The sequence below is a fragment of the Solanum dulcamara genome, chromosome 2 (genome assembly GCF_947179165.1).
Source record: "Solanum dulcamara chromosome 2, daSolDulc1.2, whole genome shotgun sequence".
NCBI classification, from domain to species: Eukaryota; Viridiplantae; Streptophyta; class Magnoliopsida; order Solanales; family Solanaceae; genus Solanum; species Solanum dulcamara.
In genome coordinates this window covers 41,517,098-41,589,186 of record NC_077238.1, presented here as the reverse complement: position 1 = coordinate 41,589,186, position 72,089 = coordinate 41,517,098, and the positions used below count along the sequence as shown (strand labels likewise).

General features: G+C 36.3%; 1 protein-coding gene and 1 pseudogene across 3 annotated transcripts; both read left to right on the top strand.

Moving 5' to 3' along the window:
- Window positions 1-22,859: 22,859 nt before the first annotated feature.
- On the top strand, window positions 22,860-25,551 carry LOC129880523 (actin-related protein 6-like). 3 transcript variants are annotated; one of them, XM_055954602.1, is made up of 7 exons: window positions 22,861-23,641; window positions 24,228-24,459; window positions 24,532-24,595; window positions 24,761-24,845; window positions 24,942-24,992; window positions 25,077-25,139; window positions 25,217-25,551. In XM_055954602.1, exons 1-7 carry the CDS (start codon window positions 22,950-22,952, stop codon window positions 25,344-25,346), a joined length of 1,317 nt encoding a protein of 438 aa, XP_055810577.1. In that variant the 5' UTR covers window positions 22,861-22,949; the 3' UTR covers window positions 25,347-25,551. The 3 variants fall into 3 exon arrangements, 1 of the variants encoding a protein (XP_055810577.1); XR_008765416.1 differs by having other exon boundaries at window positions 22,860-23,641; window positions 24,532-24,609; window positions 24,698-24,992; window positions 25,217-25,235; XR_008765417.1 differs by lacking the exons at window positions 25,077-25,139; window positions 25,217-25,551 and having other exon boundaries at window positions 22,860-23,641; window positions 24,532-24,609; window positions 24,698-24,845; window positions 24,942-24,959.
- A 4,038-nt stretch (window positions 25,552-29,589) lies between these two features.
- LOC129871326 (uncharacterized) lies at window positions 29,590-60,152 on the top strand (annotated as a pseudogene).
- The last annotated feature ends 11,937 nt before the right edge of the window (window positions 60,153-72,089 follow it).

Genomic DNA, 72,089 nt, shown 5'->3' with positions numbered 1-72,089 from the left:
TGAAAATATTTTCGATAGGAACGTGTTGATAAGCCGTAAGGTGATTTGGGAACTCTGTTTGAGGTAAATTTTGTATTTTAGTTGTTGTCTTTTATTGGTTTCAAAGTAAAATTTTGAGAATTTGAGAAGTGATTTTTTGGCCAATTTAGGTCAGATTTGAGAAATTCAAAATATTATCTCGCGTGGAATTTTGAGGACAACATCGTGGTACTATCAGAAATTGATTTGGGGCATTTGATTGAAGTAAAATTATGATTTTAGTTGTTGTTTTTGTTGAATTTTGGAGTGAAATTTTGAAAAAATTTGGGGACTAGTTTCTTGGGCATTTTAAGTCCGATTTATTAAATTATTGGTGCTAAATTATGGGGTTCTTCAGGAGAAACATCATGGTGTAGTTGGTTTCAGTTGTTGGGGCCTCATTTTTGTGATTTTGTCATAAATAGTTGTTACCCTTGTTATTGATTTTGGCCTAGAATTGAGTTTTGATGAATGAATTGATTGGTAGAGTTTTCGAGCCTCAAATTATATCCCAATTTGGGATATGTGTTCGGGGGCCCAATTAGGATCTATTTTGGGGGTTAGTTTTGAAATTTTCAGTGCGAATCCCATAATTTTCAATTTTGACTCCAAAATTGGCTCATCTTTGAATTTGATAATTTTAATACCATAATGATCATATTGACATTGTAAGACTATTTTTGATAGCGTGGAAGCATTCTGAGGTCGTACAGAAAGGAAAAAGATTAGGCAAAGTTATATGAAACTCGCGTGTTCGGCCTACAGGTAGGCTACAACTTTTCTTTCTTTAGATTGAGTCAGAATGTTTGAAAGCATGTTGAGATAGATGCAATTCTGGGTTGGGTAGCTTATCTATATAATTTAGGTGCTAGAAATCATGTTTTAGGCTTTTATAGGGTATTTTAGGTAATTAAAAGCATGTGATCTCTTTTGTTTAATGTTAATACTACAAGTTGCGCCGTTTCCTATACTTGGTATTGTGGAGCATGTTAGCCTTAGTATAGGTTGTGAAACTTGTTTTAGATGCCCTGGTGTCTCTCCCGTGGGCTTGGATCCTTGTAGAATAGCGTAGCAGACTAGTGTCTAGTAGTTGGGCCATAGCTAAGCGGTAACCTTTCTCTTATTAACAGCCTTATCCATAATTCCCTATGATTGTGACTTTCGACTAGTTTTGGTTTCGGTTGAAGCCTTGGTGATATAATAGTTAATTCATTGTGGAGGAGATCTTCAGTAATTATTAACGTCTAGTTGAAAAGGAGAATATTCGACACCATTCATTAAATCATCTATGAGCATCCGGCTGTAAGACCCCAAAAGTTGGAAAGTCCTAATACGAGGAATAAAGAATGAAATTCTAGAGAAATACAGAAAATTAGCACTAGGTGATAACAACGGTAAGCCATTACGAGGCTATGGTATGCACCACGCCTTATGGTGAGCCATCATAGTGGTGATTTAGAAACCCAGACCTGCAGGGAAGGGACCACGTGAGGGATCACAGACCATGGTGAGAACCACAGACCATAATTTCCTCCATGGTGACCCCTCCCCTAAGGCTATGAAAAACTTCTCAAGGCAAGGACCACAAACGACCACCACAGGATGTGGATCTCTTCATGGACCATGGTGTGTTCCGTGGTAGTCACTCCAGCAGGTCCTACACCACGGCCATAATTCACGGACCATGATGCCCTCCACAGACCGTGAATATTTTCGTGGAGGAAGTTCAAAGACTTTCCCTGCAAACTCCTAAGAACTTCTCTTAAGTCAATTATCATGGGACACTACCACGGCACCTAGTGAGCACCATGGACCATGATGGGTCCTTCGTGAAGCCCAGTTCCGCCAATTTTAATAGGGGCTTTTTGGTCTTTTCCTTTGTTTTATAACCAAAATGTAGTCATTTTGGGGACTGAATTGACTCTATCTAAGGAACCTAAGCTACTCCAATCCCTCATTCTCAAACTTAGACTCAAACACAAAATTCTCTTCTCTCAATTTTTCCCAGAGGTTTCATATTCAGGGTCTAAAGTTTCATTCAAGGTTTTTCAAGTCTCCATTATTTCCAAGATTGAATTAAGGTTTTATTTCCCAAGGTATGTGGGTCTGATTCATGAGTTCTTCCACCCATGGAGCCTAAGTATTTTCTAAACTCAATAGTTCTATTTGACTGGTGGATATTTTTGGGTTTTCATATTATGATTTCAAATGTATAAATTCTGGAATATTTAAAGTTTATTTACCTATCTTAGATTATATTGACTCTTAATTTCATGAAATGGTTGGCTATGTAAAAAGTCCTTATATGAAAGTATGAAAAGGTTTTAAGAAGTATGTTGGTGGTTCCTTTAAAGATGTTCTATTGAAGCATTTCAATACTCTCATGCATGCTAGCATTATTTTAAATGATTTAAAAGTTGATTGAATAGAATCCACCTAGTTTCACTATATTCTCAATGAAGTTTTAATTGAAAGTCTTGACTCCAAAATGAATGTTTATGAAAGAAAATGTCTATGATTAAAGAGAATATTATGAAATGAAAGAATGATGAAATGATGGATTCTACTTGTGAAAGGCCAATTCTCACTTGTGTGAATCAAATGAAAGGTTTTAATAAGCTATTCTACCAAATGATATTTTGATGATCTAAAGTTATGTAAATGATTATGTTCTTATTATATGGACTATTCTGTGGGATTGCCTTAGCATCGACTGAGGCATTGTTGTAGGATTTGGTAAGGAAATCCTAGTAGCAACACCTTGTCTCATTGACTATGTGCCAACATGGGAGCCCTTGTAGGCTTAGGATAGTGGACCACAAATAGCCCTAAATGTTAAAGAAATGAATAAAGTTGACAGAGTTCTACCTGGCAAGTAGTCTCCTTGTGCCAACGTAGGGGGTTATATTAGATTCCATGTAATAGCTCACATGGTCTTAAAAGTCAGTTACGGTCATCTTCCCACTAATAAAATGTTACAAATGCTCATTGCTTGATCATTCATGCATGCACTCATTTATGTACTTTACTTATAAATGTCTTAATGTTTTTCATTATAATGTGTTGCTCACATACTTAGTACATTCAAAGTACTAACGCATATTATATTTCCTACATGATATCACCATATAGAGCCCAACGTTCCTCCTCATTCTTCTCCACATAGCTCGTTGGTTCATTGAAGGCTACATAGTTGGTGAGTTCCCATGTTTTGAGAACAACATCTCATTTCTTTTTTATAGCTATGATGTGTAAAATACTTTGGATACCTTTCATGGTTCTTATTTCTATTTTCAAATTAAGAGTGAGATAGGGACATGTCTTATCCCCCGCTAAGTCTATGATGTAGAGGTATTGTTGGACATGTATAAGCAAGATTTGACTATTTGGATTTCATGTAAATGTTTCCCTTAGTCTCAATTTTCCTATTTATTTTTGCTTATTATTAATGTCATTACATATGAAAATCTTTTTGTTTAAGGTACCTCTGAGTGTCTCAATCATCATGTCGCATCTAGGTCCTAGGCTTGGGTCATGACAAATTTGGTATCCTAGCTTGAGGTTTTGAATATTTCTCTGAGTCCAACATACCGCATCAAATAGGATCTTGTTCATGGTTGTGAAGAGTGCTACAACTATGAATAGGAGACTATGGGACTTTTAGTAAAGTTTTTACTTCTTTCAAATTCATGTCGTGCCCTAGAGTGTCCTAAAACTTTCTCTAACTAACGAATTATTTTATGCCTTCTAAATCATGCCTTGAGGAAGAGAACCTCCACCTAGAGTGAGGGTTGATTATGAGGACCAAGCTCCTCTAGTTCCCGAAGCTCCACATCATGAGGAAGGAGTAACACATGCGGAATTTCACAACATCATCACCTTGTTGTCCGAAGCCGTAGCCAACCAAACTAACCAAGACGTTGTTCCTCCTCCTCTTCAAGTGCCCACTCCGTCTTCTAGGATTTGGGACTTTAATAGGATAAATCTGCTCGAGTTTGATGGTTCTAAAGTAGATGAGGATCCTATGGAGTTCATTGAGGAGGTATATTAGATTATGGCTATCATGGGTGTGCCTCAATATGAGAAGACCGAGCTAGTGTCCTATCAAATCAAGGGCGTGTCAAGGGTTTGGTATGAGCAATAGTTTGTTGAGAGGGTGAAGATATGGGGCTTATAGAATGGGAAAAGCTCAAGCGTGCCTTCCTAGACCGTTTCTTTCCTTTGGAGCTAAGGGAGGCAAAGATCCAAGTATTCATTAACCTTCTCCAAGGGAGTATGAGTGTGAGGGGATATGCCCGTAAATTCACCAAATTATCAAAATATGATCTTTTCATGGTCTTCAATCCAAGGGCATGGATGAGAAAGTTTATCTCCGATATTTCTAGCTTGGTATCTAAAGAGTGCAAGATGGCTATTTGGTCAAAGAGATGGATATCTCCTGACTCATGACATATGCAGAACAAATTGAGGAAGAAAAGTTGAGGGAAAGATTAAGAGGGTTCAATAAGGATAGAATTGATGGTGGAGGGTTCAATCCTCCAAGGTCCAATTATAGTGGTAGTGGAAAGAGCCATGGTGGACAACGATTCATGGAGCAAGGTTTCACTAATGCTCCTCCTCTAAGGTTCAGTAAAGAAAAGGGTGTTAATCCAATGGTTTCAAGAGAGAATGTTGGTGTTCAAACTTTTTGTGCCTGTAAGAAGTGTGGAAAGACACACAAAGGGGCATGCTTAGCCGGCTCTAATGCATGCTTCAAATATAGTAAGTCGGGTCACCATCCTAGAGATTGTAGAGGTGGTGGTGGTATGACTTAAGACCAAATTACTCATGGTCAAAAAGTTCAAGGAGGTGGCCAATGCACCAACCACTTTTATGCTTTGCATAGGAGACAAGAGGTTGAGGAAGCACCCAATGTTGTTATCGGTATGTTAAAATTCTTTGCTTTTGATGTGTATGCATTATTAGATCTGGATGCCAATTTTTTGTTTTTTACTCCATTCCTTTCTAACAGGTTTGATGTGTTATCCGAAATGTTAATAGAGCCTTATTTGGTGTCTACCCCCATTGGTGAGTCAGTTGTTGCTAGAAAGGTCTATAAGAGTTGTCCCGTGTCTATCTTGCATAAAGTTGTTCCTTGTGATCTCATTGAACTTGACATAGTATATTTTAAAGTTATACTTGGGATGAATTGGTTGCATGCATCTTATGCTTTTATAGATAGTAGAACTCGTAGAGTCAAGTTTCAATTCCCAAATGATTTTATTCTTGAATGGAAGGGTCATGATCCTACAGTGAATGGTAGGTTTATTTCTTGTCTTAAGGCCCCCAAAAGTTGATTGCTAAGGGTTGCATCTACCACATTGTGAGGGTTAGCGATGTCGACTCTGAAAGTCCTTCTTTTGATTCGGTTTCCGTGGTTAATAAGTTTCCCGATGTCTTTCCCAATGACCTTCCTAGTATCACTCCCAAAAGAAAAGTTAATTTTGATATTGATCTTCTCCCGAATACCCAACCAATCTCTATTCCTCCCTATCAAATGTCCCCAATGGAATTAAAAGTGTTAAAGAAACAAAAAAAGGACTTGTTGCAGAAGGATTCATTAGTCCAAGTATTTTACCATGGGTACTCCCGTATTCTTTGTAAGGAAGAAGGATGGATCGCTTCGAATATGCATAGACTACCTACAATTGAACAAGGTGACCATAAAGAACAAGTACCCAATCCCTTGGATAGATGATCTATTTGACCAATTGCAAGAGGCAAGTCATTTCTCCAAGATCAATCTTCGGTCTGACTATCATCAACTAAGGGTGAGGGAATGTGAAATTCCCAAGAAGGCATTTCAAATAAGGTATAGTCACTTTGAGTTTATGGTAATGTCATTAGGATTGACGAATGCGCCAGACGTGTTTATGTATCTAATAAAAAGGGTGTTCAAACCCTACCTTGATACATTTGTGGTGGTCTTCATTGATAACATTTTGATTTACTCTTAGGGTGAAGAAGAACATAAAAATCACTTGTGGGTTGTGCTTCAAACCTTGAGGGATAGGCAATTGTTTGCAAAATTTAGTAAATGTTAGTTTTGGCTAAAATAGGTGGCATTTCTTGGTCACATAGTGTCCAGTGATGGGATCAAAGTTGATCCTAAGAAAATGGAGGCGGTAAGGAATTGGCCTAGACCATTGTCTCCTTCGAACATTAAGAGCTTTTTGTGTCTAGTCGGATATTATAAAAGGCTCGTTGAAGGGTTCTCTTCCATCTCATCTCCTATGATGAAGTTGACCCAAAAGAAAGTAAAGTTCCTATGGATGGATGAGTATGAAAAGAGTTTCCAAACTTTGAAAGATCGACTTAACTCCACTCCTATCTTGATTTTACCAAAAGGATTAGAAGGGTTTGTGGTTTATTTTGATGCTTCAAAGATTGGTTTGGGTTGTGTCTTGATGCAAAATGGCAAGGTTATAGCCTATGCTTCTTGAAAATTGAAAGTAAATGAATGTAACTACCCCACCCATGATCTTGAGTTAACAGCCGCTGTATTTGCTCTAAAGATATGCTGGCACTACCTCTATTAGGTGCATGTGGATGTGTTTAGTGATCACAAAAGTCTCCAATATATGTTCACCCACAAGGACCCCAATCTAAGGAAAAGGAAGTGGCTTGAACTCCTCAAGGACTATGACATGAGTGTACATTATCATTTGGGTAAAGCTAATATGGTTGCCGATGCACTTAGTAGAGTGTCTATAGGGAGTGTGGCCCATATTGATGAAGGGAAGAGAGAGTTGGTAAATGACGTTCACCAGTTGGCTAGATAGGAGTGAAGTTGAGTGGTTTCGATGATGGTGCTGTGGTTGTTCATAACGGGTCTGAATCATCTTTAGTGGTGGCTGTTAAGTCAAAACAAGACCTTGACCCGATATTAGTAGAATTAAAGAAGTTGGTGAAAGAAAAGAAGTAGAAGTCTTTTCACAAGGGGGAGATGGGGTACTACACTACCAAAGTCAGTTATGTGCTCTGGATGTGGATGGCCTAAGGGATTTGATCTTGAAGGAGCTCATAATTCTTCTTCATACTCTATTCATCCCGGTTCAACTAAAATATACCAATACTTAAAAGAGATTTATTAGTGCGGTGGCATGAAAAATGACATAGCAAGGTTCATGGCTGAATGCCCAAATTTCCAACAATTAAAGTCGAACATCAAAGGCCGGGTGGCCTAGCACAAGACATTGAAATCCCCATTTGGAAGTAGGAAGATGTGAACATGGACTTTGTAGTGGATTTGCCTCATACTCAGAAATGTCATGATTCTATTTAGGTGATTATTGATAGGATGACTAAGTCGGCTCACTTTCTACTGGTCAAGACTTCTTATAGTGCTGAGGATTATGCTAAATTATATATTTGGGAATTAGTAAGGTTGTGTGGTGTACCTCTATCCATTATTTCGGATTATGGTACACAATTTAGTTCTTACTTTTCTTGGCACCAAGGTGAAGCTACGTACCGTATTTCATCCACAAACCGATGGGCAAGCCGAATGGATAATTCAAACACTAGAGGATATGTTAAGGGCTTGTGTGTTGGAATTCAAAGGGAATTGGGATGATCATCTACCGCTCATCAAGTTTGTCTATAACAATAGCTAGCACTCAAAAATCAAGATGGCACTATTTGAGACGTTGTATGGGAGATGATGTAGATCTCCAATTGGTTGGTTCAAAGTAGGTGAGATGACCTTGTTGGGTCCCAATTTGGTGCTTGATGCTTTGGAGAAGGTGAGATTCATTAGAGAAAAATTAAAGATGGCTCAAAGTTATCAAAAGTCCTATTCTAATACTAAGAGAAGGGATCTTGAGTTTAATGTGGATGAGTGGGTGTACTTGAAGGTTTCACCCATAAAGGGTGTAGTTCGGTTTGGTAAGAATGGTAAATTGAGATCTAGGTATGTAGGACCTTATAGAATCTTGAGACGTATTGGCAAGGTTACTTATGAGTTGGATTTGCCTTCGGAAATGGCCATGGTTCATTCGGTAGTTCATGTATCTATGTTAAGGAAATATGTGGTTGATCCTAGTTCCATTGTCCCATTGGAAGTAGTGAATGTTGAAGAAGATTTGACCTATGAAGAGGTCCCGGTTGAAATTTTGGACCAGCAAGTTAAGAGATTAAGGAATAAAGAAGTTGCATCCGTCCAATTCCTTTGGAGAAATCAACAAGTTGAAAATGCTACATGGGAAGCGAAAGAGGATATGATGAAGCGATACCCTCATATCTTTCATTCTACTCAAGCCTATGGTACTAAGTTATTCATGCTAAAAATTTTAAGACTCCTACGTTTCAAATTTTCCTATGTCTTCATATGCCATATGTTCATAAATCTAAATTTTAAAGTTATGTTTTATGCTAAGTTTAAAGATCTTATGTTCTATGCAAAGTGTTATTGTATTCATGTTGGGTTACTAGTCCTCGTATCGTGTCCTTATCTATGCTAATGATTCTCATTCGAGGATAAATCTTTCCATGGGGGAGATATTGTAAAACCCCAAAAGTTGGAAAATCCTAATAAGAGCAACAAAGAATGAAATTCCAGAGAAATGCAGAAAATTGGCACCAAGTGATGACGACAGAAGGCCATCACAGGCCTTGGTATGCACCATGCCTCGTGATGAGCCACCGTGGTGGTAATTCAGAAAACCAGACTTGTAGGGAAAGGGCCACGGATAATGTTGAGCACCATGGACCGTAGCGCCCTCCATAGAGACCCCTCCCCTAAGGCCTCAAAAAACTTCCCAAGGCAAGGACCACGAACGACCACCAAAGGCTCTAAAGCTCTTCATAGACCATGGTGTGTTCTATGGTGGTCAATCCTACAGGTCCTACACCATGACTATGATTCACAGACGTGATTCCCTCTATGGACTGTGAAGGTCTCCGTGGAGGAAGTTCAAAGACTTTCCCTGCAAACCCCTAAGAACATCTCCCAAGTCAATTATCATGGGATACCGCTATGGGCCGTGGTGAGAACCACGGACCGTGATGGGTCCTCTGCGAAGCCCAGTCCGGCCAGTTTTAATAGGGGCTTCTTGTTCTTTTCCTGTATTTTATAACTAAAGTGTAGTCATTTTGGGGACTGAATTGAATCTATCTAAGGACCCTAAGCTATGACAATCCCTCATTCTCACAATTAGACTCAAATACAAAATTCTCTCCTCTCAAGTTCTCCCAAGGGTTTCATCTTCAAGGTCTATGGGTCTCATTCATGAGTTCTTCCACCCATGAGCCCAAGTATTTTCTAAACTCAATAGTTCTATTTCAAAGGTAGATATTTATGGGTTTTCATATTATGATTCCAAATGTATAAATTCTTGAATATTTGAAGTTTATTTACCTGTCTTAGCATATATTGACTCTTAATTTCATGAAATGGTTGGCTATGTAAAAGTTCCTTATATGGAAGTATGAAAAGGATTTAAGAAGTATGTTGGTGGGTTGCTTTAAAGATGTTCTATTGATGCATTTCAATACTCTCATGCATGCTAGCATTGTTTTAAATGATTTAAATGTTGATTGAATAGAACCTACCTAGTTTCTCTATATTCTCAATGAAATTTGAATTGAAAGCTTTGACTCCAAATGAATGTTTATGAAAGAAAAAATCTATGATTAAAGAGAGTCTTATGAAATAAAAGAATGATGAAATGATGGATTCTACTTGTAAAAGGTCAATTCTCACTTCTGTGATCAAATGAAAGGTTTTAATGAGCTATTCTACCGAATGATGTTTTGATGATCTGAAGCTATGTAAATAATTATGTTCTTATTATATGAATATTCTGTGGGATTGACTTAGCACCGAGTGGGGCATTGAAGTAGGATTCGATAAGAGAATCCTAGTAGCAACCCCTTATCTCATTAACTATGTGCCAACATAGGAGCGCTTGTAGGCTTAGGCTAGTGGATCCACAAATAGCCCTAAATGTTAAAGAAATGAATGAAGTTGATGGAGTTCTACCCAGAAATTAGTCTCCCCATGCAAATGTAGGGGGTTATGTTGGATTACATATAATAGCTCGCATGGTCTTAAATGTTGGTTACGGTCATCTTTCCACAAATAAAATGTTTCAAATGCTCATTGCTTGATCATTCATGTATGCACTCATTTATGTACTTTACTTATAAATGTCTTAATGTTTTTCATTAAATGCATTGCTCACATACTTAGTACATTCAAAGTACTAATGCATACTCTTTTTCCTAAATGATATCACCATGTAGTGGCTGGCGCTCCTCCTCATTCTTCTTCACATTACTAGTTGGTTCATTGAAGGCTATATAGTTGGTGAGTTCCCATGCTTCGGGAACAACGCCCCATTTCCTTTTTCTAGCTTATGATGTGTAAAGCCTTTGGATATTTTTCATGGTTCTTATTTCTATTTTTAAATTGAGGGTGAGCTAGGAACATGTCTTAGCCCCTCCCCCCCCCCCCCCATCTCCGTCCAAGTCTATGATGTAGAGGTAGTTTTGGACATGTATAAGCAAGATTTGACCATTTGGATTTCATGTAAATATTTCCCTTAGTCCTATTTTCCCTTTCTATTTTTTCTTATTATTAAATGTCATTATCTATGAAAAGCTATATGAATGCTAAGAGGCTTGGGTAGGGTATCTCCGGGTGTCTCATTCATTGTGTCAAGTCTAGGCCCTAGGTTTAGGTCATGACACCGATCCCAGTCCTGGTCTCTATTTTGAAATTCCATCTATGAGCATCCGAGTCCCAATTTTGACCTCTATTTTGAAATTCCATATGTGAGCATCCGGGTCCCAGTCCTGATCTTCATTTTGAAATTCCATCAGGGAGCATCGGGTCTCAATCCCATCCTTGACCGTACTGATGGATTATGGACAGCATCTAGGTCCCTGTCCCAACCTTGACCACATTAAGAAATTCGAGTGAGCATCCTAGTGCTAGTCCCGACCTCGGCCCCTAGAGCATTCATGGCTAACTGATTCTTAGTTCGAGGTGTTATGGTTCTTCAGCTCTTGGCATCACAGATTCTTAGTTCCTAGCCATTGTAGTTGTAGCTATTTATGTGTACCCGATGGGCTTATAGGGGCTTATCTAGGTTTTATTTAAACTTGCGCACGAGTGTTCCAACTGGGTTTATGGGGACCCAGTTGGGTATAGTTATCTGTGGTCTTCATAGATAGTATCTTCCTATTCTTTTGTATATTTACCCTTCTTATTTTAGATGTCATATTGTAACTCTTTTTTAGGCTTATTCCCCCTTTTCATATTGTTTTTACCCTTCCTGCTCAGTCGGCCTATGATGCCTACTGGATGCCTTATACCTGGTACTCATACTACACTCTGCATCTACTTTCGTGATGCAAGACTGAGCACTATCTACTATCGCGGATAGATTGAGCCTACTACAGCCAGTTTCGGAGACCAGGGTGAGTATATGCCATTATGTAATCATTCATGTCTCCTTTAACTTGGATGTCCCATCTTGTTGTACGTTTGAGACTAGCCGGTGTTGTATATATTTTTGGTCCACTTTTGGGACTTGTATTCGATTTATTTTGGTATCAGCTTTGTACAGGTAACTTTCAGGTTATGGGAGAGATTTAGTTTTTTATATTTTGTATATATTTATCTAGTTTCTCCTTATTTTATTTTTGTTCGGTTCTCTTAGTTTTGATTAGTGTTTCTCTCTTATACCCATTACTTGCAGTTCTGGTTTATGAGTTTGGCTTACCTATCAGAGGGTTATGGTAGGTGTCATCATGGCCTGAGAAATTAGATCGTGAAAAAAGTTGTCAAAGACAAAAATTGAAAAGTCCTTCACAGTTTAGGATGCAAGAATGACTTCAAAAGAAAAGAAACTTAAAAATTTCCCAAAAGTTTAAGCAAGAAAAATTGCAACAAAAGAAGATGAACATGGCGAATAATTAGGAGAAACTTTAAAAGATGATGAGAAGGGGAAAATATTCAAACAAGTTAAGCTTTAAAAGAAGTCCAAAAGTACACAAGAAAGGGACAACAATGAGGATCAAGCGTTAAAAGTGTAACAAACGTTTAAAGCATAAATTCAGTGCAATGTGCAAGAAGAAATTAAATTACTTTATCCCAAATGACTATCCCACCCTTTTGTAAGCCTACATTACAAGCCAATAGCAAGTCCTACATGATTTCATTTCAAATGTTCTCACATTAGCAGATATTTACATAAAGTCCAAGCCTATGGTATCACAAATTGCATGCATTGATCATTCTTTTGAGTGTGAATGTACTTCAGAAAACATGCTCAAATAAAAAAACTTTAAAGGTGCACAAATTAAGACTTTCTTTGTTGTGAGGGAACTGGAAGCATGATGTTAGATTTAGTTCAAAGCCTTTGTTTGAAGCAAGATGAACAAATCTTGTTGTCACTTAAGTACATTTGAGATACCATTTGAAGTCATAAGAATTACCTCGAAGTCAATCTCGGTTGAATGAGAAATAATTGGTGAGAAATTTCTATGCAATACTATTGTTGGTGAGAAAGCATTGGTGAGAAATTTCTATGCAATACTATTGTTGGTGCTAACTATAGTTAAAATATATTTCCTTGTTTGAAAAATAAAAATGGGTTGATACCCACCTTTTAATACTTGTCAAAGGATATTTCTTTGACCATTCACTGTCAATATTGTATTTTTTGGATCTTCATACCCTTTAACATGACACTTTTTTAAAGTTAATTTGTTATTTCATACAAAATGATACTTTTTAAAATTGATTTGTCATGCCATTCCAAATGATATTTTTTTAAAATTGATTTGTCATGCCGTCCAAATTGACATTTTTTAATTGGTTTGTCATGTTGTTCAAAATCAGACTTTTTGATTTGTTATTTCTTTTAAATTGACATTTTTTGTAAAATTCAGGATATTATTTTGTTCAAAGTAATACAATGGATCATTGCCTTATTTATTGTTCATATAAGGCCATGTTTACATAGTTTATGTTGCATTTATGTTGATGTTGCTACTAATATTGTGATTGCGTATTTTTTGATACGCCATTGACACCAAATTCAAATTGGGTCGTCCGCATTTCAAGAGACACATTGGGTTGTCACATCCCTTCAAGTGATATTTCAAGTTCAAATTGGGTCATCGGCCTTTCAAGAAACACATTGGGTATTCACATCTCTTCAAGTGACATTTCAAGTTCAAATTAGGTCGTTCTCCTTTCAAAGAGACTTATTGGGTTGTCACATCCCTTCAATTGACAAATCAAGTTCAAGATAAGTCGTCCACCTTTCAAAAGATACATTAGGACGTCACCTCCCTGAAAAATCATGCATTGGGACGTCACCTCCCTAAAAAGTGACACATTGGGACGTCACCGCCCTAAAACGTGACACGTTGGGGATGTCACCTCCCTAAAAAGTAATACATTGAGATATAACCTCCAAAAAAGTGACACATTGGGACGTCACCTCCCTAAAAAGTGATATATTGAGACGTCACCTCCCTAAAAAGTGACACATTGGGACGTCACCTCCTTAAAAAGTGACACATTGGGACGTCACCTCCTTAAAAAGTGATGCACTGGGACATCACCTCTCTAAAAGGTGACACATTGGGACGTCACCTTCCTTAAAAGTGACACGTTGGGATGTCACCTCCCTAAACAGTGACACATTGGAAGTTACCTCCCCTAAAAAGTGACATGTTGGGATGTCACCTCCCTAAAAAGTGACATGGTGGGATGTCATCTCCCTAAAAAGAGACATGTTGGAACGTCACCTCCCTAAAAAGTGACATATTGGGAAGTCACCTCCCTAAAAAGTGACATGTTGGGACGTTACCTCCCTAAAAAGTGGCATGTTATATTGAATTTGGGTTGTCTTCCTTACAAGAGACAAGTTAAGTCGTCACGTCGTTCAAAGTAACATGCTATGTGGATCGTCTTCCTTTTAAAGGTACACAGCTTTTCAATTCGCATTTTTGGAAGAACATCGAAGGTATGTAATTGTTCTCAATCTTTGACCAATCCTTTCCTTTTATTATTATTATTTTTAACCTCATTGACAGACGTAGAGTATTGATCAGAAGCTCTACTAATATTTCATATTATACTGTTCAAAGTTTATCAAACCAAAATTGGATTCGTCAACTTTGTTTGTCCACGATTTCTTTCATCAATCTTAGAAAAATAAAGGGGCAGGCTATTGACACCCAATTTTGGCTCACCGTGCTCAAAATTAACTACTTCAGACCTTCGAACACAAGACTCAATTATTCAATCAAAATTAGAAAATATATTCCTTTATTCTAAGCTTTAGGAAAAGTGAATTTTGACTATTTTCTTACTTTGTATATATTTGCACGAGAGAAGAAGAAAATATAGTTGTTTACATTATTTTTACTTCTTTGCGAGGCCCCTCCCTTTCTCCATTTCAAACTCTCTCTCTCTCCTCTCTTATTCTTCCTCAAAAAATGTCCATCTTCTACTGCATGGATTATTAATAAAAAATTAGTTATTTGTTACACCTTTCCCACTCCTCTCTCACCCACAAAACCACCACATTAGAATAACAAGCAGCTTTGACGAACACCAAATCCAAAGCTCCGACAAACAACAACCAACCACGTCAAAATTCTAACTCCGGCAAATATGTAATCTTTTATATTTTTATTTTTTACTATTTTTGCTTTGTTTATTCTCTGCTTATAAGATCTGGCCGGAGGGGTTCAAACTCCAGCCACTGTTATTTTCGTTTTCATGTTCTCTAGATATTATTCATTATTCTCTAGTAAACTTTGCACATTATCTTGTTTGTTTGACATTTTATTGAGTGTGTTATGCTATTTTTGTTTCTTTATTTTGATAGTTTTTGTTTAAAACTATTCCAGATCTTCAGTGATATAATTTTTCTTTCTTCATAACTATTCTATTATTTTGTTTAGTTTTTGGCTACTGTTGTGTTTCTTCATTCGTGATTAGCGGCTCCATTTTATTGTAGTTTTTTTTTATGATTCCATCTTATTTTGATTTGTTATTAGTGATTCACTGTTTTGGATGTATATATTATTTTATTTTATTTGCATTCTATGATGACTATAAGTTTTTGTGTTTGTTTTATTATGATTATTGTTCTTTCTTATTTTATTTGGTTTGATTTATGCACTTTTTAAAAAGAAAGTGTTCAGTGAATTACTTTGTCCCCATTTGTTACTGTTCATCTGTTAGTCTGATTTTGTATTAAAAAAATAAAATCTGGTCAATGAAAAAATTTCTCCATAGATTTTTGAGACCTCGTCATTTTAAAAGACGAAAATTTTAGTTTATGTTTGTCGGTATCATTAACTCAATCTATCTTCAGCTATCTAGGTATACGTTTCCTTTTGTATTTGTTTATTAACTGTCATTTCTTTTTAGTGTTCATATTTTGTGGGCTGTAATGATGACTTCTTGTTATTGTTAACTTTATGATTTATTTTGTTGTATTTAGTTGTTAATTTTTTATTTTTTTTAAATTATTTTGACAGAAAGTGTATTCAAATGAGCTTTACATGATTGTGGTTGTGGTTTATTTTATTTATGTTATACCTTTTGATTTGCTAAAATTTCCTTTTTATTGTTATTGCTATGAGGTTGCTTCCTAACTGTTAGCTATTTTTTATTTTTTCAGATTGCTTTCTCTATTTTAACTGATCCTATGGTTACTTTAGTTTATTTTGTCTCGTTTACATGGGTGCTTTATGTTATTATTTTTAATTGTTGATTTCATTCTCATATGGTCTTCATCATTCTTAGTTGAGACAATGAAAATATTGCACTACTTTATTTATTGTTATCTTTTCTACCTTTTTACATATGGATTTATTTTGTTTGTGTTATGAATATACTCACTTGACAATTAATAAAGAAAAGAGAGTAAGAGTAATTGAGAAGGAAGGAGAAAGAAATCAAGAGAAAGAAATTTTTCGTATGTAAGTATGTCTCAATTCTTACATTGAGAAGGCTATTATATAGCCATAAAATGAATGGAATAATAAGTGGGCAACTAGCCCACTTTAAGTGGGCCTCACTGACAATTTGATATCCATTACTTAATACTCCCCCTTGGATGTCCATGTATAAAAAAAAATTAGTGAAAAAATAAATATACATAGTTATCCTAAACATCCATAGATGTTGTGCCTCGTTAAAACCTTACTAAGAAAAACTCAGTGGGAAAAATCCTAGTGAAGAAAAAAGAGTACACACATTTGGTAATACGCCTTGAGTGCTGCCTCATTAAAAACCTTACCAGGAAAATCCAGTGGGACAAAACCTTGGTTAAAGAAAAAAGAGTGCAGCGCGTATTTTACTCCACCTGATGAAAACTTCATTTGATATTTTGGAGATGGTGCATTCCAACCTTATATCTCAATTTCTCAAAAGTTGATGTTGGTAATTCCTTTGTGAATAAATCTGCAAGATTATCATTTGAACGAACTTGTTGTACATCAATATCACCATTCTTCTGGAGATCATGTGTGAAGAATAATTTTGGTGAAATATGTTTCATTCTGTCTCCTTTTATGAAGCCACCTTTTAGTTGAGCTATGCACACGGCATTGTCTTCGAATATAACTTTGGGTACTTTAACATTATTTTCCAGGCCGCATTTTTCTTTAATGAACTGTATCATTGATTTCAATCACACACATTCTCTACTTGCTTCATGAATTGCTATTATTTCAGCATGATTTGAAGAAGTAGCAACAATAAACTGTTTTGTAGATCGTCATAATATAGCAGTTCCTCTGTGTGTAAATAGATAACCTGTCTGAGATCGAGCTTTATGTGAGTCTGATAAATAACCTACATCTGCATAACCAATAAGGTTTGCGCAACCTTTGTTAGTATAAAACAAACCCATATCAATAGTACCCTTCAGGTATCGCAAAATATGTTTGATACCATTCCAATGCCTTCACGTTGGGATGAACTATATCTTGCCAATAAATTAACAGAAAAAGTTATATCAGGTCTGGTTGCGTTAGCAAGATACATAAGTGCACCAATAGCACTAAGATATGGTACTTTAGGACCAAGAATTTCTTCATCCTCTTCTGCAGGTTGAAATGGATCCTTTTCCACTTCAAGTGATCAAACAACCATTGGAGTACTTAATGGATGTGCTTTGTCCATGTAAAATCTTTTTAAGATTTTCTCAATGTAGGCAGATTGATGGACAAAAATCACGTCTGCTAAATATTCAATTTGTAGACCTAGACAAAGTTTTGTCTTTCCAAGGTCTTTCATTTCAAATTCTTTCTTTAGAAATTCAATTGCCTTTTGGACCTCTTCAAGAGTTCCAATGAGATTTATGTCATCAACATAAATGACGAGTATAACAAATTCTGATTCCGTTTTCTTAATAAAAACACATGGATAAATAACATCATTTATATAGCCTTCATTTATTAAGTACTCACTTAGGCGATTATAACACATACGTCCTGATTGTTTCAGACCATATAATAATCTTTGCAGTTTTATTGAGTACATTTCTCGAGACTTTTTACATGCTGCAGGCAATTTTAATCCTTCTAGAATTTTCATATAAATTTTATTATCAAGTGAACCATAAAGGTAAGTTGTAACTACATCCATTAGATGTATTTTAAAATTTTTATGTACAACTAAACTAATGAGATATCGAAAAGTTATTCCATCCATGACAGGTGAATATGATTTTTCATAGTTGACTCCAGGTCTTTGAGAGAATCCTTGTGCAACAAGGCGTGCCTTGTATCTTACAATTTCATTTTTCTCATTTTGTTTTCGCACAAAAACCCATTTGTAACCAACTGGTTTTACACCTTCAGGGGTTTGGACTACTGGTCCAAAAACCTCACGTTTAGCAAGTGAGTCTAATTCTGATTCAATTGCCTTTTGCCATTCTGGCCAATCACATCTACGTCGACATTCTTCGATGGATTTAGGCTCAAGACTTTCACTATCTTGCATACGGTTAATTGCAACATTATATGCAAAAATATTATCCATGGTAATTTTAGATTGATCTATATTTATCTCATCACTGGTAGAACTTATTGAAAGTTCTTCGTTCACTTGAGTCTCGGGTTCAGTAATTTCTTCAGGAATATCAAGAGTATTCAAATCTTGACCTTCTTCAGGAGGTTCTTGTGTAGTATCATTTTTATAGTTTCTCATGCTTCACTTTCTAGGATTTTTATCTTTTGATCCCAATGGTCTACCACGCTTCAGGTGTGTTTGGGATCAGAAGCTATGATACTAGTAGATGGTCCTTTTGGGACATCAATTCTGATAGGCACATTCACTGTAGGGATATGTGACTTAGTTATGCGTTTCAAATCAGTAAATGCATCTGGCATTTGATTTGCTATTTTCTGCAAGTGGATGATCTTCTGGACCTCCTGCTCACATATGCGAGTACGTGGATCAAAATGTGATAGTGATAAAACTTTCCACGCAATTTCTTTTTCTTTTTTAGGTTTCTTTTTCTCTCCCCCTAATGGCGGGAAAAGTGTTTCATCAAACTGATAATCTGCAAATCGAGCAGTGAATAATTCTCGAGTCAATGGTTCAAGGTATCGAATTATGAAGGGTGAGTCAAACCCGACATATATGCCCAACCTTCGTTGAGGGCCCATTTTTGTACGTTGTGGTGGTGCTACAGGCACGTATACCGCACAACCAAAAATTCTTAAATGGATTATATTTGGTTCATGATCAAATACTAATTATGATGGAGAGTATTTATTATAATGTGTCGGTGTGAGATGTACAAGTGTTGCTACATGTAAGATAGCATGACCCCAAACAGTAATTGACAATTTTATTTTCATGAGTAGAGGTCTTCTTATAAATTGTAGGCGCTTTATAAATGACTCTGTAAGGCCATTTTGAGTATGAACATGAGCAATAGGATGTTCAATGTTTATCCCAATTGATAAGCAATAATCATTAAAAGCTTGGGATGTAAATTCTCCAGCATTATCAAGGCAAATAGCCTTAATTGGATAATTTGAGAATTGCGCCCTTAATCTTATTATTTGTGCTAACAACTTCGCAAACGCCAGGTTGCGAGATGATAATAAGCACACATGAGACCATCTAGATGATGCATCTATTAGGACCATAAAATATCTAAATAATCCACTAGGTGGATGAATAGGTCCATATATATCTCCACGTATACGCTCTAAAAAGCCAGGAGATTCGATGCCAACCTTCAGGGTCGATGGTCTGGCAATTAATTTGCCTTGATAACAAGCAGCACATGAAAATTCATCATTTGTAAGAATCTTCTGGTTCTTTAACAGATGTCCAGTTGAATTTTCAAGAATTCATCTCATCATTATTGATCCAGGATGACCTATTCGATCATGCCATAGCACAAATGTATTTGGATCAGTAAACTTCTGGTTTACGATCATATGTGCTTCAATTGCACTATTTTTTGCATAATATAGGCCAGATGACAGAGTTGGTAATTTTTTCAAAATATATTTCTGGCCTGAGACACTCTTAGTTATACCAAGATATTCAATATTAATTTCATTTAGTGTCTCAACATGATATCCATTTCTGCGGATATCTTTAAAACTTAACAAGTTTTTTGGGGATTTAGAAGAAAATAATGCATCTTCTATAACAATTTTTGTCCCCTTAGGCAGAATTATAGTAGCTCTTTCGGAGCCTTCTATCATTTTTGAATTACCAGAAATTGTAGTAACATTTGCTTTTCTTCTTAGCAAGTTAGAAAAATATTTCTCGTCTTTAAATATAGCATGGGTTGTTCCACTATCAATTATACAAATATCCTCGTGATTGGTCATTGATCCAAATAAAATTTGAGGTATTTCCATATTTTCTTCAATAAGAAATAAAATAAGTATTAATACATGGTACATTACACAAATTTTATTTATTTACATTGACTAATAAAATACAAACATCATATTTAATACAGATAAAAAGAAAAATATTTACATATTATTAGTCCTATCAATATTCATATTTTCATCTGAAAAATTAAAGAAATCAGTTACATCCAAATGAATGGGCTCAATATTATCTTCAGAGATAAAATTTATCTCTGGATTATTTTCTGTCCTCTTTAATGATGCCTGATATAGCTGAACAAGACATTTTGACGATCGACAAGTCCGCGATTAGTGCCCCATACCTCCACATCTATGACATATACTTTCTAAATTATTCTTCGGTAAAGCTTCTGGATTTTTACCCTACCTTTTATATTGCTGATCATTTTTTGGTGTCAGCCGAGTATCATGATTAAAATTCCTTCTTTGACCACGACCACGACTAGGGCCATGGCCTCTTTCTCGTTGGTTATAATTTGTCTGATTCACTTCAGGGAGTGGCAAAGAACCAACGGGCCGACTATCATGATTTTTCATTATAGTTCATTGTGGCGTTCAGTAATCAGAATGTGAGAAAGTAATTCAGAATATTTTTAAAATTTTTTTTTGCGATATTGCTGCTGCGAGAGCATATTCGCGGGTGGAAATATGGAGTATGTCTTTTCAAGTTTATCTTGCTCAGTGATCTCTTCTCCGCATAAATTTAACTGAGCTATAATTCTAAACAGAGCAGAATTATATTCAGTTAAATTTTTAAAATCTATTAATCTCAGATTTAGCCAATCATGACGAGCTTGTGGAAGTATAACCAACTTCAGGTGGTCATATCTTTCTTTTAAATTTTTCCACAATTTAAGGAGGTCTTTCAATGTGAGATATTGTAATTTTAGCCCCTCGTCAAGATGGTGGCGGAGAAATATCATGGTTTTAGCACGGTCTTGATTGGATGCCGTGTTGTCATCTTTAATGGTGTCTACCAGACCCATTGATTCTAAATGAATTTCTGCATCAAGTGCCCATGATGAGTAGCCTTTTTCAGATATATCAAGAGTAGTAAATTCAAGTTTAGAAATATTTGTCATTTTATAAAAATAAAATTAAATAAAACTCTTACCACTTTTGTTACCTTGAATAAATAGCAGAACTTCGTGCTGATAACGTGTTATGAATATACTAACTTGACAATTAATAAAGAAAAGAGAGTAAGAGTAATTGGGAAGGAAGGAGAAATAGATCAAGAGAAAGAAATTTTTCGTATGTAAGTATGTCTCAATTCTTACATTGAGAAGGCTATTATATAGCCATAAAATGAATGAAATAATAAGTGGGCAACTAGCCCACTTTAAGTGGGCCTCACTGACAATTTGACATCCATTACTTAACAATTTGTGTATTTTATATGCTTTATTTGTTTGACTTTTGTTTAACAATTTATTAATGTTTAATATCTGTGGGTGGGTTTGATGTTATTATCATATAGGAATATTAATTTCTTTGGTGCTTATAGTAGTTTTCACTCTGTTGCTTCGATTCTTTATTATTGTGCTATGTTTTGATAAAATTTGTCATTTTTTTGTTATCTATAATTGATATTGAATAGATGTTAAGTTAAAAATGGCCGATGAAGAAATTACCGTCGATTTCCAAGGTCTCCCATGTTCATAAGACGAGTTTTATTTTGACTTATTATTTCCTCTCCTTTATTTTTATTCATATTTATCCATCACTAACACTTTTACTAAGTGTGTTTATAGGTACTCAATCCAGAGTTGCTTTCTGAAGAAGTTATTTGAATGAAATTCGAATAATTTTCTTTTGTTCGTTATTGTGTATATTATTAATGCTAGGCAAATATTAGGTCGTTTCTTGTATTATTGCTTTATTTTAATCTTATTTGTGCAATATTTTTATCTCCTCAATTTTAAAAAATGAGTTCAGTCAGGATCCATAATTGTTGATTTTAAAAGGTGGTAATACCTTCCTTTCAGAATAACTTGAACCCTTACTTAGAATCTATTGATTTTATAGACTATTTTTGTTAATGAATTGGTTTTCTAATTATCTTAAAATTAGGCAGCGACTCCTTAAAGTTAAGCTTTTCTTAAAATTCTTTTTAAGTAATTAAATTAATTTTTTAATGAATCCCACGACGTTACTTCTTAAATTTTGAAAATAGGGATGTCCCATATAAATAGAAAATTAGCAAATATGAATATTAAGGCAAGCGATAAATCAATAATTAGTTTATTAGATAATGTAATAGGGTTAAGATGGGCTAACCCTTTGAACTAAAGGGTCTATAAAATAACAGCTCAACCCAGCTCTAAGCGGTCTACGGGTTGAGACGGGTTGACCCTTCAATCAAAAGATGGACAACATTGACCTTTTAGAAATACTATCGAATATTGATCAACACAACACTAATACGTGAAAAATTTACATGTCCATGAGTGGCACACACTTTAGTGAAATACTTACAAAATAATAGAATAGACAAAGATACAATAGTCAACAATTATAAAATTCATCATAACAACATACATTACATGATCATTTTTTCATAAACTAGAAAAGAAAAGAGAAATAAGAAATTAGGCATAAACACAAAAGTGAAAGATGTCAAAGATTTATAGTTATAATAACTTCAATTGTCTTGCTGAAGATTTGGAAAAATAAAACACTACTCAAAACATATATAATAAATATTTTTAAAATTCACGACTAAGAGACTAGCATTTGAGTTCGCGGATTGTTCCTATGAGGCTGGCGGGTCAAATAAAGCTGAACTAAAAAGTCTTATTTCTAAATGGACTAAAAAAATTTAACCAAGCTCACTTAATTTAAGAATTGAATTTGATGGACCTCATACCAAACCTATTTTGATAGTTCTAATAACAACACAAATAATGAAAAATTTAAGCAATCATTTCATTGCTATAAATTAGGAAGTGAGAGGATTAAGTTACTCTCCTCTCTTAAGCTGCTCCCTGGCGCAATCGGAAATGTCGAACGTAGTAGTTTTGGACAACGGGGCCGGGCTAATTAAGGCTGGTATCGGCGGCGAAAGAGATCCAACAGCTATTGTCCCCAACAGCATGGGCCGTTCACTTTCTTCCAAGAAATGGCTTATGGCTGACCAGCTTCTTTCAAAAGACGTCGACCTCACTTCCGCCACCGCTCGCCGCCCTTTCGACCGCGGTTACCTTATCAACCCCGATCTCCAATCTTCCCTTTGGTCTCACATCTTCTCAAACCTTCTCAGAATCACTCCTTCACATTCCTCTCTACTTCTTACTGAACCGCTTTTCAATCTCCCTTCAATACAGCGCTCACTTGACGAAATTGTCTTCGAAGATTTTAATTTTAAGGCCCTCTATGTATCTGATTCCCCGTCTTTGGTCCATCTTTATGAGGCATCTCGTCGGCCTTATGGCCTTGTCTCAAAAGCCCAGTGTAGCTTAGTTGTCGACTGTGGATTTTCATTTACTCATGCTTCCCCCGTCTTTCAGAATTTTACATTGAATTATGCTGTGAAAAGGCTTGATCTTGGTGGTAAAGCTTTGAGTAATTATTTGAAGGAGTTGGTGAGTTATAGAAGTGTTAATTTGATGGATGAAAGTTTCCTTATGGACCATGTTAAGGAGAAACTTTGTTTTGTGTCTTTGGATGTTCCCAGGGACTTGCAGATTGCTAGGTAATCTCTTTTAAACAATTTTATGTCTTTCATCAACGATGATTAATCTTCACTAAACTTTTACTTTCATAGTTGTCCATAAATTTCTCTTAGCAATTACAAGTATCATTGTGTCATCTTTATTCATTTGTCAAGGTTGCTATCATTAAGACAAAAAGTTCATGCCATGCCGAATTAAGTGCAAAGCGTGTGGATGTCAAAGTTCATGCCTCACCTTAAGGGGTCTGTTTGTTCTTTTTTTACTTAAATAACTAGTTCAAAGGGATGGAGGCATGAACGCAGGATGGGTCGAGTACTGGACTACCCTTAAGTAGTTCAAAGGGATCACTCTTCTTTTTCTTTCTTGCTTTCCGGGTATTTTCTCTAAATTTTTCAAGCTGTATAGGTAATTATATTCTTTGGCCCCTCTGAAACAAATGTAGAATTAGGATCTTTCAATGCCATGACGTTTTAACTATTTTCTAAATCTAAAACAACTTAAAACCTAAATTAAGCTAGCAGAAAATCCACATTAAAGTAAGATGATCTTTGAGTGCCAAATATGCTGAGATCTCCCTTATTCATAACTACTGCACCAATCTCCCAGGAAACCGGGAAAGGACAATTTGTTTAGGTGCACATATGTGCTTCCTGATGGTATTACACATACTAAGGGTTTCCTTAAAGATCCCGAAGAACCAAAGAGATATCTTTCTTTGTATGATAAAGCTCCGAAGCAAGTAGCAGGGGAACAAAATGATATGGATCAGCTCGAGAACACTGACGATTCCGAGGACAGGAACAGAAGCAATGGATCAAGAATTGATTTGACAAAAAATGTACTCTTTCCAAGCCCTTATTAATAGCTCACCATCCTCTTTTCTTTTATTCTAATTTATTGGTATTATCAGGAATTTGGCTTGACAAATGAGCGGTTCCTTGTCCCAGAGATGATGTTTCGTCCAGCTGACTTGGGTCCGTATCACGACGTATCTTTGACTTCTATTTTAGTTTTGTGTTCAATTGAAGAATCTGCTTCAATTATTCAGCATATTTTTTTCCTTTCATGTGACTTAGAGTGTCCAGAAGTGTAGCTCTATGAATTTGGTAGTCAGCATCTCAGTTATTGGTAGCTTACAGGACTGAATCAGGCTGGACTTGCAGAGTGCATTCTTCGAGCAATCCGTTCCTGCCATTCTCATCTTCACCCAGTTCTATATGAGAGGTAGTGCAGAAGCCTCGGAGAAAGCTTCTCTACTAATATTGGTTTATGCTTATCTTCCTTCTTCTAATGTCAATGTATTGAATTTGGACGAGGAAGCATCATTCTGACTGGAGGCAGTACTCTATTTCCTCATTTTGCCAAAAGACTGTAAGATGCAGCCTTTATTGCCCATTGCTTTAGAAAAGCTGGATGTTCTATTTGCTTATGTCTTGAAAATTCATCTAAATGCAGAGAGATGGACCTTCGGCCTCTTGTTCCAGATAAATATCGTTTAAAGATTACAACTCAAGAAGAGTAATATACTGTCCTTTTGGAGAAATTGTTCTAAAGTGTTTCTACTTCTCTGACATGTCTTTTGTTACTTTTTGCAGTCCTATTCTAGGTGTTTGGCGTGGAGGATCCCTCTTGGCATCAAGTCCTGACTTTGATGCAATGTGTGTCACCAAAGCTGAATATGAGGAGCTGGGATCAGCAAGATGTCGAAAGAGATTCTTCCACTAACTTTTCTGTATTCTGATGATACTATTGATGTTAACAATTCTATCCCTGTTCATTGTTAGTGTTAGGCATGCCTTAGTGTTGTGGAGAAGATAAATTCAGATTTAGGATGATCGCCTGCCTCTGCAGTTGCAAATAAGCTGAATATGGTTGTGTTTTTCTGGAAAAAAAAATTGGATTTGTTATGAAATGATTCTTTTTCTAGTCAGTTTCTTTTAAATATTGCAGGTCACCTTGGTTGAAGTCTAACTTACCTGCAATGAAATGTTATTGGCATCGTCAATGCCAATCCTGTTTCTCGTCTCATGTCGCTTGTCCTTAATTGTTGTATGGGTGTTATGTGGCAACTTGTTAAGGACAAAATGAATTCGCATATCATTGGCAGTATGACATGCGGATCAAGACTGGTGGAACAGATTTGGTGAATATTTGTTTGATCTCATTGGACAATGATGGTAGGATCAAATGGACGAAGACAGTTTCTGAATCAGTCAAAACAAATGCGGGGGAAACTTATAACAAAATGAAACTGCTTCTGGTGATTGCTTAACATGACCAAATATATTTCTTCCTGTCTTACTGAGCTGGTGCTATTGTAACGATTCCTTGTTTTGAGAAAAATTCCCGATTGTTGTACATAGCAAACTTCAAATTTTGAAAAGGTGTGGATGGATCAACAAAGTGACAAAAAAGTTTCCAATTAAAAAATGGTAATATTAACTTGGTCTAATGAGATTATATAAAATGTGGACCTAATTAGAGTGATTAAAAAATTTAAATTACATATTAGAATTTCAAAAATTTGAAAAGTTTTCCCTCTTATTTCAAATTTCAAAATTTGAAAATTATCTCTTTTTTCATTATGTTTCAATCTTACTTTCTTTTTCTTTCTTTCTCCCCTTCCTTTTAGATTTCTCTCTTTTCCTTCCTCCCTCCATTTGCTTCTTTCTTTCTACCTTTAACCATCTTTTTCTTTCTTCCTTCCTCCATCTTTTTTTTTGTCGCCATTGTTGTCTCCTCCATTTTCTATGTCGTCACTGTTCATTTTTTTTAATCACATTTTTCTTTCTATTTTCTTTTATTTTTATTTCTATGGACTATTTTGCGTTGATTATAAGATCTCAAAAAAAATAAAATAAATTAAGTCGTTGAAAGAAATTATGTAGAAAATCAAGGAACTGTAATAGTTGCTGCAGTAATTGCTATAGTTATTGCAACAACTATGATAATTGCTACAACAATTACGATATTTGTTATGATAGTTACTGCAGCAACTATCGCAGTTGCTTGAATTGTTGCAGCAACTTCAACAATTGTTTGAATTGCTGCAGCAATTGCTGAATTATTATAGCAATTTCTGCATAGTTTTGGCAGCAACTTCGATAATTATTGAATTTTTAAATAGAAAATAAAGTAGAGGATGAGTTGGTAAAGAGGATAAGGTTGGTGGTGTTGGTGCCGACGGTGGAAGAAGATGTGATGGTTGATATAGCGGTGGTGACATAGGAGGAAGAGATAATGGTGATGGTGGAGGAGGAAGAACATGGTGTGGTAGTGGTAATAGAGAAGGAGGAGATGGTGGCGATAGTAGCAGAGGAGATGATGGTAATGATGACGATGGCAGCAACAACGATAGAAGGGGTAAGAATGAGGGCGGCAGGTGGCGACAGATGGGGAGTGGGGAGGTGGTAGCATCGATGGAAGCTCAATAATTTTTAAGAAAGCTTGGGGTATCCAAAAGGCCCCATGATAAGATGCCAAATAAGGAAATTTCAAGACAATCTTAATGGTCTAGAATTAGCATTAAAAAGTGTTTTGTTGGGGAAGAAGAGCTAAAGTCCAAGGAAAATGAATTGTCCAAATGCTACAACTATTTGGTGGCCCAAATTCAAGTCCAAGAGGAGCAATATTAGGGCCCAATTTTGTGCAAACTAGGCCCAATTTAAAGTCCAAGATGAGAGAAAATATGGCCCAAATTAGCCCACAAATGAAGAAAAAATTTCAACACTTATTTAGTCTTTTAACTAGTTTCTAGGAGGTATCATTTTTTCCTTATATTTTGACATTATAAGTCATATATGTGGGCATCCCACTAAGACTTTAGGAGGTGTCATGTTTTTCTTTTATTTTGACATTATGTGTCATGTGTGTGGCAGTCATCTAGGACTCTAGAAAATGTCATTTTTCTGAATTTTTTTATATTGAACAACCCCTTCTTATTACTATATAAAGGGGAGCTTTGTTACTTTAAAATGCAAAATTTGAAGAATAATTTATTGATAGTTCTTTGAACATTTGTGGCAAATTGATTTTGAATTTAACTTTTAACCTAACTAGTTTATAGTTCAAGCTAGTACGATAACTTCTTCTTTGATATCTTTGGTTTCTTCTTGGTAGTCTTTAGAAGGCGGTTAGTACTCTTACTAATTGTTGTCTAGCATTACTCACGAAGCAGTCAAGATTAGATTCTAAAACTTGATTAGTTTCTCAAGTAAAGACAATTGGTTCAACTATTAACCAATTTGTTGTTACTTGGATCATGTCAAACCCATATCTTTTAATTCTTAGTTAGTTTCTTTAATTAGTTTTCAGTTTTTCTTCCGCACTTGTTTTAATTAATACTCTAGTTTGTTTTGGGTTATCATCCATAATATTATCAAGTGGTATCAGAGCAGTTCTATCAAAATTCTATTCTTGATAATCTTGGGAACTTCTTGAAGAAAGAGAAAAAAATTTAAAAAAATCTCTGTAGAAATAAATAGTATCGCAAAAGGAAAAACATTGTTGCTCTTCAAGAAATTTTCTTCATCTAAATATTTTTTTTAAAAAAAATAGGTTTTGGTAGAATACAAGAAGAGGGGATCCTAGATCTTTATCTTCTAAAAATCTTTTCGTTTTGCTCATGTCTTGTCCAAACTAAGTCCTATTTTTTCTAGGGTTAGTTCTTCATTTTTTTTCTTGTTGTTCCAAAAAAAAATCCTTATCTTACTACTAAGGACTTGATACAAGTTGAGTTTAACTATAAATTCATAAAGTATTTTTCCAAAGGTAATTTGAAAGGAAAAAGGCAAGAGTGGGTGAGACCAAGTAAGGAAAAAAGCCAAAGTTTGAGTGATACACCATTTTTTTTAAAAAATAATCTAATGCAGGTAGTAATGATGAAAGGTGGGATTTACAAGAGGCCGAATCCAAGCAAGAAATGATTTCACTTTACAAGCCATGTACCAATAATTTAAAAGATGGAATTTGTAGTTTCAAGAGATAAATGATGCAATTGTTGAACAGAATGAGACAATAACTGAACTTAAGAGGGAAAATCAATATGTTGTACCATTTCAAAATAATCCTAGAAATCATAATAGGAGAAATGTACCCCATGCCGCTGTTGTAAATCAAGAAAATTATATAGATGATTTTTCTGATGATCTTGATGTCAACCTAGATAGCATAGGGAATGTTAGGAGGGGACAACGAGGTAACTTAGAAGATGACAACATTAATAGCATAACGATAAAGATACCATCATTCAAGAGCATAAGAGATCCATATTTATACCTTGATTGGGAGCGAAGAGTTGATGCTATATTTGATTGTCATAATTATTCAGAAGGTAAGAAGGTTAGGCTTGCTATTGTTGAATTTTCTGACTATGCTTCTATTTGGTAGAAAAAGCTTACAAGAGATATACAACAATATGGAGAACCACCCATTGCAACTTGGGTTAAGATAAAGAGAGACATGAGGAAGAGGTTTGTGACTTTCTATTTTCAAAGAGATCTACAACAGCGTCTTCAATCATTGGAGCAAGGAGCCATGACTGTTGATGAATACTTTAAGTCTATGGATATGGCTATGATTCAAGCCAATTTCAAGAAAGAAGAAGAAGCTACTATGGCTAGATTTCTTAATGGTTTAAATAGATAAATAGCTGATGTAGTAGAAATACAATCATATGTAACTTTAGATGAGTTGGTAGATTTAGCTATAATAGTAGAAAAACAAATAAAAAAGGTAGTAAGCTAGTTCATAGAAGAGTATACCTAACACCATCTCTAAGAAACCATGATCAAAAGAAGAAGTGGCTTCTTAACGTCAGGAAGTCAAGGACAAAGGTAAAGTGGATGAAAAAGAGGAAGGTAAATCTTTTTTCTCTAAGTCTTGTAAGCCTTGTAGTTCCATTCAATGTCATAAATGTCACGGAAGAGGGCATATGATTCATGAATGCCCAACTAGGATGAACATTATGATGAGAGAAGATAGAAACTATGAGAGTAAAAAAAGTGAGGAAGAGAAAGAAGAGGGAGGTATGAGTGAAAATGATGTAGAATTACCTAATGATGGTTTTATTGGGGTAGCTAGGAGGGTTCTTAACACAGGATCTGAGAGTGAAAAAAGTGAAAAAGAGGAAGAAGAGGGAGATGAGAGTGTAGATAATATAGAACTTCCCTTTAATGATGGTTTGGTTGATGTAGTTAGGATGCTTATGTCTATCAATTTAGGAACCAATAATGTAGAACAAAGGGAGAATATATTCCATACTAGGTGTGGGATAAAGAGGAGAACTTATTCTATGATTATTGACAATGGTAGTTGTGCGAATGTGGTAAGTTCACCCTTGGTAAATATGTTAGGGCTTGCGTGCATGAAATACCCTAAGCCTTATAGACTCCAATGGTTAAATAATGGTGGTGAACTGAAAGTCAACAAATAATGCATGATTTCATTCAATGTTAGTAGGTATGAGTATGATACCCTTTGTGATGTGATTCCTATGCAAGCTTGCCATATCCTACTTGGTCGTCCATAGAAGTTTGATAGGCATACTTTTCATGATGAAAGAAAGAACAGATACTCTCTTGAACTTAATGGAAAGAAGTATCTATTGAACCTCTAGCACCTTCTCAAGTGTTTGAAGATCAAAAAAGATTGAGGGAATCAATATAAAAACAAAAAGGAGGGAAAAAAGTGAGCTTGAGGGAAAAGAAAAGAGTTCTAATCAAGAATTAGAAAAAAGAGAGAGGTGTCCAAGAGAGACAAAAGGAGGGTTGAGTGAAAAAAAGAGAAAGTTGTAGTGAGAGGAAAGAGACTAAGAAAAAGAAAAAAGAGAGTTTCTATATAAAAGCCAAAGAATGTTTGAGTGCAAGGAAAAAGGGACTGCCCATAATATTACTAACTTACTAAGAAGTCTTGATTAATTCTGAGCCATTAACATCTTCTTTGCCAAGTAGTATTTCTTCTCTTTTGCAAGATTTTAGTGATATCTTTCCTGAGGATATTCTTAAAGGACTACCACCTTTGCTTGGAATTAAGAACCAAATTGACTTTATACCCGATGTACAAATCCCATATAGGCCAGCTTATAGGAATAATCCTAAAGAGACAAAGGAGTTGCAAAAACAAGTTAAAGAGTTACTTGAAAAGGGATTTGTGAGAGAGAGCATGAGTCCTTGCTTTGTTCCTGTTCTATTGGTACCCAAGAAGGATAGATCTTGAAGGATATGTGTAGATTGTCGATCTATCAACAAGATTATGGTAAAGAATCATCTTCCTATTCCATGCCTTGATGATATGTTAAATCCATTGCATGGATCCAAAATATTTTCTAAAATCGATCTAAAAAGTGGTTACCATCAAATTCGAATGAGTCCTGGAGATGAATGAAAAATGCTTTTAAGATCAAATATGGGCTTTATGAGTGGTTAGTTATGCCCTTTGTCTTGACTAATGCACCCAACACTTTCATGAGATTAATGAATCATATTTTAAAGGATTTTCAAGAAAAAATTATTGTAGTTTATTTTTATGATGTCTTGATCCTTTCTAAGAATTTGGAAGAGCATATAGAACACCTAAAATAAGTTTTTAGAGTTCTTAGAAAGCAATAACTAATTCTAATCTCAAAAAGTGTCATTTTTGTGTGGATCGTATGGTATTCTTGGGGTTTGTGGTCAGTTCTAAAGGAGTTGAAGTAGATGAGGAGAAAATTAAGGCAATTAAAGAGTGGCCTAAACCTAAGAGTATAACTGAGATTAGAAGTTTTCATGGGTTTTCTAGTTTTTATAGGAGATTTGTGAGGGATTTTTGTACCATTGCTGCTCCTGTGACTGAAGTTATTAATAAGGATAAGGTTTTTACATGGGAAAAGAACAAGATAATGCTTTTAGCTTATTGAAAGATAAATTGTGTTCTGCTCCTCTTTTGCAATTACTTGATTTTTCTAAGTCTTTTAAAGTTGAATGTGATGCCTCTAGTAGAGCAATAGGTGCTGTTTTGATGCAAGATTCTAAGCCTATTGCATACTTTAGTGAAAAGATGATTGGAACAACATTCAATTACTTAAATTATGACAAAGAGTTATATGCTTTGGTAAGAACTTTAGATACATGGCAACATTATTTATGGCCTAGAGAGTTTGTGGTTAAAATTGACCATGAATCCTTGAGGTACTTGAAGAGACAAGGTAATCTTAATCGTAGGCATGTAAAATGGGTTGAATTTATTAAAACATTTTCATATGTGATTGCTTATAAGCAAGGAAAAGATAATGTTGTTGCCGATGCACTTTCAAGAAGGCATGTCTTGATCTCTACTCGTACTTCAACATTGATGGGTTTTGATCAAATCAAAGACCTTTATGCTAATAATCTTGATTTTAAAAAGGGTTTTGCATAATGTATGATGGGACCTTGCAATAAATTCAATCTGAAAGATGGATTTCTTTATAAAGAAAATACGTTGTGTGTCCCTAATTGCTCTTTGCGTGAATTATTTGTTAGGGAAGCACATTGTGGTGGACTCAGGGTACATGGAGTTCCTAAAAAGTTTGATATACTTGATGAACATTCCTTTTGGCCTGGCATGCAAAAGGATTTTGAGAAAGTGTGCTCTCAATGTCTTAAATGTAAACAATCCAATCAAGAGTCTTACCACATGGTCTTTATACTCCTTTACATGTTCCTACTTCTCCTTGGATTAATATTTCTATGGATTTTGTGTTAGGTATGCGTAGAACTAAACTTGATAAGGATAGTATATTTGTAGTGGTAGATAGATTTTAAAAATGACTCATTTTATTCCATGTTTGAAGACTAATGATGCATCACATGTGGATAATTTGTTTGTGAAATAAGTGGTTAAATTACATGGTATACCTAAAACTATTATTAGTGATAGGGATGCGAAGTTCTTAAGTCACTTTTGGAGAGTTCTTTGGGGAAAGTAGGAACTAAACTGCTATTTTCTACCTCTTGTCACCCAGTAAAAGATGGGCAAATAAAAGTAGTGAATATGTCACGACCTGACTTAGGGCTTAGTCGTAACACGGAGATCGAAACTCCGAAGGGCTCCAACCAAGCCTCTTGTATATATAATAAGCATACATAAGGTAAAATAAAAGCAGAAATATCATAAGAGAGTCTAAACCATGTATAGTAAATGAAGAATGTTACATGACAACATAGACTCGAAATATTTGTCCAACTAGATTTCTCTACTTATGAGCATGGGCGGGGGATAAGACATGTCCCTAGCTTACCCTTAATATGAGATATAAAAAAGTCTTTGAAAATAATAACCAACTCGATGACTAGTCCCTAATAAATGAGGACTCATCACATACACCACCGAATAGAAAATATTAACTAGCCACGTAGATGAATATGATCTTCAACCTCAACCCCTATATTATGAGACAATGTAGGTAAAAAGTATGCATTAGTATGTTGGAATATACTAATTATGAGGGCATGACATGCAACGTAAATCATGAGATGCAATGGTCAAGTAAAACACATGAAAAGATGAGATAAGTAATGTGATGAGAAAATCATAATGACTAAAACATTTAAAAAACATAATTTAAATCATGGCATTCATAAGAGATCATACATATGTGGGATAGGAAGACCATGAGATCTATAACATGGAATCCCATTATCTTCTCATACAACAAAGAAAAAAGGAATCTACTTTCCAAGGTAGACTCTACTCTGCTAGGTGGGTCATACATACGCTATATGTGGATCCAATAGCTAGGTCATGAAGGAAACCTACGGTGGAACGTAATTTAAGAGACATGAGGTTGCTACTAGGGCTTTTGGTAGGACCCCCACCTCAAGTCTACTCGGTGCTAAGTCAAATCCCACAGAATACATACATAGCATAGAAATCATAAGTGCATATATCTTAGTCACGATCATAAGTTTGAAATCATAGAACAACTCATTTTCATAACATACTTGTAATGTGAGAATTATCCTTTCATCATTACAATCATATTTGAATAATTCATATAGTTAGGTCCTAGGTCACCTCATAGGGCCCTAAGTCACCTTACTTCATAACTTGGAAGAAATTCATACCTTTAACTTAGAGTAGAACTCAAATGCATAACCAATTGACTTGAAAATCATGTAATTGACTTGAAAACATGCATAATCATATACTTTCTATCATACCATACATAATTCATAAAGATAATGTCATTAGGAAGTATAATTGAAAATACTCATAATTAATATCATGAACCCTAAAGATCAATGTAGGAGAATTAATGGAAAAACTCTTCAATTCAATGCAATAACCATCGATTTATATTAAAATAGACTCATAATAATAATTTGAATCATAATTTATGCAATTGGACTAGAGATCATAAAACCCATAAAATACCATATTTTAATTTGATAGAAACCTTGAGAAATTGATTGGGCTTCATGGATGAAAGAATCCATGAATCAATACCCACATACCTTAAGTGAGAAAACCAAATAATTTTGAAGAACTTGAGAGTTTTGATGGAGAGCTTGAGTGAATTTATTTGAAGTCTTCAATAGAGTCCTTGAGAGTCTTTTGTAGAGAGAGAAATATTTGAGTAGGTGAATTGTAGGAGAATGAATAGAATTAGAGGTTTAGGTTAATTTATTGAGCTGAATTAGATCCTAAAAATATCTAAGTTCATTATCTAATAATTAGGGAAAAGTCTAAAGTGCCTTTACTTAAAAAAACTAAATTCAGACAAAAACCATCACCAGGTTCGCGACGCGGACTTGGTGCGCCCTTTACTATTTTGCGCAATTTCTTTGAAAAATCTATCTTTCGATATACAGGTCCTAAAAATCTACGAGATCATTTTTCTATAGGTTTTTACCCCGTGATCAATATTTCAAACTTAAATTTGCCAAAAAAATTAAGGATAATGCATTACATGAGCGGGCTATTCCCAAGGCATTCTTAAGGCACTTGTGAGCATTTTGAGGAATGTTACAATATCTCCCCCTTGGGAACATTCATCCTCGAATAAGATTCACTAATATAAGAAGGACATGGAAAAAGAACTAGCAACCCAACATGAACATGAGGCACTTTGAAAAATGCATAGAACATGTAAACTTCATACTTATCATAAGACATAGTCCTTGAGAAAAATCATTTTCATGAATCATGCATGCATATGAATGACATATGGAACTGAAACGTAGAAGTTTAATCGATTTGATTATAAATAACTTAGTACCTTTAGGCTTGAGTGGAAGGAAAGAGATATAGATAACAGTTCATCATGTCTGATTCAGCTTCCCACGTAACACTCTCTACTTGTTGATTCCTCCATAATACTTTGAATGACACAACGTCTTTATTTCTTAACCTCTTTACTTTCCAGTCTAAAATCTCAATCGGGACCTTCTCATAAGTCAAATTCTCTTCAATACTCACATTCTCTATTGGCGCGATAAAACTTGGATCACCCACAAACTTTCTCAACACTGACACATGAAATACCGGATGAACCAAAGCCAACTTAAGTGGAAAGTCTAACTCATATGCTACTTTGCCAATGCACTTCAATATCCTATAGGGTCCTATATATATAGGACTCAACTTCCCTTTCTTACCAAGCCGCATTACCCTTTTATAGGTGAAATCTTCAAATATACCCTATCATTTACATCAAATTCAGGCTCTCTCCTCCTAGTGTTCGAAGGAGATAATGGTCTAGGATAATTCTTAACCGCCTCCGTCTTCTTTGGATCTACTTTAATCCCATCACCGAACACCACATGGCCAAGAAATGCAACTTCCCTCAGCCAAAATTCGCACTTACTAAATTTAGCAAATAATTGCTTCTCTCCCAATATTTGCAACACAATCCTCAAGTGACCCATATGATCTTCCTCATTTCGAGAATAAATTAAGATGTCATCAATGAACACCACTACAAACATGTCTAAATATGGATTAAAAATATGATTCATCAAATCCATAAATATCGCGGGAGCATTAGTCAAATTGAATGACATTACTACAAATTCAAAATGACCATACCTTGTACGAAAAGCCATTTTGAGAATATCACACGCCCTTACCATCAATTGATGATAACTAGAACGGAGGTCAATATTAGAAAAGTAGCTTACTTCTTGTAATTGATCAAATAACTCATCTATCCTTGGAATTAGATACTTGTTCTTTATGATGACCTTATTCAATTGCCGGTAGTCTATACACATTCGGAGTGACCTATCTTTTTTCCTAACAAATAACATGGGAGCACCCCATGGTGAAATACTCGGTCTTATAAAACCCTCATCCAACAAATTCTTCAATTGTTCTTTCAACTCCTTAAGTTCTGCCGGAGCCATATGATAAGAAAGAATAGAAATAGGTTGGGTATCGGGAAGGAGAGCTATGCCAAAGTCAATTTCCCTTTTGGGTGGAATATCGGGCAAATCATCGGGAAATACAAAAAAAAACTCATTAACATTAGAGACCGACTCAAGAATAGGAGTTTTGGAATCGACGACCCTAACTCGCACAATATGATAAATACACCCCTTGGAAATCATTTTCCGGGCCTTAATACATGAGATTAATCGACACTTAACCACTGAATCATTACCCTTCCATTCAAGAATAGGTTCATTAGGGAAGTAAAACTTAACCACATGAGTCTTACAACAAATAGATGCATAAGCGGCATGTAACTAATCCATACCAAGAATAATGTCAAAATCAGTCATATCAAGTTCAACAAGATCACATGGAATAACTCTATGCAAGTCTCATACGGGAAAATTTCTATAAGCTCTCTTAGCTAATACCGAATCACCAATAGGAGTATAAACCGAAAAAGGTCCTATTAACACTTTGGGGCACATACCAAATCTCATATCAATGTAAGGAGTAATAAAAGATAAGTTGGCACTCGGATCAAGAAATGCATAAATATCAAGGTTAAAGACTCATAACATATTCGTTACAACATCGGGATTCTCACCAACATCTTTCCTAGTGTGAAGAGCATAGAAACGGTTGTTACATTGGCCACCCTTAGGTTGAGCTTGGGCACCTTGTTGATCTTGTCCTCTTAGAGGACGACCTTCTCCACCCTTGTTGTTAATATGAGGGCACTCATATTGTTTATGGACCATCTTTTGATATCTATAACAAGCACCCGTTCCCATCAAGCACTTTCCTTCATGATTCTTTCCACACCTTGCACACTTAGGAAAAGAAGGGCTACTAGCATTCACACCTCTTTCTCTTTTAGCTTTAGGTTATGGTACCCTGTCTTTAGCAAACTTATTCCTAGAGCTTTGGCCTTGTTGAGAGCATCCACTATGACCACCGGTCCCAGCATTGGAGAACCCACTTTCATACCGAGCCCTCTTAGAATCCCTTATCTTTATCTTCTTGAGCTTTTTTCCTTCAATTTGTTCGGTAAAAGTCATGAGCCGCGATATGACCATATCCTTAACAAGCATAGTGGTATGACTTTAATATCCCTCAAAATGTTCAGATGTGCCTAAATAATGCCTTGGTATTAGGCCGCTAATGTAACACATTATCCTTAATCTTTTTGGAAAATCTGAATTTGGAATATTGATCAGGGGGTCAAAACCTGCAGGAAAATAGTTTTGATAGATTTTTAGGACCCGTAGATCAAAATATAGATTTCTCAAGAAACTGCACAAAACAGAATGGTCCGCGACAAGTCCGCGTCACGGACCTGGCAAGGGTTTTCTGGCCGAGTTAGATTTTTAGTAAAAATATTTTAGACTTTTCCCAAATTGTTAGCTAATGATCATAGAAGTTTTTAGTACCTAATTCAACTCTATAAATTAACCTAAACCTCTAATTCTATTCATTCTTCTACAATTCACTTACTCAAATATTTTTCTCTCAACAAAAGACTCTCAAGGACTCCATTGAGGACTTCAAGTAAATTCACTCAAGCTCTCCATAAAAAATCTCAAGTTCTTCAAAATTATTTGGTGTTTTCACTTAAGGTATGTGGGTATTGATTCATGGATCCTTTCATCCATGAAGCCCATTCAGTTTCTCAAGTTTTCTATCAAATTAAAGTATGGTATTTTATGGGAATTATGATCTCTACTCCAATTGCATGAATTATGATTCAAATTATTATCATGAGTCTATTTTGATATAAATTGATGGTTATTACATTGAATTGAAGAGTTTTGTTTCATGAATTATCCTATTTTGATTTTGTTATACGCCATACTTTTATACCTTGGAACGCTTCTTAAGTTTCTTAAGTTTCTTGAAAGGTTCTTAAGTTTCGTGGAAGGTCCGTAAGCCTCTTAGAAGTTACCATGCAAGCCGGATAATCTATAACGCTACCAAATAACTCTAAGGAAGGGAGAATGTGACACCCCATAGTAAGGAAGATTGGAAATATGATAATAAAAATCCAAAAGGAGTTGGAGGCCAAGTAATGAGTCATAGGAATTGACTTACTTACGTAAGCTACCAACTTGGAAATCTTACATACTTAAGTTACTTGAGTACATACCAAGATTACGTAGAAAGAATTACATAGGTTCGTAAAATAAGACGAGGGGGTGTCATGTGGCAGTAGCTGGAGCTAGGGGGTGGACCCCCCCCACATGCCACGTGGCAGCACATTGTTGGCAGAGGTGGTGTGTTGGCCCAATAAAGGCTTGACACGTGTCACCACTTAGAGGTTGACACATGTCACCTCCTAAGGTGGCCTATATATATGTTTTATGATCATCCTTATCAAGAAAAGTCATTCTTATCTCCTAGTTCAAGAAAACTCTAGAGAAATAAAACGAGAAGAGAAACCCTAAGCTAGAGAGAGAGGCTATGGATTAGGAGAGGAAAAAGAGGTAAGTTTTCCAATTTCATTTCGTGAATTAATTATATAAGGTATACCATAATGGTATGAAGGTGTTATTAATGTATATTTATGGTTTTGAGTAGCAACAAAAGGTTAACAAACAGCCATGAAGTTTTAGCCATGCTAAAAGAACTTCCGAGGCGAGTTTTGGCAAGTTTCGGGCAAGGTAAGGTTTTTCCTTTCAAATTGATTTTATGATATTGTTATGCAGTATATTAAATGTCTTAAATGAGGTTTGAAGTGGAAAACTTGTATAAGGATGCTTGACGTTAGAAACAAACAAAATTGAAGTTGTTATAGTCAAATCGAAGTCGAGTAGTATGTTGTGATTGTGTTGCTGTGGCTGCAGCTAGTTGGGTGGCGTGTTGAAGGGATGGAAAGTATTCTAAAAGGGGTTTGGGTACTTCATTTTGCAGCCACACGACCCTCCGTTTCATATTATTAAAGGTTTTATGAAATAAAGGTTAAAAAAACTTTATTTTGGTATCGTAGTTTTGAGCTAGTTGTTTGGAGTTGTATTGAGTAATGTTGAAGTGATTTGATTATATATATAGCTGTTAGTTGTTGTTGGTAATATGGCTTCTAAGATTAGCAGTTGGATAGGGCAAGTTACAGGGGAGATGCTGCCCGATTTCCGGTAACTTCGGAACTAGTAATAAACTAGTCGAGGGAAATAGATAAGGAAATGATTCCTATGGATACTTGGTTGTAGAGTTGGAAATTGGAAAGTGGAGGGTTATTAACCTTAGTATTTATTTCATTATAAATAGGTTCAAAAGACGATGAGGCGAACGTGGTTAAGGGTAATTCATAAGAGGTATGTAAAGCTACCTTCTTTCTCTTGGCATGTTTTTGGCATGGGTATGTAAAGCTGTCCCTTTTTTCTTTTGGCATGTATTAGATGTAAGTAATGGATAATATGAGCATTAGGGTAATTCCATTCACTAGTCCTGAATATGATGCATGATCCTTACTTACCTTTAAATGTTATGAAATGTGAAATATGCTTTGAAAATAATTCCATTTATGAGCTCTGAGTATAACTCGTGACCATTATTCACTTCTGAATGTTGAAGTTCTCAAAGTAGTTGAACTATGACCCTTGAGTCTCCTATTTGATGAAGAATAATTGAATGCATAAGCTCATATTCCTAAGGTCTCTACGATGACAAACGTCTCTAATTCCATAAGCTGTTTAGCTTTGTCTCGATACAAGTCTACGATTCCTGAGACTCTAGTTGACATGATATCTAACGGTGTTTAGAAGGTTCTCAAGATGACTACTACTCTGGTCTTCAAGTGACGGTTCACTTGACTATTTTATTGAGTCTTGGATGATGATTTAAGTTTTATATGGTTTCTCACTACTCTACTCGTTCACGCTGTAACCCATCTTCCTCCGAGTCCCATAGAGGGGCCGAGAACATTATTGTGCACAACTTTACTACTTTTTCACCAAGTCTCGGGCCGGATATATATATATATATATGTATGAAGTATACGATGATGAAATATTATATATAATGAAGATGAAGTATATAATGACGCCTTATGTAATGATGTTATTCACTGAGTCTTGGGTCGGATATATATATATATGATGATATGATGAAAATATGGATCGGGTCGTACGTTCCTTGATATTGTTTTAATTATGGATTAGGCTGTATGTTCCTTGGCATATGTTACTATCTACAGATCAGGCCAAATATTCCTCGACATATTTTACTATGTGATAATGGCACTGAGTCCCATAATGAGCCGGGTGTGGTATAATATGTACACTACTCTTTCACCGAGTCCCTCACTAAAGAGCCAGATATGATAGATAGGCATGCATGTGAAAACATAATAATATATTTGTAACATATGAGATGATGCCGTATATGATGGCATGATGACGTATATGATGATGTGATAACACCGAGACCCACAGTGGGCCGAGTACGGTATATGAGGAGGATGTACATGCCCTCATTTCATAAGGTGCAGGCATAGTAATTATTAACTATTATACTTGTTTTCCTGTATCCCTATTTTAGCTGTTGTCTCAGTTATGATGTTTTATGCTTTATATACTCAGTACATGTATCGTACTGATCCTCTTTCTTCAGGGGGATTATTTCATGCCCGCAAGTACAAGTACGTATTTTGCAGATCCGTCAGTTTAGGATTTCCACTCAGCTATGTTGGGAGTTCTCCACTATTTTGGAGCCTAGCTTGTTGGTACCAGTCCTCCTATGTATACATTTATTTGTTCAGGGGGTACAACGGAGGCCCTGTCCCACCTTATGTTACTATTCTTGCTCTTAGCGGTTGGTGGACATGTATGTGGGTTGTATATATATGTGTGTACAATTGTCCCTATATGTTGCGATGGCCTCGTCGGCTTATATGTTATTGTTCCTGTTGATACATTATGACTCAAAATAGGGGACATGTTTACTTATAGTTAGCAGGGGTATACACGAGTGTCCAGTTCGGGTATCCATCATAGCCTACGGGGTTAGGTCATGATAGAAGTGGTATCAGAGCGGTCCTTTCTTAGAATGTCCACAGACTGTGTCTAGTACAGTATTATTTATCGGTTGTTGTGCACCACATCTATAAATAAGAGGCTATAGGATATTTAGGATGTTACCTTTCTTTCTTGTCTTAGATCGTGCGATAGAGCTGTCTATCAAGATAATCCCTCCCTAGCAGACTACTATGTGTGCGGCCATACCTATAAAGGAGGCCCTAGGGTACACATAGAACCTCAGGCTCCAGGACCAAGCAGGCGGAACCCTAGTTATTTGATTGAGACTGATCCCTCTGAAGACCCTGATTATGTTATGGATACCAATCCTTCGAAAGGCCTAATGATAGGTTCCCCAGAGCATCTGATGAATAGGGAAGTGGTTTCGAAAGCCACGCCAGCTGCTCTTATGACCGAACACTACATCAGGCCGGCTCCTATGGTGAGTTTTACGGCATATTCGAGCCCTCTATCTTGGTTGTTGGTGAACTAGGAATTACCTGCATATCTAGGTTTTTTAGATTCAAGCGAGGAAGATAACGAGGGACAGATAAGCAAATGACAACCATATAGAGCCGGGGAGCATACTTCACCTCTTAGGTTATCGGGTTGAACTGGGGACTAATCGATCACAGGTATAGGGGAATGATAAGTATAGTTTTTGCTGTATATATATGGCAAGTTGTCATTTTAGTTTTGGCCTAATGTAGAAAGCCCTATACGGCTAGGATATGAGATGCTATAAACATTTGTATATATTGGCCCTGTGAGGCATTGTGGCTATGATATGATATGATATAGATGTATATATACGTCGGCCTTGCATGGCATTGTTGGTATTTCCTGAGTGCAGGTTTGGGATAGTAAGGAATATAAAGGAAACTCTGCTGAAATTTTCTAAAAAAAAGGGGCAATGGACTATAAGGTTATCATACAGCTTGGAAGTTGATACCGAGTACCCCTATTATAATGAGCTAAAGTTGTCAGGGTACTCTCTGGGTTATTGGTAAGAGGGCCCTATGTTTACTTAGGAAGTTTTATATTGGAGGAAAACTCCTATTGGAGGGCAAGGTGTCCAGCAATTGGTTTCCATTTTGGTAGGAAAGTACAGAACCCTCAACTATTAGTGGTGAACGAGATAAGTTGTTCACGACTCAAGAATGAACCTAGAGGGAAACCATACGGGTTAGGCACTAAACAGTATTGTGGTGCTTATTGGATCTTAATTTCCTTCTGGTAGTGGTTAGAGAATGCTTTATGGTAACCTTTTATTGGTTACTAAATGACTAAAATAACTTGTGGATGGAAGACATGAACTTATGGGCTATCCAAAATCATGTGCTTCATATATATTGGATAACATGCTAGAAGGATTCAGAATGGTCAGTGATACCAAGGAATGATTTTCCCAAGGGATATAGGGGTAACATGAAACTTCTCAGGCACAAAAATGGCCATGGACTGAAAGAATAGAAAGACTACTGCAGGGAGAACTCAAGATAGACGTGATCAATAAGTACGAGTATCGGATGAAAAAGGGAATAGATAACTATAAACTGAAGGTGTATTATGAAAATGCGAGAAGATAAGACCATTATTAGAGTAAAATTGATATGAGACTGAGAAGAATTGGAAGTTAACCTCGGGTACCTGATAAAGATAAAAGCTTAGGAGATATGAAGAAGTATTATGGATATGTGATTCCACTGTGGAAAATATAAAAACCCCTCAAGGATGGGGGAGGTAGCTCTGCAAAACCATTGATGCATTGCGAGTCCATTAAGAGGAACAAGTGGTATTTACTGGGATGGAGATAGTGTTATAGCAGAGCTAGAAACACGGGTCACTAGAGTACAAGTACTTCCGAATGGAGAAGTTGAAATGATTAGGTGGATTGAGATTGAGAATCATTTACCTTTGGACGGATCCAGGCTAGCTAATCACTGGTAGGAAAGAGAGGAATGTAGCTCTGAATGAACTACTACATTAATTATATGACTCGAGTACCAGTACTTGTACTAGGTTGGGTACTAGTTATCGAGAATTTTAAGCACCCCATGGTTGTATTAAGGTTTCTTACAGGGGAAACCTAAAGTATAAATGATTTAACAGAAGGTGTAGATATGGTGCAGTATGTCAAATGTGTTGGAACAAATCATATGCGTATGAACAGTTGAAAATAAATAGAGGATGACATGGGTACACCCTAAAGGGGGGAAGTGGACAAGAGAAATACAAGTGTGAGATGAAGTCAACTAACACTATCACATGTTAACGGGAACACTTAAACTTTAAGCGAGATCCCATGCGGGCACGAGTTAGCAAGGGCTGAAGGCCAATAATAAATGGATAGAAGCCATGATATATAAGACCATGTGGAGAACCATTAGCAGAGACCCTAATGGATAGGTGCATACAAAAGGGGTGAATACAATAAGAAAGTAAGACTGAGCGATCTAAGGACTATGTAAAGGGTAGCAAGACCATAGATGAGTAAAGATTAAGATATGGGAACATAGTTGTTGGCCGCTGAGATGTGATATACAAGTGTCAAGGAGAAAGAATAGAAAATCTCCTATGGTAGGAAATGAGGAGACAAAGGAGTACTTAAAGGAAGGAAAAAGGGTAGGACAGAATAGCGCCAGCGCGAGCAAGTTCCAGTGTGAAGGCGATATGTGAAGCAAGATGGACTAGGAAACGAAAGGACTGTGTCTACCTCATACTGGTGGTATAAAAGTAGTTATGCAACCTATGAATATATATATATATATATATATATATATATATATAGATAGATAGATATACAACATAAGACCAAGCAGTGGAGTACATGATGAAAAGGAGTTATGATATTTTGGGTCTGTTACAGAGAAATACAAAAGGGAAGTTAAATAAAATGACCAAAAAGGACATGGTCATGGTTGAACTAAAGATCTACCCCAATACCGGTTGTAAGATAAAATAAGAGAGGGAAAGGCAGAACCTAAATACTAGCAAAATGACGCTAAGGTAAATCTTGGGCCAAATTGAGTGCCTTCGCACATTATTGCAGAGATGGCAACGTAATGTAATGTGCAACAGGAAAATTGGAGTCAAATCTGAGCTAAGGACCATGGAAGAATCTGAACTAATGAGAAGAAACCTATCGCCATCCTAGATCGGTGGAGTAGGAAGTTGCGAGTTAAGGACGTAGTTTCCATCAAGGTGTTGAGGCGAAATGAAAATTGTGAAGAAGTGACCTGGGAAGCTGAAGAGGAAATAAATCACAAGTATCCGTACCTATTCCTTGTGTCTACAGGTAATCCCAACCTTTGGAACTCTGATATTGATTGCTCAATGAAAGTATATGTTATTGCAATGGAACAGAAAAACTCTCCATATGGTTGTATAAGATCTTGAGGAAGGTTTTGGTTCACATTTGAGGATGAATGTTCTAAATAGGGGAAGGATGTTATACCCCATACTTTTGTACCTTGGAATGCTTCTTAAGTTTCTTGAAAGGTTCTTAAGTTTCGTGGAAGGTCCGTAAGCCTCTTAGAAGTTACCATGCAAGCCGGATACTGTATAACGCTACCAAATAACTCTAAGGAAGGGAGAATGTGACACTCCATAGTAAGGAAGATTGGAAATATGATTATAAAAATCCGGAAGGAGTTGGAGGCCAAGTAATGAGTCGTAGGACTCGACTTACTTACATAAGCTACCAACTTGGAAATCTTACATACTTAAGTTACTTGAGTACATACCAAGCTTACGTAGCAAGGATTACATAGGTTCGTAAAATAAAATGAGATTATGAACACACAAGGGGGAAAAGAAGGTGACATATGGAAGCATGAGAGATTGCCACATGGAAGCAGCTGGAAGTGCCACGTGGAAGCAACTGGATCTAGGGGGTAGACCCCCCACATGCCATATGGCAGCACATGGTTGGAGGAGGTGATGTGTTGGCCCAATGAGGGCTTGACATGTGTCACTACTTAGGGGTTGATATGTGTCACCTTCTAAGGTGGCCTATATATATGTTTTATGATCATACTTATCAATAAAAGTCATTCTTATCTCCTAAGTTCAAGAAAACTCTAGAGAAAAAAAAGGAGATACCCTAAGCTAGAGAGAGAGGCTACGGGTTTGGAGAGGAAAAAAATGTAAGTTTTCCAATTTCATTTTGTGAATTAATTATCTAAGATATACCATGATGGTATGGAGGTGTTAGTAATGTAAATTTATGGTTCGTAGCAGCACCAAAAGGTTAACAAACAACTACGAAGTTTTAGCCGTTCTAAAAAAACTTTCGAGGCGAGTTTTGGCAAGTTTAGGGCAAGGTAAGGTTTTCCCTTTCAAATTGGAGTTTATGATGTTGTTATACAGTATATTAAATGTCTTAAATTAAGGTTTAAGTGGAAAACTTGTATAAGGATGCTTGACGTTAAAAACAAACTAAATTGAAATTGTTATAGTCAAATCGAAGTCGAGTAGTATGTTGTGATTGTGGTGCTGCAATTGCAGATGGTTGGGTGGCGTGTTACAGGGATGGAAAGTGTTCTAAAATGGATGTGGGTACTTCAGTTTTCATCCACACGACCCTCCGTTTCATATTATTAAAGGTTTTATGAAATAAAGGTTAAAAAAACTCTATTTTGGTATCGTAGTTTTGAGCTAGTTGTTTGGAGTTGTATTGAGTAATGTTGAAGTGATTTGATTGTATATATAGCTGCTGGTTGTTGTTGGTAATATGGCTGCTAAGATTAGCAGTTGGATAGGGCAAGTTACAGGGGAGATGCTGCCCGATTTCCGATAACTTCGGAACTAGTAATAAACTAGTCGAGGGAAATAGATTAGAAAACGATTCCTATGGATACTTGGTTGTAGAGTTGGAAATTAGAAAGTGGAGGGTTATTAAACTTAGTATTTATTTCAAGTTAAGTAGGTTCAAAAGACGACGAGGGGAACATAGTTAAGGGTAGTCCATAAGAGGTATGTGAAGCTACCTTCTTTCTCTTGGCATATTTTTGGCATAGGTATGTAAAGCTGTCCTTTATTTCTTTTGGCATGTATTAGATGTAAGTAATGAATAATATGAGAGTTGGGGTAATTCCATTCACTAGTACAGAACATAATGCATGATTCTTACTCACCTTTAATTGTTTGAAATATGAGATACGCTTTGAAAATAATTCCATTTATGAGCTCCGAGTATAACTCGTGACCATTATTCACTTCTGAATGTTGAAGTTCTCAAATTAGTTGAACTACGACCCTCGAGTCTCCTAAGGTCTCTATGATGAAAAATGTCTCTAATTCCATAAGTTGTTTAGCTTTGTCTCAATACACGTCTACGATTCCTGAGACTCCAGTTGACATGATCCCTAATGATGTTTAGAAGGTACTCAAGACGATTACTACTCTGGTCTTCAAGTGTCGGTTTACTTGACTATTTTATTGAGTCTTGGATGATGATTTAAGTTTTATATGGTTTCTCACTACTCTACTCGTGCACGCTGTAACCCATCTTCCTCCGAGTCCCATAGAGGGGCCGAGAACATTATCGTGCACAACTTTACTACTCTTTCACTGAGTCCTAGGCTGGATATATATATATGTTTGAAGTATACGATGATGAAATACTATATATAATGAAGATGAAGTATACGATAATGCCTTATGTGATGATGTTATTCACCGAGTCCCGAGATTGATATATATATACGGTGATATGATGAAAATATGGATTAGGTCGTACGTTCCTGAACATTGTTTTAAATTATGGATCGGGCCGTACGTTCTTCGGTATATATTACTATCTATGGATCGGGCCGAATGTTCCTCTACATATTTTACTATGTGATAATGGCACCAAGTCCCATAATGGGCTAGGTACGGTATGATATGTACACTACTCTTTCATCGAGTCCCTCACTAAAGAGTCAGATACAATAGATAGGCATACATGTGAAAACATAATGATGTATTTCTAACATATGAGATGATACAGTATATGATGGCATGATTCCTTATACAATGATGTGATAACACCGAGCCCCACAGTGGATCGAGTACGGTATATAAGGAGGATGTACATGCCCTTATTTCATAAGGTACAGGTATAGTAATTGTTAATTGTTATACTTGTTTTCCTGCATCTCTATTTCAGCTGTTATCTCAGTTATGATGTTTTATACTTTATATACTTAGTACATGTATCGTACTGAACCCCTTTCTTCTGGGGGCTGCATTTCATATCCGCAGGTACAGATACGTATTTTGGACATCCGTCAGCTTAGAATTTCCACTCAGCTATGTTGGGAGTGCTCCACTATTCTGGAGCTTAGCTTGTTGGTACCAGTCCTCCTATGTATACATTTATTTGTTTAGGGGTACGACGGAGGTCCTATCCCGCCTTATGTTACTGTTCTTGCTCTTAGAGGTCAGTGGACATGTATGTAGGTTGTATATGTATGTGTGTACAGTTGTCCCTATATATTGCAATGGCCTCATCGGCTTATATGTTATTGTGGCTATTGTTACATTATGACTCAAATAGGGGATAGATTCATTTATAGTTAGCAGGGGTATACACTAGTGTCCAATTCTGGCACCCGTCATGGCCTACGAGGTTGGGTCGTAATAAATTTCTAGGGTTCATGTTGCCAAATATGAGTATTTTCAATTATACTTCCTAATGATATTATCTATATGAATTATGTATGGGCTAATATAAAGTTTATGATCATGTATGTGTTCAAGTAAATTTCATGATTTTCAAGTCAATTGATCATGCATTAATGTCTTACCCTAATTTCAAGTACAAGCTATGGTCATGAATTTTCTAAGTATGAATTATGTCTATGTATGTATGATTGTAATGATGAAAAGACAATTCTCACATTACAAGTATGTTATGAAAATGAGCTACTCTATGATTTCAAACCTATGATAATGACTATGATTGTTACACCCCGTACTTTGGTACTTTGGAATGCTTCTTAAGCTTCTTAGGTTTTTGGGAAGGCTCTTAAGTTTCTTTGAAGCCGTCATGTGAGTCGGATAGTGTATAACGCTATCAAACAACTCTAAGTAGGGGAGAATGAGATACCCCAATAATAGGGAAGATTGGAAATAGGGTTATAAAAATTCGAAAGGAGTTGGAGGCCGAGAAATGAGTCGTAGGACTCGATTGACTCGCGTAAGCTACCAACTGGGAGGTCTTACTTACTTAAACTACTCGAGTGCATGTTGAGATTAAGTAGCAAGGAATACATAGGCTCTTAAAGTGTGGTGATATTACGAAGCCACGGAAGAGAAATAAGGAAATGACGCACCTACTTGAAACAGGTAGGTGACTAACCTACTTGACACATGGCAGCACATTATAGGTACATGTGGCACAGGTGACACACCTTGGGGTGGACCCCATGCTGCCATGTAGCAGCGTATGATTGGCTACATGGTGTGAGGTGGCGCCCTAGGGGGCGCCACGTGTAACCCTTAGAGGATGCCATGTGTCACCTCCTAAGGGACTATATATATATGTATACTGATGACTAGCCTTTCATTTTTCAGCAACATACACTTAGAAATTAAAAGATAAGTTGAGAGAAAATCCTAAAAGAAGAGAGAAGAGAGCTACGGATTCCCTCCAAAGCAAGGTGAGGTTTCGATTTCGCTCCGTGAATAAATTGTTTAAGGTATCCTATGGTGATATGATGGTGTTTAACAACATAAAATTTATCGTTAGGGCAAAGAGGAGGTTTTTGTTCTTGTTAACAAACCCATTTTTGAATTGTACTGCAGTTAGTAATACGAGTATAACTCCTTGTGTAAGGCTTTGTTTCAAGTGATTCAAGATGTTTTGGAAATATATTTCATAGGTATATAACTTTCATTTAGCCTCTAAAACCCAATTTTGTTTTTCTCTGCTCGAAAAAGGGTGATGAAGTATGGGGGAGGTGCTGCCCAGATTTTGTTTTGGAAATCCTACACGGATTGCTATTGGTATTTTGGGCATATCTTTTTGTAAAGAATTATTGTAGGTGTGATTTAAAATTGTATGAGACCCTAATACACATGTATATAACTTTAATTGAGGCCAAAAATCCTTTTTCCCTCAATTACCCCTTCGAAACTAAGTGACAATATAAGACAGTAGGCTTTCCAGAATTCACGTCTTGATAGTTTTGGCGAGTTTTGGTCAATTTTGGGTAAGGTCTTTACTTTCAATTTGGAGGTTATGGTGTTGGTATGAAGTGTATTATATGTTGTTTAAGTTGATGTAAATGTGAAAATATCATAGAAATGCTTGACGTTGGAAACAATCAAAAATGGAAGTCGTTATGGTTAAATTATAGTCGAAATGAGACATTGTGCATGTAGGGTGCTGGTGCAGGTGTGTGGTGGTGTGTTGTAAGGCCTAAAAGTATTCTAAAAGAGTTTTGGGAGCTTCTTGTTTCAGCCACACGACCCTCCGCTTCGTACAGTTAAAGGTTTTACAAAATAGAGACTAGAAATCCTATTTTGGATATCGTAACTTTGAGCGAGTCGTTTGGAGTTTGTATTATGTAATGTTGATGTGAATTGCTTGTATATATGCTGCATAGTGTTGTTGATGGTTGGCTGTAGGGATTAGGGATGTAATTGGAAATTCGAATAGGGCATGTTATAAAGGAGATGCTGCCCGAATTCCGTTAACTTCTTAACTAACTAATAGACTAGTCAAGACTAGTCAAGGAAGGAGAATAAGGAATTGGTTCCTATGGATAGTTGGTGACAGAATTAAGAGATGGAAAGTCAAAGATTATTGATACTAGTATTACCTTTGTGTTAAATAGGTTCAGAGGACAATGAGACAAGCCGGGTTCAAAGCAATCGATATGAGGTATGTGAAGCTTTCTCTTGACATGTTTTTGGCATAAGTATGTAAAGCTATACTTCTTTCTTTCTGGCATGTCTTAGATATAAGTTATGAATGGTTTTTCTATGAGACATGGGGATAATTCCATTCATAAATCTCCGAGTACAGTTCATAATTTTTATCCAATTCATGATGGTAGAACTCTTGTAATAGTTGAGATATTGCCTTTTAAGGCTGTTATATGATAAAATATAATGCAGGTAAAGTGTCTCTTTTCCTTATTTTGGCATGTCGTAGTTTTAGGTATGATGTGTATATGAAATGTGAGGATACACCAACTCAGAAATCTTTGAATATGACTCATGACTCCTACCTACCAATTGAGGTGAGAGCTCCTATGCTAATTAAGTTAGTGCCTCCCACTATCTTCTCGATGATGAAACATAAAGGGTATGTAAAGCTATCTCCTTCCTCTTGGCATATCCTTAATAGAAGTGCAATGTGTATATATGTATGTGTAATTTGGTGATGATCCCATGCACAAATCCCTTAGCATACTTCTTGACTCCTATCCACCTTCGGATACTAAAAGTCCCACAATAGTTGAGTTATTATCTCTCAAACTCCTATAGGATGGGAAGTGATAAATATGTCAAGCCTATCCCTTCCTACTTTCTACCTGGCTCAAGGATAGATGATATATGAAATGAGCTTTAGAGTAATTCTATTCTTTAGCTTTGGATGTGATTTATGTCTCTTACTCACTTCCGGGTGACAAACTCTTAAAGTAGTTGAGCTACCTTCCCTAAACCGTCTATATGTCAATTAGTAGTGGGATGTAAAGCTCCCTTCTTAAAGACTCTAGGATGACAGATGTGCCTGATTTCCTTAAGCCAGTTGGCATTACCCTAAAATGTGTCTACAACTCCTGAGACTTTACTTAATGTAGCCCTAGGGGCACTCAAAGGGCACCTGAGATGATTACTATCCTAATCCACAAATGATAGTCTGTATGACTACCTTATTAAGTTTCAGATAATGATCCACCTGTGCGTGGTTGATAATGACACTAAGTCCCATAAAGGGCCAGGTACGGTATATGATAATGACACCGAGTTCTATAAAGGGCCGGGTATGGTATATGATAATTACACCGAGTACCATAAAGGGCTGGGTATAGTATATGATGATTATGATATCGAGTCCCCTAGTGGGTCGGGTATGGTATATGATGATATGATTATAACACCAAGACCTATAATGGGCCGGGTAAGGTATGATAAGATATGAGGTATGAGAGGGTAACGGTACGATATAGATGCACATTACTCTCTTGACCGAGTCCCTCTCTAAAGGGACAAATATGATAGATAGGCATGCATATGAAAACATAATGATGTATTTTTAATGTATGAGATGATGCCGTATATGATTGTATAATGCCGTATACGAAGATATGGTGAAATTAAATCCCACTGCAGGCCGGATACGGTATATGAGGATGATGTACATGCCATTATGTTATAAGGTACAGGTATAGTGCTTACTGACTGTTACACTTGTGTTCTGCATCCTTATTTCAGTTGTTGTCTTAATTACGATATTTTATGCTTTATATACTTAGTACATGTATCGTACTGACCCTTTTTCTTTGGGGGATGCATTTCATGCCCGCAGGTACAAGTACACATATTGGGAATCTGTCAGCTTAGGATTTCCACTCAGCTATGTTGGAAGTGCTCCACTATTCTGAAGCCTAGCTTTTGATGCTGATCTTTTAAAGTATATATTGGTTTATTCAGGGGTACGATGGGGGCCCTGTCCCACCATATAATACAGTTACTATTCTTAGAGGTCTGTAGACATATGTAAGTGGGTTGTTTATGAATTTATTTCAGTTGTGCCTATAAGGCATGTTGTAAATATTTTTACGTTATGGAAGCCTTATTGGCTTGTGTGACCTTTCATGGTACGATACGAATGAAAGAGGCTACATATACATGAAAAAGTTTTAACTCAGTGGGGTTTTTATAAGTAGTATCTCTTGTTCATAGTTCGATTTGACTATAGTGTATAGGTATGTGTACGGGGGTCCAGGTCGGACCCCTGTCGCGGCCTACGGGGTTGGGTCATGACAATGATATAAAAATTATGATTTCTATGCTATGTATGTATTTTGTGGGATTTGACTTAGCACTGAGTGGACTTGAGGTGGGGGCCCTACCAAAAGCCCTAGTAGCAACCTCATGTCTCATAAACTATATGCCACCGTAGGTTGCCTTCATGGCCTAGCTAGTGGATCCACACATAGTGTATGTATGACCTGCCTAGCGGGGTTGAGTCTACCTTAGCACGTAGATTCCCCTTTTCTCTGATGTAGGGGCAATATTGGGATTCTATGTTATAGCTCGCATGGTCTTATTATCGGTTATGGTTCCTATCCCATATATGTGTGGTCCTTTTCATATTTTAAATGACTAATCCTATCTTATACTTTATATGATACTCTTATGGTTTATTATGCATTGATCCTTCTTAAAGACTACCTATGATTTTTACTACCTCTCCTATCATGCTATTTTAAAATGGTCATTTGTACAAATATGGTTTTCTATGCATTGCATTACCTATATAATTAGTACATTCAGCGTACTAATGTATACTTTTGCCTACATTATTTCATAATGTAGGGGTTGAGGTTGAAGATCATATTTCTCTACTTGTCTAGTTAAGCTTTCCTATCATTAGTGTTTGTGGTGAGTCCTTATCTATTGGGGACTAGTCATCGAGTTGGTTAATATTTTCAAAGACCTTTGTTATGTTTCATATTGAGGGTAAGCTAGGGAAATGTCTTAGCCTCCGCCCATTTTCATGAGTAGAGGCATCTAGTTTGACAAATGTTTTGAGTCTATGTTGTCAAGTAACATTCCTTAATTTCTATTCATGGTTTAGACTCTCTTATGATGTTTCTTCTTTTGCTTTACCTTATGTATATTTATGGTATGTACAAGAGGCTTGGTCGGATCCCTTCGGGGTTTTGATCTCTGTGTTACGACTAGGCCCTAGGTCGGGTCGTGACAATGATATTCCTTAGAAACCAAGTAAGACACCTCCGATATGAATTGACTTATTCTGGCACGTGGATTGGCAACCAATGAAGGAGCATAATTGTATAGCTTAGTAAACTTGAGGGCATAGTCCCTTATCCCCATATTGCCTTGTCGAAGATTTATGAACTCTAACACTTTGGCCTTCCTTAACTCAAGAGGGAAAAAGTTATCAAGGAAAACAAGTTTGAAAGCTTCCCATTTGATAGGACCTTCATCCACCCTCTCCAACTTTCATTGAATCCAACTCCGCTTTTTCTTTCGAAGTTACTCCCATAATGCTCACTATCTTGTAGAACTCATCAATGAAATCTTGAGGATCCTCATTAACTTTTGATCGATGAAACTCTGGAAGATTCATTCGTGCAAAGTCCATCACTCTTGAGGCCGGAGTAGGAACATTAGGAGAGTCGCAATACCTTGGTTGGTCACCACTTGGGCTAGCATAGTTGTCACGGCCTGACCTAGGGCCTAGTCATAACACGGTGGTCGAAACTCTGAAGGGCTCCAACCAAGTCTCTTGTACATATCATAAGCATACATAGGGTAAAGTAAAAGCAGAAACATCATAAGAGAGTCTAAACCATGAATAGTAAATAAAGAATGTCACATGACAACATAGACTCAAAACATTTGTCCAACTAGATGACTCTACACATGAGTATGGGCAGGGGCTAAGACATGTCCCTAGCTCACCCTCAATATGCAACATAGAAAAAGTATTTGAAAATAATAACTAACTCAATAACTAGTCCTCGATAAATGAGGACTCACCACAAACACCGCTGGATAGGAAAGCTTAATTAGCCACGTGGATGAATATGATCTTCAATCTCAACCCCTACATTATGAGACATTATAGGCAAAAAGTATGTCTTAGTACGTTGGAATGTACTAAGTATGTAGGTAATACAACGCATAGAAAACCATGTTTGTAAAAATAAAAGAGAAAACATCATAAGAGAGTCTAAATCATGAATAGTAAATGAAAAATATCACATGACAATATAGACTCGAAACATTTGTCCAACTAGATGCCTCTACTCATGAGCATGGGCGGGGGCTAAGATATGTCTCTAGCTCACCCTCAATATGAAACATAACAAAGTCTTTGAAAACAATAACCAACTCGATAACTAGTCCCCTATAAATGAAGACTCACCACATACCTCACCGGATAAGAAATCTTAACTAGCCACGTAGATAAATATGATCTTCAACCTCAACCCCTACATTATGAGACAATGTTGGCAAAAAGTATGCATTAGTGCGTTATAATATACTAAGTATGAGGGTATGACATGCAACATAAATCATGAGATACAATAGTCAAGTAAAAGACATGATAAGATGAGATAAGTAATTTTATGAGAAAGTCATAATGACCAAAATATTTAAAAGACATAATTTAAATCATGGCATTCACAAGAGATCATACATATTGGGATAGGAACCATAGCAGACAATAAGACCATGTAAGTTATAACATAGAATCCCATTATCTTCCCATACAACAAAGAAAAAGAGGAATCTACTTTCCAAGGTAGACTCTACTCTACTAGGTGGGTCATACATACGCTATATGTGGATCCAATAGCTATGTCATGAAGGAAACCTACGGTGGAATGTAGTTTAAGAGACATGAGGTTGCTAATAGGGCTTTTGATAGGACCCCCACCTCAAGTCCACTCAGTGCTAAGTCAAATCCCACAGAATACATACATAGCATAGAAATTATAAGTGCATATATCTTAGTCACAATCATAAGTTTGAAATCATAGAACAACTCATTTTCATAACATACTTGTAATGTGAGAATTGTCCTTTCATCATTATAATCATATTTGAATAATTCATATAGTTAGGTCCTAGGTCACCTCATAGGGCCCTAAGTCACCTTACTTCATAACTTGGAAGAAATTCATACCTTGAACTTAGAGTAGAACTCAAATGCATAACCAATTGACTTGAAAATCATGTAATTGACTTGAAAACATGCATAATCATATACTTTCTATCATACCATACATAATTCATAAAGATAATGTCATTAGGAAGTATAATTGAAAATACCCATAATTAATATCATGAACCTTAAAGATCAATGTAGGAGAATTAATGGAAAAACTCTTCAATTCAATACAATAACCATCGATTTATATCACAATAGACTCATAATAATAATTTGAATCATAATTTATGCAATTGGACTAGAGATCATAAAACCCATAAAATACCATACTTTAATTTGATAGAAAACTTGAGAAATTGATTGGGCTTCATGGATGAAAGAATCTATGAATCAATACCCACATACCTTAAGTGAGAAAAACAAATAATTTGGAAGAACTTGAGAGTTTTGATGGAGAGCTTGAGTGAATTTATTTGAAGTCTTCAATGGAGTCCTTGAGAGTCTTTTGTAGAGAGAGAAATATTTGAATAGGTGAATTGTAGGAGAATGAATAGAATTAGAGGTTTAGGTTAATTTATTGAGCTGAATTATATCCTAAAAATATCTAGGTTCATTAGCTAATAATTAGGGAAAAGTCTAAAGTGACCTTACTTAAAAAAACTAAATTCAGACAAAAACCATCGCTAGGTCCGTGGCGCGGACTTGGAGCGCACTTTAATATTTTGTGAAGTTTTTTCAAAAAATATATATTTTGATATACGGATCCTAAAAATCTACCGAGACTACTTCACCGTAGGTTTTGACCCCCTGATCGATATTCCAAACTCGTATTTGCCAAAAAGATTAAGGATAATGCATTACATGAACGACCTATTCCCAAAGCATTCTTAAGGCTCTTGTGAGCATTTTGATGAATGTTACAAAATAGGACATTGGGATATATGTTGAGGGTTATTTTAAAAGAGAAATTAACTTCTTGGAGACACATTTGCTCATAACAGAGTTTGCATATAATAGAATTATCCATTCTTCTACTGGTAAGTCTCCTTTGTTGTTTATGGGTTTAACCTCTCACTTCCTTTGATTTGCTGCCTTTTTTAACTAATGATATTATTAATTTTTATGGTAAGAAGAAGGCTGAAATAATGAAGAAGATACATGAACAAACAAGACTTGCAATTGAAAGGAGGAATGAACAAATTGCCTTGAGGAAAAATAAGGGGCAAAAATATGTTATTTTTAAGCCTGGAGATCTAGTATGGGTACACTTTCGGAAGTAAAGATTTCCTAATAAAATAAAACCCAAATTAGACCCAATATGAGATGGTCCATTCGAAGCCCTAGAGAGGATTGGAGACAATGCTTACAAACTTGATCTTCCTGGTGAATATCAAGTTAGTGCTACCTTTAATGTTTCTAATCTTTTTTTATTTGATGCAGGTTTAAATTTGAGGACGAATTTTCTTGAAGAAGAGGGGAATGATAGCATCGATGGAAGCTCAACAATATATAAGGAAGCTTTGGGGTTTCCAAAAGGCCTCATGACAAGATCCCAAATAAGGAAATTCAAGACAATCTTGATGGGCTAGAATTAGCAATTAAAAAGTATTTTGTTGGGGAAGAAGAGCTAAAGCCCAAGGAAAATGAATTTTCCCAATGCTACAAATATTTGGTATCCCAAATTAAGTCCAAGAGGAGGAATATTAGGGCCCAATTTCATGCAAACTAGGCCCAATTTAAAGTCAAAAGATGAGAGGAAATATGGCCCAAATCAGCCCACGAATGAACAGAAAATTTCAGTACTTATTTAGTCTTTTAACTAGCTTCTAGAACTCACATTTAATGTAATGTTTTTCTTCCATGTTGACCTTATTGTACCTATGTGTGTGGGAAGCCTTCTTGGACTTTATGATGTGTAATTTGTTTCTTATATTTTGACATTATAAGTTATATATGTGGGCAGCCCACTAAGAATTTTGGAGGTGTCATATTTTTCTTCTATTTTGACATTATGTGTCATTTGTGTGGGATGCCATCTAGGACACTAGAAAATGCCATTTTTTAAATTAATTTTTTATATTGAACAACCCCTTCTTACTACTATATAGAGGGGATCTTTGTTACTTTAAAATGCAGTTTTTGAAGAATAATATATTGAGAGTTCTTTGAACCTTTGTGGTAAATTGGTTTTGAATTTATCTTTCAACCTAATTAGTTCATAGTTCAAGGTAGTAAGATAACTTCTTTTTTGATATCTTTGGTTTCTTTTTGGTATTCTTTAGAAGGCGGTTAGTACTCTTACTAATTGTTGTCTAGTTATTACTCACGAAGCGGTCAAGATCCGATTCTAAAACTTGATTAGTTTCTCAAGTAAAGACATTTGGTTCAACAATTAACCAATTTGTTGTTACTTGGATCATGTCAAACCCATATCTTTTAATTCTTATTTAGTTTCTTTAATTAGTATCCTGTTTTGCTTCCTCACTTATTTTAGTTAATACTCTAGTTTATTTCGGATTACCATTCTTTGTGTTATTAGGAGGGGTGAGTGGGATGGGGAGGGTAGGGGAGTGAGAGGGCCTTTTTGTAAATAATAAAACATGAGGGTTTTAAAATTAATCTCATTAGCACTAATTATAAAATTATCACCAACACTCAATTTTTAAAACTCTTGTTACTCTTTTTAAATTCTAAGACTTTTTTATCATCATTAATTTAAAGTCCTGATCAATAGAGCATTGATGCATTAATGATTTGCAGATTAGTTTTAACTCACATTTAATTTTCATGTTTGATTGAGCATAGAGTTTAAAGAATAAAGCAAAACTTTCATGACATTTGTGAGTACAATCACATTATGAATATTTTTTTGAATTTAAATTGTGCCTTGACTTATTTTTATTGAAATGTAAAAAAAATAGAGTCCAATAGAAATAATGGAAAGTAAAAAACAAAAGGAAAACAACCGCTTAGCTCACTAAACGATGCATTTCTTTTCCATAGAGCTTTATCATTGGCATCTCTGCCATCCAGATAAGAGCTTCCCTTGCACTGCTCTTGTTCCCTTCTAAGCTTGTGTAATTAACGCTCTTCTTTGACTACTATTGTTCTCTTCTAAGCTTTTGTAATTGTAACAACCTATTTCTGTTATTACAGATAAGCGAATAAGAAAGGAATTCGGTCCAAAAAATTTAGCATAGGCCAGACTTGAATGAATTTTGAATCAGGCGACGTCTAGGATAATCCAAAAATAGATAGAGGATTGAACCTATAATTTGATTGATTTAATTTGTATTGAAGACAATATGAAGCCTGAAAGGCTTTGTAGAATCGCATTCGGGCATGTAAAACTCTTAGAATTGCACTTAGCATGAAGGGTAAATGTTAAGACGTCATGGGATAAGGGTATGTTTTGATATGGGAGATGGAGACTTTTCATGAGCTCTCTATCTCTTCATATCTCTCTAGGGTAGGGCCACCAAAGTGGGATGGTCCTGCTGTGGCAGCACAGAAGTGACTTTAAGTCAGGGAAAAATCCTAGAAATGGTATTCTATTTGCAAGACTGTTCTTAAGAAGTTACGAGGCGACCTAGGGAACTTTATATTATTTTTTCATGATTCCTCAAGCCAAAGGTAAGATTATTACTCTCCTACTTTGTAATTTGATTCCTACAACCTAGAAATATAATTGGTAATCATTGGGGGAGGGTTTTGGCCTTAGATTAGTGGTGGAAAATAGCCCTAGATAGGGGTTAGGATCATACGTTTATCCTAAAATGAGAATTATATTATAATTCATGTGAATTAAGTCATTTTATTTATCCTTTGTATGTATGTTACTATTTTAGACTAAGAACAAGATGAACAAAATCGAAATGAAAAAGTACCTGCAATTTAGAGTTGTTAAAGCTTGGTTTCGATGTAGGTGATAGTTTGTCTTCCCATATGTGATTCATGTACCTGTTAAATTACTCCACTGTATGCATATGTGTATATAAATAAGGAAGAATGAAATGAACTATACGAAATGACTACTTACTGCCATGACTTGTGATGAACCTGTTCTTGGTAGAGATGATAGTTGGACTATTTACTGTGATTGTGGTTGATTTTGTATGCTGGGATCGGGTGTCATCTTCTGAGACATAATTGGATCAGGTGTCATGTTATGACACATAAATTAGATTGGGTGTCATATTCCGACACAACCTTTGATCAGCTATCAAGTTCCGACACATAAGTTGGTATTTGTAGGTTCCATAAGAGAACCCTTATGTGAAGTTGCATGATAAATTGAGACTGAAGAACTGTGATCATATTAAGTATTGGTTATGAGTTGTTAATGGTTAAGTCTATTCTGTATATATATGTGCTTATTGTGCTGTATTTACTTGTTCATGTCTCGCTTACTGGCTAGCCGCATGATCCTACTAGTTCATTATTGTTTTTGTGCACTGATACTATACTTGCTCTGTATTTGTTGAGTATAGGACATATTTAGATGGCTGCTGAGAGACCTAGAATAGAGGACCACTAGCTTTTAAAGTTCAAGCGTGAGCCAGTTCTTTCAAGCTGTCATGGGTTCTCTTTGTTCTAATCCTTTTTTAGGACTCATACTTTATTTGTTTAATTATTTTTATAAATTTTGGGGTTGTATCCCCTTTCCTATACTTGTTTGTTTATTTAGAGTTTTGGTACATCGACCTTCAGGTCCTAGGTGTTAATTTTCGCATCTTTTAGGTTGTTTACTAGCTTTGCTGAGTTTTTGGGAACTCTGTCTTATTCTAAGTATTTAAACCTGCTTTTGCAACTTCAATTCATTTTATCACTTACAATTGTGGTTAGTTGGACTTAAATAGTGTTTCTCCCATAAGAGGGTTAGTTTGAGTGTTAATCACGATGGGTCGGGGTCGTGAAAAAGTTTGTATCAGAGCCCTAGGTTTATTGATCTCATTATAGCAAAATGAGTCTAGTAGAGCCTTGCGGAATGGTACACAGATGTCTGTATTTTTCTTTGAGGGGCTATAGGACTTTAAGAAAAGTTTCTTTATCTTCTTTCCCCTCATGCTGTAACTTGATTCCATTTGGTATCTAGAGATCCAAATTGGTATCTAACCTCTTTCACTCTTTTGTCCACAGATGGTGAACACATGCTACAATGGTGTCCAGTCTGTTGCTCCTATTAAACTAGAGGAGGAGCCAGTTGCGATAGAACGTGGCCGAGGAAGGAGAAGGAGAATGGGATGTGGTATAGGCTGAGGAAGTAGCACCTTCTAGGGGTGAGGCTTTGGTTGGAGAGATAGCAAGAGAGGAGGACCCTCCCAGTCCCAAGATGGGATAAAAGGGGAACATAAAGGTTGAGGAAGAGGAGACTACTAAACAGGTGGAGCACACCCAAGAAAGGGCTACCAGTTTGTCCCTTATGGACCCCATACTAGTGAAGAAGATCATGACTTTCCTAAATGGCTTGGATGATACTGGAGCCATTCCCACCATGCCGCATCGTTAGCTCCGGTTGCTCTCTTATTTGCTACTACAACTCCCCAGGTAGATGGGGTAGTAAGGACGGATGCCTTCTTTTGACCATTTATAGGCCCAATGATGACTGGACTGAACATGACATATTCACAAAGTTTATGAAGCTTAAGCCCCCAATCTTCCACGATTCTGAAAGCTAGGATGCATATGAGTTCATTCTCGACTACTATGAGATATTGCACAAGTTGGGGATAGTTCACTAGCACGGGGTTAATTTTGTGACCTTCCAGCTGCAGGGTGAATCCAACCAATGGTGGAGGGACTATGTGGAGTGTCGCTTGCCAATTTTCCCCCAACTTACCTAGGTCTAGTTTTATGCCTTGTTTCTTGAGAAATATATGCCACACATCTTGAGGGATTGGAAGAAGGATGAGTTCATGGCATTGGAGCAGGGTACCATGATAATGGCTTCCTATGAGGCAACATTTCATGCATTATGCAAGTATGCTACTCAGCTGGTAATCATAGAGGAGGAGATACTTCGGTTATTTATGAAGAGGTTGAAATCCGAGTTGCAGGTTTTGTCTGTGCATATACTTCATCAAAAAAGAATTTCAATGAGGTTATGGGTTTTGTGAAGAAAGTAGAGGGAGTACGGCGAGATGTATAGGTCAAGGCTTTCTCTAAGAGGCCCAAGAGTACATGTAACTTCCAAAAATCCTATTCTAGGGGGTCAGGCAGGAGGTGTTTGTAACCCAGCCAATTCAGTCAGCATTGCCCACTTTTATGGGTAGTTTTTCAGGTACTCCACAGCAGCACCAGACCAGGAAGGGAAATGAGCTTCTTTTCCAGGTAACATGCCTTCCTTTGAGCATAATTATTTTAACTATGGTGAGCCGGGGCATATAATAAGGGAGTGTCCCTACCCTCGCAGGAAAATTCAGCACCTCAATAATCCAGGGAAGAGGTACCCACGAGCAAAGGTAGAAGATATACCTTATCTTTTTTTGCTCCTTATGTAGCTGTTAAGTCCAGAATTCTTCATGAAAAACTCTTAGAACCATTCAATGCTTCTACTCCAGTTGGTGAGTCCATTCTAGCTAAGACAGTTTATCGTGATTGCATAGTCTCTATTTATCATAAAGACACTTTTGTAGACTTAGTTGAGTTAGACATGGTCGATTTCGATGTCATTCTTCACATGTACTAGCCTTACACGTGTTTGCCCCAATTGATTGTAGAGCCCAAGTTGTCAAGTTTTAATTTCTGAATGAGCCAATCTTAGAGTGTAAAGGTAGTCTAGCTATGCCTAAAGATTGACTCATTTCATACCTTATGGCCAAAAAATTAGTCTCCAAGGGGTGTATCTACCACATTGTTTGAGTTATAGATGATAATGTGAGACACCATTCTTTCTATTAGTTCAGGTCGTTAATGAGTTTCCTAAAGTCATTTTTGATGATTCGCATGGAGTGCCTCCCGATAGAAAGATAAACTTTTCAATAGATGTTCTTCTTGATAGGTAATCTATTTCTATTCCGCCGTATAGAATGGCTCCCGCAGAGTTAAAAGAGCTGAAAGAGCAGTTGAATGATCTCCTAGATAAAGGGTTCATTAGGCTGAGTGTCTCACCTTGGGATGCTCCTGTCCTATTTATGTGAAAGAAAGATGGCACCTTAAGAATGTGCATTGACTATCATTAGCTGAGCAAGGTTATATACAGAATAAGTACCCTCTTTCGAGAATCGATGGTCTTTTCAACCAACTTCATGGTGCAACTTATTTTTCCATGATAGACTGCATATCAGGCAATAATTAGGTGAAAGTTAGAGACTATGACATCACGAAGACAACCTTCCGAACCAAGTATGGTCACTATGAGTTTCTAGTTATGTCCTTCAGTTTGACTAATGCTCATACATCATTTATGGACATTATGAATATAATGTTCAAATAGTATTTGGACATGTTTGTTGTTGTGTTTATTGGTAATAGTTTGATTTATTCGAGTAATGAGGATGGATGGAATACTGCAAACTATGAGAATCGGATAGTATTATTTTCCTCAAGCTATCAACATCAAGAATACATAACCGACCTTGATATCTCAATACACCATCTCCCACTTGGGAGAAAGCCTCAATAGCTTTTTCGGAAACCACTTTCTTCAACTTAACTAAGGTAGGATCACTATATTGTTTTGCCTTAACATCTCTTACAAGAGATGATTCAAAACCATTTTGAACAAAAATACCACAATCCTCAGAATCAATCAAGAGAATACTCAAAATAGCTAGTCTATGGACATTACAAACTAACTCATTCTTTTCATCCTCAACATGGGTCAACACTATTCATTGACAATCTACTAAGAATGATGTAATTCTCCCTACGAAGAAGAACACAAATGAGGAAACAAAAAGAAAGATAAAAGAAGAGATATAAGAGAAGGAATAATTGGCAACTAAAGGATATATTAAATCTTAAAACCTCCAATTACAATCCCTAAACAAGCACCTAAGTAAGATAAATAGATTGACACAGAAAAAGGAAATCAAAAGCAACCTAAAGGTATATTAAACCTAAAGACCTCAATCGATTAATTCGAATCAAGCACCAAATCTCTTAAGAAGACCTCAAGGAAATTGAATCTCCAAGCAACCCTCGTTTCTAATAATTCATCATTCATCTGTTGCTTGGAGATTCAATTTCCTTAGGGTCTTCATAAGAGATTCGGTGCTTTATTCGGATTAATCGATTGAGGTCTTTAGATTTAATATACCTTTAGGTTGCTTTTGATTTCCTTTTCTCGTGTCAATCTATTTATCTTGATTAAGTGATTGTTTAGGGATTATAATTGGAGGTTTTAAGATTTAATATATCTTTTAGTTGCCAATTGTTCCTTCTCTTGTATCTCTTCTTCTATCTTTCTTTTTGTTTCCTCATTTGTGTTCTTGTTTGTAGGGAGAATTACTTCAAAGAGCATCGGCAACCATATTCACTTCACACGGATGGTATAACACACTCATATCATTATCTTTTAACAACTCAATCCATATCGTTCGTTGAAGGTTCAAGTCCTTTTCATTGAACACATATTAAAAACTCTTATGATCGGTAAATACATCAATTTAAAAACCATATAGATAGTGCCTCCAAATTTTAAAAGGAAAAACATCTGCCGCCAACTCAAGTAATGAGTTGGATAGTTTTTTTCATGCACCTTAAGTTTCCTAGAAGCATAGGCTACCACCTTATCATTTTGCAGCAAAAAAAACCAAGACCAATACTTGAAGCATCACAATACACAACAAACCCATCATAACCTTCCGACAAAGTCAACACCAGAGCGAAAGTAAGTCTATCTTTCAACTCTTGGAAACTTTTCTCAAATTTCTCGAACCGTTGGAATTTTATCTTCTTTTGAGTCAAAGTAGTCAAGGGAGATACAATGGAAAAGAATCCTTCCACAAACCATCTATAATAACCAGCTAAGCCCAAGAAACTTTGAATATCGAATGAAAACAAAGGTCTAGGACAATTCTTAACAACTTTGATTTTCTTAGGATCTACCATAATACCTTCACTAGAGACAATATGGCCAAGAAAAGCAACCGATCTCAACCAAAACTCATACTTGCGAAATTTAGCAAATAATTGATGCCCCTGAGGACTTGCAACATAATCCTCAAATGATTGACATTCTCCTCCTCACTCTAATAATAAACCAAAATATTATCAATGAACACAATAATGAACATATTTAAATATTGCTTGAACACCCTGTTCATCAAATTCATAGAAGTTGTAGAGTAGTCGTTAGTCCAAAAGGCATAACCAAGGATTCAAAGTGACCATATCGAGTCTTAAATTTCGTCTTCAAAATGTCATATTCCCTTACTCAGAGTTGATAATAACCCGATTGAAGATCAATCCTTGAAAAGTAACTTGCTACTTGAAGTTGATATAACAAGTCATCAATCCTTGGAATGGGATACGTATTCTTGAAAGTGACCTAGTTCAATTGTCAATAGTAAATTCATATCCGAAGAGAACCATCCTTCTTTCTAACAAAGAGAATCAGAGCATCCCATGAAGAGATACTCGGTCTAATGAAACTCTTTTCCAACAAATCCTTCAACTAATACTTTAACTCTTTTAGTTTAGCAAGAGCCATTCGATAATGAGAAATAGAGATAGGTTGGGTATCGGGGAGAAGATCAATACAAAATTCTATCTCCCTTTCGGGAGGAACACCTGTGAGATCATCGAGAAATACTTCAAAAAACTCATTAACAACAGAAACTAACTTAGAAGTAAGAGCTTTTAAATTTATATCCCTAACCCAGACTAGATGATATATGCAACCCTTGAAAATTATTTTCTGACCTTTAAGGCACGAGATGAATTGAACTTTAAAATCATAATTACTACCTTTCCATTCTTAGACAAACTTAATAGGAAAATAAAATATGAAAAAACGGGTTCTACAATATATACAAGCATAACATGTATGAAGCTAATCCATACTGTGGAGATGGTAAGGCTAGCCTACGGTGAGGGCACTCGCAGTACCAATGATCTAGCACCCCGCACTCAAGCACCCTTATGACTGTCAGCTCCAAGTCAGAAGTCGGCTACCTCCATTGGGAGAAACCTTCTGTGAACCACCTTGGCCTTGACTCAAACTGATACTAAAGCCACCATGTCAGTGCTGGTCACCCTTTGAAGTATGAAGGGAGGCCTGAGAGGGGTGGCTAGACTGGCTTGGCTGAAATCTCTGGCAAGATTTGTCATGTAACTCCCTGGGTCTAAAGTAGTGCCCATCTTGGCTATCCTCCTGCCTTGCTCTTTTACCAATGCCCCCTTGGGCCTTGCGATGGATCTTCTCAAACATGCAGGCATATTCTACAACATCCAAAAATAAGATGCTCACTAAGACTAAAAGCTGAGTCTCAATCCATAATTAGAGCCTCAATCCTCTAATGAAGCACTAAACTCTCTCATCTTTTATAGGTAAGATCATGGCGGCATGCCTGGAGAGATCATGAAATTGAGCCTCATACTCTGATATGGTCATGGAGCCCTATTCCATCTGCAAAAACTGATCTTAAAGCTGATCTTTTATGCTCCTGGAATAAACCAAGCCAAGAAGGACTCTGAAAACTCAGCCCATGACACTCGTGGAGAACTAGCTGGCCTAGTCTCCAAATATGAATACCACCACTGTCGGGCGGGACTGTCTAGCTAATAAGTAGTGAAGACAGGTCCTATTGACTCCACTAGACCCAAGGTCTGCAACTGCTCTTGGTAACTAAGAAGAAACTCGTAGGCATCCTCCCTATAACCCCAGAAAACCTCAATGGTGATAGTCTAAGGAAAACCCCGAGCATCTTCTGCTCCCAAAGTGGCATGACGCCCTCCAAATCACCTGATTGAGTCGAAGTGCCAATGGCTACTGAACAACTAGTTCCTCTGGCGCAGACTAACCCTATGGTGCTGGAGCAGCGGGAGCTACACCTACTGTATACCCTCAATAGCAGGCAAAATCTGGGTGAGCATCGCTTGTATGTTCGGAGCTGCGACTGGCTCGTGCGGTGGTTGGGCTAGTCCTGGGCCCACCGACTGCTGATGTACTAGAGCTACTAGTGGCTCCCCCTCTGGTTAGGAGTTTTCTCTCTGTCCCAGGCTGGTGTTGCAACCCTAACACGACCTTGAGGTCGGCCTCTACTTCTAGCACGCGTGCAAGCCATTCTATAAAAGAGTGGAACAAGTGAAATTTCCAGAAACCGATAAGACACAGAGTACATGATAATGATACAAAAGAGACACATTCCTAAAAACATCCTGCAGCCTCCAAAGAAAAGTCATAGACCTCTTTGCACTGATCAACAGAACTCTACTAGACGTTAGATCTGAATAAGTAAAACCGGTAAATCTAGGGCTCTGATACCAACTTGTCACGATCTAATTTCTCATATCTTGATAGAACCTACTATACAACCCGCTAGTAGAGGAGACAACTCATATACCAGAACTGTGAGTAATGAGATATCAGGATAGAATACCAACCATACAACTAAAACAAAAATAAAATAACAAGAACATAACTAAAGGGAAGAAGCTAAATAAAATATATACAAATAAAAAAATCCCTCCCAGAACCTGGATGTCATATGTATAAAGCTACTACAAAAAAGAGTACAAGTCTGAAAAGTGGACCACAGAAACAAGGTTGTCTCAAAAAAGCAAAATACAGGCAAAATATATGTACAGAGGGAGATAGGTAAATCCATAACACTATGTGCTCACCTTCGCCTCCGATCACGATAGTTGATGGCTCGAATCAATGTCAATAGCTAGTACGAGGACCTGCATCATGGAAACATATGTTGAGTGTAGTTTGAGTACCAAAACAACAGGTACCCAGTAGGAATCATAGGTCAAAATATATAAAAATAACAATAAACAAAGGCAGAGTAAGAAGTAAATATAGGTATGTACAAGAGTGTACTCAACACACAAAGAGAAAGAAACTAGCTAAGTCTGTCAAGCTCCCATAAACCGGACTGGTACACTTGTACATAAGTCTAAGGTAACAATCTGAATGGACTCCCATAAGCCCTAGAGGAGCAAGGATAGTTGAGGTAAAATGAATGGATACGATAAAGTTCCAATAATGCCACCAATTTCCGAGGCTTGAACCAAAATATCCTGAAAGCCTACAACATTAACCCAAAGCTGAGAGTAGATAAGGACTTGAACCAAAGATTCATTAGATAATTAGGGACACAAACTGAGATTTAGAAGAAACCAAGGACTTGAACCCCGACAATAGATAATCGTGGATCTGAACCACGTGTAAGAGAGACGACAGACTTGAACTGGGTAATTGTAGCTAAGGAGTCAATCCAAAGCAAGTAAGGAGCGATAGACTTGAACTAAGGCTATATAAGTATGGTGGGCTTGAACCACAGCTGAGTGAGGAGCGACAGAAGTTTACCGAGGTTATGTAATAGCGGTGGGATCTAACCATGGCTATGTGAGGAGCGATGGACTTGAATAGAGGCTATGTAAAGGCGGTGGGCTTGAACCTTGTCTAAGTGAGGAGCAACGGACTTAAACTATGGCTATGTAAAGGTGGCAGGCTCGAAACACGGCTAAGTGAAGAGAGATTGACTTGAACCGATTCGATGTAAAGGCAGTGGGATATAAGCACATTCAACCAGAATCATCGAGAATACTCCTAGAATCAAGAACTAAGCAATACAGAATTGATAGAAAAATAGGAAATTAAGGATGTATAGTTCCAAAGATGTGTTACTACCTAGATAAACTTAAACTATCAGAATCAAGTCTGCTATATCAGTCTACAGGGAGCTAAGTTATCTAAAATGACGTTAGAGAGGTTTGAAGGCCCAACGACACTAAAATTGCACAAGTCTAAGGCAACACTAGTCTAAGCCTAGACTAAGGCCAAACATTTTTCCAAATATATCACCGAAAGGTATAACACAAACCACAAAGTAGAGATAACCAACAATAATAGGAGTCATGATTTAACAGTCCTATAATTTTTCGAAAATAATGCCTAGGACATGAATTCTAGAAATTTAGCATGCTCAATTCCCAAACCCATCCAAGCTCATACAATTCAGTATACAAGGGCCTAAAATGCTCACTCTAAAGGGAGAAAACTGTAGCCTACCTGTAGGCTGACTACACGTGCTGCAACTCATGGAACCAGAGTTTTTCCCTTCCAAAAGGCCTCCAAAATATGCCATGCTATCCACAATAGAATTACAATGTTAATACGATTATTATAATAATAAAATCATTAAATTCAGAGACAAGCGAATTTCATAGTCAAAAATTCAGAATTGTGGGACCCGCTTTGTAACTCACGTAATTAACTTCAGAAATAGGATCCATTTACTACCCCCAAGTCATGTTCTAAAAAGGAACACAATTCATACACCAAAATTGATAAGGACCCTAGTCAGAAATTAGAATTAAAAATGCCAAAAATTGAAATAAATAAAAGGATATGTGGAATTATAGAAATCTAATCGAATTTATGAACAACGAAGGACTTTATACCTTTACCTCTCAATTGAATTCGATCAAATAAAAATAACCCAAATTCAATCAAAAATGAGAAAACCAAATAGAATCCACAAAGAGGGTAACTTAATGATTGATTGAGCTAGAAGAAGTTAACACAAGCAATATCAAGAATCCACCCTAATTACTCAAATACAATTACCAACTAAGAACTACACTAATACTAGGCTTCACCTAGAAACTACAAGCTTTAAAACTTTCAAATATTCAATTCATCCTAATCTAAGTCTTCTAAAATGACAAAAGACTACTACATATACTAAGAAATTAAAGAAGACACTTTCTTTACAATTTTACCCTTAATGAGATAAGGGCCTTGTTTGGTTATTTTCTTTTGTGATTCTTGAATTTAAAATATTGCCACTTGCACACATAGCCTCTTTCATTTTTGTCTTCACTTTGATGGACCTTCTACACATTATATGTCTTTATTTGGTGTTCATCAAACTCCTCTAAAGCTTCCATGTGATCCATGTTATCCATTTCATTATCATCCTCCCCTTCTTGAAAAGGATTCGTCTTGGAATCCAAACCTTGCAAAACCTTGAAAATTACAAACAATAAATATACTCATATCATGAGGGTTAGCACATGGGTTATCAATCATACCAACTCTCCAAGGAGGCACACATTTTAAATATAACCAACAATCCTTTGTGTTGAAGAAGATCCCTTCATCATATAAGGTACAAAAGAAATGGTTATTAGCAACATCATGAGACATGAAACCACAAATATCTTAATGGCATCAAGAATCCCAAGAGATGATATCACATATGCTTTAGGATTCATAAGACACAATTGTTTAATCGCCTCATAGTAAGACCTCACCAAAAGTGGTCCAATTACCCTTAAAGGCTAGTCCGAGTTAAAGCAGTGCAAGACCATATACCTCTACCTCTATAGTAAATAATTCCCATACATAGGGTATCTTCATAAGCAAAGAGGTAGTAGAGAAAGGTGCTAAGCGTGTTTCCAAGAGTATCAAACATGTTTCCAGGAGTCCCACTTAAAAATTCTGTGCCACAGTTCGAGTGAAAAAGAAAAAAGGGGAAATTGAAGACTGAGAGCATATGAGGTCGGTGCTAACTTGTCTAACCCTATGAAGGTGAAAAGGAGCCCTTAATATCCATGGACTCTCCCAAAAACACAAAATCAACTTATTACCCAATAGTTGTGGTTTACACAACTTAAGTACAAGTGTGTCAAAATAGGATGCAACTATGTAGGAAACACCCAAAATAGGCAATGACACATTTTCCTTGGGGTTCACAAGCATAAAACCACATTTGACCAAAGGATCGTAAAATAGAAAACTAGTAATAAAGAAAGGTGCTACATAAATTAACTTCATCCAAGGTGTGCCCACAAATAGAATCACCCTTTGATCAACAAGCGTTAAGGCCATGATCAAGTATGGGACCACATAAGAACGAATGGGTCATTGGAGAACATATACTCCCTTCCTTTCGACCACTAACCCATCCAATAGACGTACTATCATCTTTCAAGAAGAGAGTTCCATCTCTAGAGAGTGTCATTATACCGTAGTGGATTCTCAATCACTTGGTAGCCTTCAAGAGGGACTACAATTCTATCATGCCAAGACACACCACTATGCATTTCACCTTCACTAGGCATGTCAACATCAAATAAGGGATTATAACACACAAGTTGATCAACACCAATATCACTTGATAATGAATTATCAATCAAAGCACATGTATCAACACTAGGTGGACACAAATTGATTTTACTAGAAGAATCAATTCGGTCATCAATAGGATCAACTAGTGTATCCACATTTTCAACATGCACAATATCAAAAAATGGAAAAGAACTATATGATAATGTACTATCATTCAAGGCACAAGTGTCAACACTAGGTGGACACAAGTTGATCTTACAAAAAGAATCAATTCGGTCATTAATAGGATCAACTAGTGTATGAACACTCTCAATAAATACATTATCACTATGTGGTAAAAAATCATTAAGCTCACATGAAAACAAGCTATCATTTATACTCAATTGGCTACTAGCCACATAATGAATATCCACGTTTAAGGAAGTGCAAGAATTAGCATTGTTACCTTGTAGCTCATAGCACAAAGTGTCTTCACATTGGTAGTTCAACTCCTTAGGTTATACATCACGATGAGTAGTAACCTTCAATAGTCTTTCCAATTCATCAGTTTTCATCTCGGTGATTAATTGAATCAACCTTTCAATATTTCTTTGTATTGAAGCTAACAACTCATATGTTCTCAAAGTACGAAGATTCCGATAGTTAAATGATAACGACCCTTCCATCATACCTATAAAGTTCAACAAATAAGCTAGCAGAAAAATTCCTCACGTCACTCTTTATTTGAACACTCAACTCAACTTCTATGGCTTCTTCCCCAAATTGATAGTGTTACTAATTCCACTCAATCAATTCAAAGTTATCTATCCTTATGGAGGAATGGATCTTTGTGACACTTGAAAGAAGGATGACTTAAATAAAAATAATAGAATTGAATAAAGAAAATTAAAAACAAAATAAAACTAGAAAAGCACAAGAAAGAAATTAGCACAAGGAAGAAATCGAACTCAAAGAAAACTAACTAACAAAAGTAGAAGAGATTACTTATTGTTACTTAATTTGAAGAATCAAAGAGATGATTTGATATTTAAAAACTAGTTAACAAGTAATTAAATATGATAATTAGTTGTTAAGTAGTTGATAAATGGAAGAAAAATGAGTGTAGAAGAAGAAGAAGTGAGTTCGGATACTTAAATTTTTTTTGAAGCCTTAAAGAAGTTCATCACTAGAAAGAGCTTGATTGAATGATTAAAACTAGTTCAAAAGTAATTAAATATGTTAATTAATTGTTAAATAGTTGAAAAATTAAAGGAAAAAGAGTGTAGAAAAAAATCATGAAGTTTGGACACTTGGAAAATTTTTTAGGTCCAATTTTTTTTCCATACGTAGAATATTTTGAGGCTCAAACCAAATTTCTACTCTCTGAAGTTGTACCTCACGCGCACATCATAGAATTTTACCTCTCTGTGTGGTAGTCAACTACTATATTGGCGCTGAATTGGAACGTGCGTGGCTGCTGTGTTGGCAAGCTGTTGCCGACGTGGTAGTCCATGTGGAAACTAATTTTTTTTTTGAATTTTGATTTTTTTTTAAATTTCCACTTGTGGACCCACAAACACTTTGACCAACTTTGACTTGAGAGAATTGGATTAAATGTACCTTTTGATCTTCTTCTTCTTCAAGAACACACACCAAATGCCAACACCCTCAAATCAACTCAAAATTGGCTCAAAATTTGAGATTAGCTTCCTCTCGACTTGGGGAACAAACTTTAATGATTATTAACCTCCAATTCCTCCTCAATCAAAAGACCCACTTTCAAAATTTGAAAAGTTTCAAAAGTTCAAAACCCTTCAATGGCAGCTTAACTTCTACAACTCTAAATTGAACGAAATTTGAAACTTAGATTCAAAAAACACTAGGGAACAAGAATCTAGTTTCAAAAATAACAAATCAAAAAAATTATTTTTTAGATAATTTTTGGACATATATTTTGGATTCTTTTT

Coding starts and splice junctions, on each gene's coding strand:
- LOC129880523 (XM_055954602.1), top strand. CDS start 22,950: ATGTCGAACGTAGTAGTTTTGGACAACGGGGCCGGGCTAATTAAGGCT. Junction 23,642..24,227: donor AGGGACTTGCAGATTGCTAG/GTAATCTCTTTT, acceptor CCAATCTCCCAG/GAAACCGGGAAAGGACAATT. Junction 24,993..25,076: donor CCTCATTTTGCCAAAAGACT/GTAAGATGCAGC, acceptor ATCTAAATGCAG/AGAGATGGACCTTCGGCCTC.